The sequence below is a fragment of the Macrotis lagotis genome, chromosome 1 (assembly GCF_037893015.1).
Source record: "Macrotis lagotis isolate mMagLag1 chromosome 1, bilby.v1.9.chrom.fasta, whole genome shotgun sequence".
Taxonomy (NCBI): domain Eukaryota; kingdom Metazoa; phylum Chordata; class Mammalia; order Peramelemorphia; family Peramelidae; genus Macrotis; species Macrotis lagotis.
Window position 1 is genome coordinate 855,625,263 of NC_133658.1, and position 60,124 is coordinate 855,685,386.

Genomic DNA, 60,124 nt, shown 5'->3' on the forward strand with positions numbered 1-60,124 from the left:
GAGTGGTGGGTGGCATGGCTAAAGATATCAGGGAAATGCTGTGGTGTCTGATGAGCTAAACCTGGCCAATCAAAGCACAGGGTGTCTTTTGAGGAGAGTTTAGTTTGGAAATGGTGAGGAAGTGAAAGTGATAACTCTAGGGGAGGCAGTTTGACTAACAATATTTGAAAAGTGACAGATTTTTTCAATTTGTAGTTCAGAAGGTGAATGATAGAGTAAGGATTTAAAATACTCATGATAGGCTGAAATAAAGGGACACATTCAATGAGATGAAATTTCCTAATAATAAATGTTAAGTCTTATATTTAGGTTCAATAAATTAACTACAAATACCAGATGGGACTGCTAGGGTTAGGTTTTTAAAATTCTAGAAACATTAGTGGGGAAATAAGCTCAGAATGAGTCAATAGCATAACATAGTTGTCCTAAATCTAATCTGACATATAGCAGCATGAAGAAGAGTTTGATGTTCAGAATGAGAAATGTGATGGTTCTATTTGCCATTCTGTTTGGTCACAGCACATCTATGTCTGTTCTGAGATGTTTGATTTTAGGAAGATAGTGACAAACTGAAGAAAGTTCAAAAAAGTATCATTAGGAAAATAGAGGCCATTCCATAGAATGATTGGTTAAAGGAACTAGGAATGTTTTGGTCTGGAGAAGGGAAGATTTATCTTCAAGCATTGATTTTGTTCTTCTTGACCTCAGAAGGCAGAACCAGAAGCAAATGGTGAAATTTGTAGTGAGACTTCCTATAAAATAACTCCTTAACAATTCAAACTATCAGGGGTGGCTAGGTGGTGCAGTGGGTAGAGCACCGGCCCTGGAGTCAGGAATACCTGGGTTCAAAACTGGCCTCAGACACTTCAAATTACCTAGCTGTGTGGCCTTGGGCAAGCCACTTAACCCCATTTGCCTTGCAAAAACCTAAAAAAAAAAACAATTCAAACTATCCCAAAGTAGAATGGACCACCTCATGAGGAATGGCTCTATGTCAGGCATTACATATGGACAACTAATCCCAATAGAGATATGATGAGGGATGGACAGCAACAAAAATAGCTGGAGGACTTCTGATGTCATTGAGTCATCTCTACCATGCTGGGCTTGGTCGCCATAATGAGACAAAAACAAGGGTGGAGATCCTTTAGTTACTAGTTTATTATATTTATTATTATAGAAATTAAGCAAGTGAATTTAAAATCTGCAGTTCACAACTCTAGGGTCTAGTACACAGAAGAATTACTATGCCTATGGAATTATATTAAGCTTATCAATACCAATTGGTATAAATTAGAATGTATTGGAATTAATACCAATTGGAATAAAAAAAATCACAGATTCTATCACATTAGGTCAACCCAATGTCAATGTCAATACATGAGTAAGAGTTACATATGATAAACAGTCTTAGATGGTTTATAATTGGCATCATTGCTGGAAATTCTTGAATTGATGGCAGAGCCATTTGAGTATCTAATATTTGAATTAGCAATGGAAGTAAAAAAGGGAATGCTAGATGAAGGAGAATTCATGAAGATGGGGTCATTATATTAAGTAAATTTTTGAATGACAAGGTTTAGGGAGAGAGAAGTGTCAGAGATACTTCCAAAGTTTCGAGTCTAGGTAGTGCTACAGGTCCCCTTGACGGCAATAGTTGGGAAGTTGGGAGAAGAGACAGATTCTTTTTTAACATAGTGAGTTTGAGGTGTCAAGGGTATCTTGGGCAGGGAGGATCAACAGGAAGTTGAGCATGTTTGTGTGTGTGTGTGTGTGACTCAGGGAGAGGTTGAGATTGGACATGTAGATTAAAGAGTCATCGGCAGGAAGGAGATTCCTGAAACCTCTAAGTGGACAATATAATGCAATTGAAAGAATATTGTTCTTAAAGTGTTGAATTTAAGAGCTGTTGGACATGAGTCTCAGCAATGCCATTTAGGTCCTATACAGGAAATTCACAAACTACCGGCTCTATTCCTAGATTGTATTGAAGTAAGAATAGCTCCAAAATGGCCCAGGAAAGAGATCCAGACTGAATGTGCAATGCCCCATCTGGAGCCAACTCTTCTGAAGCTGTTACTTTTCTTTGTTACAAAGCAGAGATAAAATCTGGCCTTGGGGAATGGGATGATTCATTTTCTTCAGAAGAGGTTAAGTGGCTGGCCCAGGTCACATAGCAAGTCAGAAGGAGAGTCAAGAATAGAATTTAGGTGAGTTAACATACACACCAACCTAACTGTTAAGAAGGATTGGAGGATTTCTCTGATTGCATTAGAAATAATCATTTACATTCTTGTTATAATTGAAGAATTACATGGTACCTTCCTGATTTAAAAAAAAAACTCTGTGAGAGAGAGGAAATATGAATATTATTAAAAATTTCCATTTTTTGGATGAGGAAACAAGTTAATTATTTCATTATTCATGATTTCATGATTCATCATGAAATTCATCATGATTATTCATGATTTCAAGTCCAGGACTCTTTGTCCTACACTCTCCTTATTAAGATAAAGGGTTCCTGACTCTGTATGTTTACACACCCATGCCAGTATGCCCTGACCTGAAAGTCACATTCAGAGCAGATTGAACTGAGCATATTGAGCATAGGTGTACTGCATGAGTGAAGTAGCAGAACCTTCAACATGGTATTTCTTCTTCTCTATCCAATACACAGAGGGCAGTTAGTAGTTCAATGGAAAAAAGGCTGGGTCTTGAGTCTGGAAGATCCTTCTCCCTGTATTCAAATCCAGCCTCAGTCACTTAACTAGCTTTGAGCCACTAGTTTGCTCCAGTTTCCTCATCTGTAAAATGAAAAGGAAATGGCCAATCACTCCAGTATCTTTGTTGAGAAAACCCCAAATGAGGACAGAAAAGCTGAACCACATGATTGAACAGTAAAAGAAGTTTACTGATTTGCCCAAAGTCATAGTTAGCATCTGAGGTTGGATTTGAACTTAGGTCTTCCTGACTCCAAATCTCACATGATGCCACCTCTCTACTGGGAAGAGATGATGAGATCTGGAAGGAGGGATGTGGGATGGGGGAGGAAGTTCAAAAGGTTTAGATCTGGAAGAGACTTTAGAATATAGAAAGTAGAACAGTAAGTAAGAATTTTTATTCTAATTGGTATTTGATCTAAGGAGGAAAGCAGTGCGGAAAATCACCTAATCACAGGTGCGGTTGTATTATAAGAGGGGTTGATCTATGTCGGGGTTGCCTTCAACCCTCTTAAGCAGGGGGAAACACATATATCCAGGTGTCAGCATCCTCACCAAAACTCCATTCAGCCCAATGATTGGTATGACTGATAGAATTTTCGAAATAGAAGGGACTTCAGCTAGCACAGGATAATGGGAATATAAATTAAGAATTAGAAGAGATTTGGACATTATCTAATCACCACAGAAAACTGAGGTTTAACAAGGGATAAATGAACTAACCAAGATTGGAAAGGTAGTGGTAGGACTAGGATTTGAACCCAGGTCCTCTATCAATCACTAACTTCAGTTCTCTTTCCATCAAATCTGGATTGCTTCCATTAAACAATGGATGAGATGGTTCCAGAACAGTGAGGTCCTACAGCTAGAAAGACCTATTAGGAAGCTAATGAGATAGTATGGATTTGATATGATAAAAAGTAGAAGTAAAGAAGTATTTACTTTTTGGCCATGGTAGAAATGGGAAACTAAAATGTGCAGATTTTATCCTCAGAAAATGCATCCATCATAAGAAGTCCTAAAACAGATTTAAAGCAAAAACTATAACTAATGAACTTTGACTATAGAACTCCTCAGAGTTAATGCTCTGTGTCATAACATTAGGACGAATGCCTCATCAACAAAAGTTACCTTTGGGAAATTTTTCAGAGAATTTTAATGACCCTCATTTTCCTTATCTATAAAATTAGAGGGTTGGACCAGATAAGGTCTTTTCTTTTTCTAAGAGCTTATGAATTTCAAATTTCTCTCCCAAACAAAATCAATATTATTTATATGATACCATATGACTGTCATGAAATGCCATCTCCATAGAACTGAAGCTGAGGATGGCCCAAAAGGTAAGGGAGCTGCCCCTGGTGGATACACACAAAGGTTGTGACATGGTCTCAATAAAGAATTTTAGAGGAGATTCTCTAGGAAAAATATCAACTGCAAGCTATATGGCTAGAAGAAAAGAAGAGTCAGTCATAAGGTGAGAGAAACAGATCAAGAATGAATAACTCTGGAGCGGCTAGGTGGCGCAGTGGATAAAGCACCAGCCCTGGAGTCAGGAGTGCCTGGGTTCAAATCCAGCCTCAGACACTTAATAATTACCTAGTTGTGTGGCCTCAGGTAAGCCACTCAATCCCATTTGCCTTGCCAAAAACCTAAAACAAAACAAAAAGAATGAATAACTCATACTTCATTGGATTCCATGCATAGTGAGGTGGTAAAGAGTAAACTCCCAGCAATATTGTGAGGAACCTTTGTTGAGAATTATGGAAGGAAAGACACAGTAGTGAGAGGGCACTTAATGGATTAAAATCTTCTTCAATAAAAGGAATACCCCCTTTCATGAGATCATAGATCCATCAAATTGTTGAATTAACTATATATATATATATATATATATATTTATATATGTGTGTGTGTGTGTGTGTGTGTGTATAACTATACACATGACATGCGTAGACAAAATTCTATACAGAAGGAAGAAATGGTAACAAAAAGGTTTTTTAAAGTTATTTTTAACATTAAAGAATTTGAGTTTTAAGTTCTCTCCTTCCTTTCAGCCCTATCCCCACCCATTGAGAAACAAAACTATATAATATCAATTATTTGTGTGAAATCATGCTAAACATTTCCATATTAACCATGTTGCAAAAAAGCAAGAAAAATAAAGTGAAGAAAATTAGACTTCAATTTGCACTCAGAGCTCTTCAGTTTTTTTACTATAGGGTTTTAGATAAAATAGTGCAAAATACTAGTTCCACAGGGAAGGTTGTGATCGAAATGATAATCCTAATGCTGCTTTTATAATTGATTTGTAATTTTTTGCTCTATTCATATGTCACCCAAGACCTAGCAACCTAATATTTCTGTTTGCATGAACTAGGTTAAATATTAGGGGGATACCCCAAGTTGCCATCTCTGATTTATTCTTCATTCTTCCAGAAGGCTCCCTATTTCCTATGCAATTACTCAAGATGATAGTGCATATGAGATGTAGCACCACCTTTATTTTCCTCCACAGAAAATGGTGATATAAAAGACTCACTATACCATAAATAATTTGATATAATTTCCCTCTCTTTTTTGATATGCTCTATCTTCACTCAAGAAACCAATATACTACTGTAGTTTGGAGGATCACCTCAAAAGTATGGAGCCACCCTGGAAGGAAATAAACAAGGCTGCTAAATAGGCAACCCATTGACATGCTGGTGAGTCCCAGTTACACTCCAGAGATCTTTATAAGCCTCCTGCCTTTAGGGTGCTTATCCTAGGGTAGTGCACTCCTCTGGAAGGAAAAGATATGGGACTGCTAGAGTAAGCTCTCTTCCCATCAGAGCAGCACTACCTCAATAAATCACGAAGGTGGAAAAGTTCTTATATTTTTGACCATTGTTTAGTAACTTAATCCCTTGTAGCTCCCCCTGCTCTAGGATCTTTTGGCATACTACAGTTCAGAAATTTCCAACACTCATCCAGAATGCTATTGACTTTTTTCTACTGGGCCCAGGCCAGGTCACTGGGTGAAAATACATGCCTTTGCTCTAGGGCTACAATTATTGGCTATTGGGGAATGTGAGACTATGAAGCTTTATAGCCTGACCCATCCCCAGTGATTCTGTTGGGTCTCTGGTTGCTGGCTTGAGCTTTGCTTTATGGATATTTCTCTGTTAAGACCATCACAGTTATCAATTCTTTATTCATAAGAATGATCCAAAGGTCTTTACAAACCCACAACAGATAAACCCAACCAAATCATCTCTAATCTAGCCAAGAGTAAGTACATTGATAAATACCCAGACCTAGGAGATGTCCAAGAAGCATATCCCTGGCCTCCAATGGAAGATACAATCAGAGTCACAAGAAAAGACTTATCTCCCTGCAAACTCATCAAATGGCTTACATGCTCCTGATATAGCCTTTTTATATATTAATATAATGAGACAAATGCAACTAGAACAAGACATTGAGAAATAAGTATTCCTGTGAATGAAATCTTAAAATTGCCTGATTTCAAGTTCATAATTTCCCCTTGACCATGACATGGAAGGACTTAAACCTTTAAGGAAATACACAGAACTCACACCACAAACCAAGAGGGAGAAGAAAACTATTTTTAAAAAGCAAAATTTCCCTAAGGGTAGGGGCTGTTGGCTATTATGTTACCTGGCATGCCCAATGAGAGTAAATGTTTATTTAACACTTGAAAGTCTCCAAAGTTTAAATGTTTTCCAAGCATTTGAGTGAAAAAAACTGTAGTTCCTACATTGAGAAGGCTACTTGAAACACAGATAACTATTGAGAAATATACACATACACATTATCTCAGCCAATTCATCCAGCTCAAACTGGCACAAACTCTGCACCACCTTGCTAACATGCAAAAAAACACTCATTAGACTTACATTTCTTAGTGGTAACAATCAAATTTTATTAAATGTGTGCAGACATTCATATATTATCTATTGGACAATAGAAGCATTAACCCCAGTAAGATCAAACCACCAACATAATTTGCTAAGGTTACCCAATAAGTATCTCTCATACTGGTACTCTGTCTTCCTCTGATATGATTATTTGGCAAACCACAAATTTTCAGTCAATCAGCACTATGGGTTATCACAGAGGATGCTTGAGTTTTAAGTGTGGGCAGAATGCAAGAGCCAGACTCAGTCCCAGACATTGGTGTGCAAGTAAGACATATTTACAATGACAACTGGAGGTTCAAGATATATCTTTAAAAAAAAATAAACAGAAACACAAGTTTGGTAGATCTCTTTTTTTTAAGATCTCTTGATGTAAATTGTCCTAAAGCAACTTGGAATAATTGACTAGGTCCATCTATGACCTATACTGTATTCATACAAAGGCTAGTTAATGGACTGGAGGTATAATCTCCAACATTTTGTTACATTTAGTAGTATTTTATCCTTTATTATCTGAATCAATTGAGGGTGGTGCTGCAATTTTAAATTCAGCGGCAGGCACTAGGTAATTTCTTCTAGGTCTGTTATTTAATTGACTTAATAGTGTTCTAATGACAGTTTTCTAGTTGGTGGCTTTTGTTACCTCCATGATGTTTTTGTTTGAGTCTTAAATATTCCATAGAATCCTTCTCTCATCCCTGTGACCTGTAGATTGCAACTCCACATAATTGCCTGAGCCTCTGCCCACTCTTTCACCTTATGAAATGTGATTCTTGATTGCTCAATCATTACTGACTAGTCATAATAACCAAATAATGATGCTAGCTCTTCAATAGTAGAATCTGCATTTGTTCATGTACAGTGGTGAATGAAATCTAACCTTTCGTTTGTGCAGATTGCAATTAGACAATTTTTTGCTGAACTTACTACTAAGTAGACTTCATCTTCCTAGCTCTTCTCAGAGACCAATCTTTGGTGATGGTCTAGCCTATTGGCTAATGAAACAAAACAGTACTATGGATTGAATAATTGCTTCTTTTATTTTTAATCCTACATTATCATTGACTAAAGATTTGGTGGGTTGAAATATAGAATGGCTAGTTGTCTCACAAAAAAAAAATGACCAAAGAGGCAATCTTCTGTCAAATTCTTAGGGACAATTTGGATATAAGAAGGAATATCCATTTCTCAACCAGTAGTAATGATTTTAGCTTTAAAGTCTCCAAAGGACAAAAGGGAGGAACAGAAATTTCAGTCAGTTTTTGGATGAGTAATGGACCCCCCACCTTGTAGATCTCAGCTGGAATAGAATCAGCAACAGATTGTCTCACTATCTTCCTTTGCCTCAGCCTTTCTTAATTTGTTAATTTGATCTACCTTCTCTTTCCATTTTACCCCTTTTGATTTTACCCTAGTATGTACTAAGACATGCCCAAACTTAACCTTAATGTCTATATTAGCTGTGTCTCCCCACAGTTTCTTTCCCTAGACTTCATTGTTATTTGTTATCCAAATGTCATTTCTCTATTTAGCTGACTATATGTCTACTCTATCAGTTACTGCTCAAGAGTTGGTATATATCATTCTGTGATTAAGGTTTTTCCTAGTGACCTTGGTGACAACTAACCAGACTTCCCTTAATACAGCATATAGGGCTGACTTTCCATCTCCTCATTTGGTAACTGGTGGATGGGCTGCCACTTTGCATCCTGTGGGTGAGAGCAGTAGATTTGCCTACTTGGGTGATACCCTCTCTGGTATTAGATTAGATGTTATGTCAGTAATATAGATCCCTATCTCCTCATGGAGATGGCTTGTCCTTCTTTCTCTAACACTGGCTTTGTGTCATATAAGCCATTTCAACTTGAGCACCAACCAAGTGGTGGAAGTTCCAATATGTTTGACAGGGGTAATTTTGACCTCTGCTAATATAGCAACTGGTATTTGGAGTGTCAGTGGCACACTATAGGTCAAATTCTTGGTCTTCATGATGGCATAACATAATAACAGGACCATTTTTCCATAATGATATATCTAATCTGAGGACCAGTTATCTTTTTCATCCTCTTTCACAACCCTATGATGAAAACATGTCTTATCTCTTTTGCTTGCTTCACAATTCATAAAGTCTTTGACATCACTGACTTTTCATCTAAAAGAATAGTTGTACTCTTTGTAGTAATGTTTGAATGCTTGGCAGTTTAGTTCAAGAACGGACCCCAGTGTCTGGTATCTTCTCCTGCCAAGAGTTCTTCAGAATCTTCCTAAGACAATTTAAATGGAAGTGATTCAGTGTCCTGACATGGCATTAGTAGACTGTCTAGGTTTCACAGGCATATAGCAATGATATTTTTTTAGGCTGTTTTTTTTTTTTTTGCAAGGCAATGGGGTTAAGTGCTCAAGGTCACACAGCTAGGTAATTTTTAAGTGTCTGAGGTTGGATTTGAACTCAAGTCCTCCTGACTCCAAAGCTGGTACTCTATTCCCTGCACCACCAAGTTGCCCCTGTATTTTACTTCAGATGGAATTAAATGCTGCCTTCTTAGAAATGGATGAATTAAACTGCTTATAAACCTTCTTGTTTTTCATTCAGCAGCATCTGTATTTTTCCCTATCATTTTCATCAACCAGTCTTGATGTTAGTGAGTGTTCTGACCCAGATGAGCAAATGTAGTGCTGTACACCAAATCTCCAATAGCCGCCCACTCTTTTTTCTTCTCCAATCATTGTTAATTGTGTGTTGGCCCAGCTTTCCCTACAAGTTAACAAATTGTTCCCACTCAGAGAGGCACTCTAATTTCTAGACATTGATCCTTCTGGTAGTCATTTTGTATTGGGGCCACCACTTCTGTTTAATGTGAATACTTAGCTTGGAAAGGATGAGTCTATGATCAGTCCAGTCCTCTGTGTGATCAGTCCACACACATTGCCTTTGTCACTCTCACATTCTGTCTGTCTCTTCTCCTTACAATCATGTAGTTTATTAGATACTAATGTTTGTTGCAAGGGTGCATTTAGGAAGTTTTATTGCATTTAGGTAAATGGAAGACACCGTTTATGATGAGAAGGTCATGTAATGCACAGGTCTTTAGTTGTAGGTGATCACTGCTATGACTGTTTTCAACTATTCCATCAAGGACTACCTGTCATGTCTAGTTGTTTGAGCCTGCTCTAACATTAAAGCCACCCAGAATTAAAAACTTGTCCTCCTCTTCTGGTATTGATGATAAGGGTCTCTAGTTCTTCATAAAATTTTTCTTGACTTCATCAGGGTTTTTGTGGTGGAAGTATAGGCACTGATAATGGTGGTGTGGCATTTTCCTGCAAGTAGCAATCTCATTGATATGAACCTGTCCATTCCTTTTGGTAGGTATTCAAGCTTGTTGACTAGATTAGTTTTGATTGCAAAACCTATCAGCTTCACAGTGCTTCCCTTTACTGCAACTACTCCAGAAAAAACATAGATCCAGCTCTGATTTCAGTAAGCTAGCCTTCCTTTGCTAGTCTTGTTTCACTCACTATTTGGATATGATATCCGCTGAGTTCTTTTGCAACAAGAACTGTTCAAATTTCAGGTCTATTGGATCTTGTGTTGTCTATGAGTGTGCTCATGTTTCATACTTCAATGGTGAGTGGAATCTCCTTTGAAGAAGTTTTTGTAGATTTTTTTGTTTTGACCATAGGGTGGTATCCCCTCCTGCCACAATGATCAAGCCAAGGTTGAGTGAGTAGACAATTTTTAGGGCACCTTTTCTAGCCCCTTCCTTACCCCAGGAGGTGAGCAGTGTGATCCTTAAAACTTCTTCTCAGACTCCCAGAGGGTCTTCAAATTCCAATTCTACTTTCTCTAAATTTGAGACTCCCTCAGTTATCCTCAACCTGGTTTAGCCCACCTTCAAAACAGCTTAATGGGGTGTGGCCACTGTGCATACTACAGCTTCTTGGAGTGAGATTTAGGTGGCTCAGGTGGACATCAAAAGTAGAAAGCAGCCCTGAAAAGAGTTTGGCAACCCTCACACCAGAGGTACTAGTCTTCCTTGAACCCTACATCCCACCAACAAACCAGCAGCTGGGAGAGACTTGAATCACTGGCAACAGAGGCAGCTTCTGAAGTTCTCAACCCATAGATGGTAAGAAGGCTGGATAATTGGTCAGAAAAAAATACAAGAATCCCTTTGCTGGCACTGACACAGGACTCTTTTTCATTGTTCATATGTCACAGTCACAAGTTCCAGGGCAAGGAGGAGCACTAGTACACAACTGCTTATTGAACATAGGAGAACAGGGACCTTGGTTGCTCTTTCAGGGTAGAAAAGAGTGCTTGTGGTTGTTCACAGAACAGAGCACTGGCCGGGAGGGTAACAAACACAACTCTCTATGGAAGAACTGAAAACTTACAGATTCTCTCTTCCCCAGAGGTCACACAGAACAGCAGAAAGAAGGACCTGAAGATTAGGGCAGTGCCCTGTCCAACCCAGGAGCAGAACCCCACTTTAACAGAGAATTAAAAGTCAAATAATAGGCTGCAAAAATGAGTAACAACCAGAAAAGAACCTGACCATATAAAATTACTATGGTGACAGGGAAGAACACAAACACATCTTTTCACAAAATGCAAACTGAGAAGACAACAAGGTCAAAACTTCTATATCCAATGCCTCAAAGAAAAAATATGAATGAATCATAGATTCAAAAAATACTTCTTGGAAGAGCACAAAAAGGGTCTTCAAAATTAAATAAAAGATATAGTAAAAATTGGAAAAATAAGTGACAATGGTGAAAATAATCAAGGAAGAGTCAACATCTTAATAAAGGTGGTACAAAAAATACTGAAGAAAATAATACCTTAAAAAGCAGAATTGACCAATTAGAAAAAGAGGAAAAAGAATTCACTAAAAAAAAATAATTCCTTAAAAGCTAGAATTGGATAATTAGAAGTTAATGACTCTATTAAACAATATGAAACAATAAAACAAAATCAAAATAATGAAAAAATAGAAGAAAATGTGGAATTTCTCATTGGAAAAACTGCTAGTCTGGAAATAAATTGAAGTGAGACAATTTATTGAACTACCTGAAAACTGTGATTAAAAGGAAAAAGTTTAGACCTCTTTCAAGAAATTATCTAAGAAAACTGACATGATAGTCTAGACTCAGAGGGCAAAGTAAAAATGGAAAGAACTCACTGATCACCTGCTGAAAAAGAGCCCCAAATGAAAACTCCCAGGAATGTTATACCCTAATTACAGAGCTCCCAGGTCAAGAAGCAAATATTGCAAGCATACAGAAAGAAATAATTCAAAAATCATGTAGTCACAGTCAGGATAATGCAAGATTTAGCAGTTTTTACATTAAAGGATCAGAGGGCTTGGAATATGATTATTCTAGAGGGCAACAGAATTAGGATTACAAGCAACAATCATGCATCAGCAAAACTGATAATAATCTTTTTTGGGCAAAAATGGATGTTCACTGAAATAGAAGACTTTCAAGTATTCTTGAAGAAAAGACCAAAGCAAATTTTTGACTTTCAAATACAAAACTCAAGAGAAACATAAAAAGAGAAATAGAAAAAAGAAACCTTAATGGATTCAATAAAATTACACTGTTTACATTCCTAAATGGGAAGATGATACTTGTAACTCCTAAAATCTTTCTCATTATTAGGACAGTTAGAAAGAGTATACAGGGGTGGCTAGGTGGCGCAGTGGATAAAGCACCAGCCCTGGAATCAGGAGTGCCTGGGTTCAAATCTGGTCTCAGACACTTAATAATTGCCTAGCTGTGTGGCCTTGGGCAAGCCACTTAACCCCATTGCCTAGCAAAAACCTAAAAAAAAAGAGTATACATAAGAAGTGGGCATGGTGGTGTGTTTAATATGAGGGTATGATATCTAAAGAAATTAAATTTAAAAGTGAGAAAGAGGAATGTAGTGGAAGAAGGGAAAGAGAAAGAATGGATACATTATCACACATAAAGTATCACATGTAAAAAAAAGAAATTTTACAGTGGAGAGGAAGATGAAGAATGTTGTGGAGTGGGTTTGGGCAAGAGTACTTGAATTTTACTCTCATGAGAATTTGCTCAAAAAAATAATAATATACATACTCAGGAAAAATGTCCTATGAAAAAGTAGGAAGGAAAGATGACAAGTGAAAGAGGGTTAGGGAAGGTAGTAGTTAGAAACAAAACACTTTTGAGTATGGCTAGTGTGAAGGGAGAGAGACAGTAGGATATATGAGGGAGGGGTAAAAATAGGATGGAGGCATATGCCCAGTTATTAATCAAAATTGCAAAATCTTTCATAGCAAGTTTCCTCTGATAAAGACCTCATTTCTCAAATATATTTGAAAATTGTTTAAAACATATAAAAATAAGAGCCATTCTCCAAATGATAAGTGGCATAGGATATGAAGAATCATTAAAACTATGTCCCAAGGACTATAAAACCATGCATACCTTTGACCCAACAGTAGCCCTATGAGTTTTACATTCACTCTGAGCAATCAACACCCAAACAATGAACGGCTGGGTTGGGACTTATTGTTAGTCAATCAATGAGAGCCAGAGTGATTTGGGTTTAAGGCATGGTACTGAAGAAAGAAATCTAGTTCATAAACCCCAGGATATTTTAAGAAGTTTCAACAATCAAAATTTAAATTCATATTGGCAGAGCACCTACAGGTAAAGGTATGATACCTTATCTGGTTAGGAGAAGAGGAAGGAGGAAAGGGAAGGAAGAAGGAAGAAAAGATCTGTGTTGTCCAACTGGTCAGTTCCAGTTGGGTCCTCAGTGAGGCTGCTGGTACTACTACTACTCATAGGTTGTTATTTGTCCTTTGTGCCTTAAGCAGGAGCAAGAAATCAGGAAGCTGTGAATGGGATTTAAGTGAGGGAAGGATGTGCAAAGACACCAACCTTACTTTCTTCTTTAGAGTCATATGGGTCCAATGGCAAGCTATAAATCAGGATGACTGGAGATAGTCCCAATGTTGCTTGTGTCCTGATTGCTCAAAGTGAATATAAATAGCATTTTTTCTATTTTGGTTAGAAACTCTGAGGGTCTTCCTTCCAAGAAAGATTTTTGATTAACTATGTAAAATGTCATTTTTTTGCCTCACTTCTTACCTAATATTGCCTCAGTCATACTGAGACCCAGGAAAGACTTTAACTTAAAAAAGTTAAAGTCTCTCACCATTATCCCTCACTTAAATCCAGTTCTTTTGCAAGTCATGGTATCACCTTCCTAATGTTATGGTCCTCGTCAAGAATGAAAGACAAACAACAAGAACAGCCCTACTAAGTCTATATCCCAAAGAGATCTAAAAACAAAAAGAGAAAGGACTTATCTGTACAAATATATTTATAGCAGCTCTTTAAGAGCTGGTAACGAATTGAAAATCAAGGGGAATGTTCTTCAGTTGAGGAATGACTATACAAGTTGTAGTATATGTGATGGAATACTATTGTGCTATAAGAAATAATGAGCAGAATACTCTCAGGAAAATCTAGAAAGACTTACATGAACTGATTCAAAGTGAAATGAGCAGAACCAGGAGACTGTTATACAGAGTAACAGCAATATTGCATGGATAATTAACTATAAAAAACTTCACTATTTTCAGCAATACATTGATCCAACAAAACTAATAATGAAGAGTCCAGAATCTTGAGGCTAAAGATGGGAACCTTTGAATTCTCAAAGACTGCTTGTGGAGGACTCCATAAACAAAAAGCATAATGGAAGAATCATAGGGCTTCCAGGGATTGAGGAGAGGGCTCTAAAAATTGCTAAGGTGGGGTGGCTAGGTGGTGCAGTGGATAAAGCACCAGCCCTGGAGTCAGGAGTACTTGGGTTCAAATCTGGTCTCAGACACTTAATAATTACCTAGCTGTGTGGCCTTGGGCAAGCCACTTAATCCCATTGCCTAGCAAAAACCTTTAAAAATAAAAATAATAAAAATTGCTAAGGTAAGGAGGAAAATTCTAGAACTTCCATAGATTAAAGAGAACCACCCTCCACCCCCCACCCCCCAGAGTTCTTGAACATTAGGGGAAGGGACATTTTGACTTCCTGGGTTTGAAGGATGGACTTCAGCAGTGGACCTTCTTATATCTGTCTCTCTCACACATGCACACATGTAATATATATACACACACACACACATACTTTTGAAAATACAAATGATTATGCCATTATCAGTTGTTAAATCTAAGAGGAAGTCAGGACAGGAATTTTACTTGGGAAGAAAGTGGAAGAGGAGGTGGGAAGCTGAATGGGGTGGAATTTTGGAGTGGGGAAAAGAAAGAGTGAAGTTGGGATGAGTCAGGTGGCAAATCTTCAAAAACAGTTTTTTATAGTACTTGTCTTCAGGTCCCCTCTGGAAGACCAGGATCCTTTGCTACCACTGTTAGAGGTTTGGAGGACCCTGGGGCCCTAGGAGACCATGTAATCCTTCTAGAATCTGGGATGTCTGCTTGGCAGATCCTTCAAGCAAAGATCCAAGAACTTTCAGATTCAGTAAGATAGAAGCTACTTCACTAGTCCCTGGGATGGTGGGAAGCTAGGAAAGATGGGGTTCAGTTCTAGAACCTGTTTGACATTTGATATCAGAGACAGAATTAGAAATTAAATTATTTGGGAACTAGTCTTTGATCTCCCAATAGTTTCATGTTTCTGTTTCTCAATTTCCTCCAATATAAAATGAGGGGTGGCTAGGTGGTGCAGTGGATAGAGCACCAGCCCTGGAGTCAGGAGGACCTCAGACACTTAATAATGACCTAGCTGTGTGGCCTTGGGCAAGCCACTTAGCCCCATTGCCTTGCAAAAACCTAAAAAAACAAAAACAAAAACAAATATAAAATGAAAGAGTTGGTAAAACTCTAAGAAACAGCCTCTTTCAGTACTAATTTTAATGTGTTAAAATTCTTCCTTCTTCTTCTTCCAGATAGGACATCCTTTATTCTAGACTCTTCAAATTCTTCATATTCTGACATTTTTTGCTCTATGTTCCAGGAGATTCTTGACCTCTTACATTATTAAATTTTTTTTATTACTATATTCTATTTTTACATCATTTTTATTTCCCATTATTTTCCTCTTCTTTCCACATACAGAGAGCCATCACTTATGAAAAAAATAAGATTATCTTCAAAAAACCAGTACTTGAATTAAATTTTACAGCATATGCGGGGTTAAATATCTTTTATCTCAGTAAAGAACAAAGGCAGGTGCATTCTCATTCCTCTTTTGCAGGGTCAAGTTTGGTCATTATGATTATATACTGTTCAATTTTGATTTTGACTATTTTGCTATTTTTTCTTTACATTGCTGTAGTCCTTGAGTATATACTTCTCTCCTCTCTCTCCCTTCCCCACTTCTGCTTAGTTTACCATTACCTTGTGAATGTGAATAATCTTTCTCATGTACTTTCCAACTCATCCATGCCAATAGATATGGTCTACTACAGCATATCACTTGGGGAAACCTGCCCCTTCCCTCCTAGTTTCCTCATTGAAGATGTCCAGGATATATTCATAGATAAATATAAAAATCTCTTATAGATAAGAAAGTAAGCATATGAGCATTGCCTTTTACAAATAATAATGCCCAAGCTTTTCCCTCATGCTTTTGCTATCTTTCTCTTCTTCAGATATTTTGAGCATTTCTTTCAGTGCCCATATGGTGCCTTTGTCAAGAGCCTTCTCTGTGTGAACTTGGTCTGCTTTTGCTCTTCCTCTTGTCTTTATTCTTTTCTATACCATTTCTGCCACTGCTATAAGCACATTTAGGGTTCTCATAGCTCAGTAGAAAACAGTGACCTTTTTCAAGAAGAGAGAGCTTGTTATATAAAAATTTTTTCAGATTTCCCCTCATTTTAATCAATTTTTGCTCTTTCTAATTTCATCTTTAAATAAATAAGGGTGACTTTGCTTGGGTATATGTCTTGTCAAGATACCTTCAAATTTCTCCTCTCCCATTGGTTTGATTTATGAGATAATAATGATTACAGTATTTTTAACTAAATAAGATGTCTTAACTAGTTCACATTTACAGCTGAAGTTTCATTGCTTTAATAGACATAGCATTTCATACCTACTTTTCATCTGTATGTGATTTACTCACCATATTAATCAAATTCTTTCATATGAAAGTCATATTTCCTCTCTCAGTGGTGCATTTCCCACTTTAACAAATCCTTTCCCTGTGCTTTACTTCACAGTCTTCTCCCAGACCATGCAGTCAAACCATTTATCTGGAGGTAACATTCTAAGGATTTGTTACCATGGCATTCCTTTACAAAGTTCACTTCCCTCTTACCTACTGTGATAGACCCAAGCATGCTTTCTGAGAGAACAGTCCGTTCCCTGCTCTCAAACAACTGGACCTATGATCAGACTGTCTTTGTTGCTGTGTTTCATTTACTTCATTTCCTAGAATTGCAGGCAATTTTTATGGAACAAATTTTCACTATATTATGAAGGATACAGATATATTTAAGGCCACAGGTATATTTATGCATATTCACAAATAGATTTCCCAAATTCACACTTATATGTAAGTATACCCATTCTAAGCATACAAATAAAATCATATTTCACAGCAAAACCTAAAACTTTTATAACACTCATTTGTTAACTACTCTCTTTTTCATCTCTCTTTTTTTGATGTTCACCAGACTCTTTACTGAAGAATTATTGTCTCTTTTGCTCTTTTCCTATTCTCATAAATATTGTTTTCTTTGACTACTATACCTCTTCTGTACCTTGAACTACTTTAACTCCCTCACAATCAGATTAAAACTGTGTCAAGGGTTTATTGGGCCCTATTAAAAGCAATTAAAACAATTCATACTCTTTAAACTAAGGAAGTATAGGTAACATTGATACTTAATATAGGAACTCAGTGCATAATGGATATGATTCTGACCTGGGAGTCAGGAAAACCAGAGTTTGAATCCTACTGCAACCTCAGTTTTCCTTATCTGTAAAAGTAGGAATTAAAAATAACCCCAACCTGATTGTCCCAACCTAAAGCCTCCATTTTCTTATATCTATAATGGGGATGATAATAATAACAACTCTTACTTCTGGTGCTAAGATGGCAGAGTAGGGAAAGAACTCTCTAAAGTCTTCCCAAATGGCGGAGCCAAGGTGGTTTTGTGAAGGCAGCATTTCCTGGTAACTCCTTCCCCACAAACTCAAAAAAAACCCAAAAACAAATGATAGCTCTAGCCAAAATTTAGAGGGGCAGAACCCACAGAAAGACTGAGTGATACTTTTCCCCAGTCCAAGATAATTTAGAAGTTCCATGGGAAAGGTGTGTTTCACCAGGACCAGGGGTTGGAAAAAAAGCCACGGCTGCCATGCATCCCAGCCCAGCCCAGAGATCACCCGCAAAAGCTTGAAGGGGCAGGGAGAGAATTCTTCTACACCAGAATGAGTGTGGAGTGAGGGACACTGGCTGCAGAACATGCAGTGAGAATCGGGAGAAAGTAGCCTGCATCCCCAGAGATGGTAAGGGAAGTCTGCAGGGATTTCTCTTGGGTTTCCATACTAAGATAGCAGGATCCCTCCTTACAGCCCCAGGGCAGAGGGAAGTGGGGGGGCATCTACATATCAAAGCACAGGCAAGAGAGCATAAGACCTTGGAGGAATAAAGGTCCCAGTGGGGTGTCCACCTCCCCCAAAAAAACCCCAAAGCCTTGGAAGTGCTGTCTTGGGATGAGGAAATGAGTAAACAACAGAAAAAGAAGAATCTGACCATAGAGAATTACTTTAGTCCCATGGAAGATCAAAACACATACTCAGATGATGACAAAATTGAAGCTTCCCTATCCAAAACCTCCAAGAGAAATAGAAAATGGGCTCAGACTATGGATGAGCTCAAAAAAAAAACTTTGAAAAGTAATTAAGGGAGATGGAGGAAAAATTAGGAGGAGAAATGAGAGCAATGCTGAAAAATCATGAAAACCAAATCAAAAGCTTCATGACAGATATACAAAAAAATACTGAAGAAAAGAATATGTTAAAAACCAGTTTAGGCCTAATGGAAAAAGCAAAACAAAAGGCAAGCAAGGAGAAGAGTGATTTACAAAGCAGAATTGGCCAGCTGGAAAAGGAGATTAAAAAAAGCTCTCTGAAGAAAATAACTCCTTCAAATGCAGAATGGAACTAAAGGAAGTTGATGACTTTGCAAGAAATCAGGAAGAAATAAAACTGCCAAAAAAAGCCAAAAATTAGAAGAAAATGTGAAATATCTCATTGGAAAAACAATCAACCTCAAAAACAGATCCAGAAGAAATAATTTAAAAATTATTGAGTTATCTGAAAGGCATGACCAGGAGAAGAGCCTAGACTTCATTTTTCAAGAAATAATACAGCAAAATTACCCTGAGATCCTAGAAGCAGAGGGTAAATAGAAATTGAGAGAATTCACCAGTCACCTCCTGAAAGAGATCCGAAAAGAAAAACTTCCAAGAATATTATAGCCAAATTCCAAAACTCCCAAATCAAAGAGAAAATTCTAAAAGCTGCTAGAAACAAACAATTCAACTACTGAGGTTCCATAATCAGGATTACAAAGGATCTGGCAGTATCTACATTAAGGGCTCATAGGGATTGGAATATGATATTCCAGAAGGCAAAAGATCTTGGTTTACAACCAATAATCAACTACCCAGCAAAACTGAACCTCTGCTTTCAGGGGAAAATATGGACTTTTAATGAAACAGGGGACTTTCAAACTTTCCTATTGAAACAGAAAGTTTGATCTCCAAGTATAGGACTCTGGTGAACCATAGAGGGAGTGGAGGAGAAGGACTAACTATGAGGAACTTAATGATATTGAACTGTTTGTATTCCTGCATGAGAAGATGAACTTTCTCATTTATAAGAACTGTTAGGAGCATATATAGACAGGACATAGGAAGGAGTGGAATATAATGGTATAATATAGTAAAAAGATGGAGTCAATGGGTGATAAAGGAAAGTACTGGGGGGAATCAAAAAGAGAAGAAGCAGCTAAGAAATTTCACATGAGTCAAGAAAAAGCTTGGAGTGGAAAGGGGGAAGGCAAGGGGGAGTGAGTGAGTGAGTAAGCCTTCATTCTCATCAGAGATGGCTCAGAGAGGAAATGACATACACACTTAATAGGATGAGGAAATCTATCTTACCCTAGAGAAAAATAAAAAGAAAGGGACGGGATAAGGGGAAAGGGGGGGAGGGAAGGGGGAATAGATGATAGAAGAGAGGGAAGATCAAGGGAGAGGGTGCTCAGATTCAACATACTTTTGGACAGGGCCAGGATGAAAGGAGAGAGAGAGAGAAAATAGAATGAGTGGGGAGAAATAGAGTGGAGGTTTAGCTAGTAATAGCAACTGTGGGAAAAATATTGAAGCAGCTTCTCTGGTGGACTTATGCAGAGCCATTGGAATCTGAACACAGAATGAAGTACAATTTTTTTTCCTCTCTCTATTTTTGAGGTTTTTCATCTTCTTGGTGGGGGAGGGGGTTTATGTTTACTTTTATAACACATTCAATTTATATAAATGTATGGCATGGAAACAATGTAGAGACTATCAGACAGCCTTCTGTGGCGGTGGGGGAAGGGAGGATAGGGGAAAAAATTGTAGAATTCATAGCCTTGCAAAAAATGATGAGTACATATTACTATTACTATTGTATATAACTGGAAAACAAATAAAATGTTAAAATGTTAAAAAAAATAATAAAGTCTTCCCAAATTCCCTCCAAATAACTAGAAAACTATCTCAGAATTGATCTAAAAGCAGGGAAATGTTACCAACCTATCAGGAAAAGTCTATCTCACTGGAGTAGGAGGGGAGTGAGGTCCAAGAGCAGAAGCTTGTTTCTACCTCATAGATGATAAACTGAGGCTCTGAGAAATTCAATGACTTAGTTGTGGTCATATAGCTAGTAAATGAGGAAGTCTGAATTTGATCTTAAAACTCCTGATTCCAAGGCCAGATTTCAGTCAAGTACATCATATTTGGTCCCCTACTCTTAACCTCTTCCCTTTCCTTAGGGGAAGCTTCATTAAGTTGGGTTGGCAGGAGGAGGCAGAATGGATAATACCACAAGACAAACTGAGTTAGGAAAGTCATATCTTGGTTACCCAAGATGTTGCCTCCATCTTCCTTTTATCCATAGAATGAAAGAAATGCATTTACAGTGGTTGACCTGGGGACCCTGATTCAACAACACTGGATTTTCCTGAGGGCACTTCCCCTTGTGAAACACTTCTTTGCTATTAAAAAATAAAACAATAGTTCCAGTGTGTTGTAGGTATTGGCCAGTCTGAACACTGGTTTTGATTGTACCAGTCCAGTGTGTTCCAGGGAGAATCATGCCACATAGGCGATCCAGGGGGTGGGGCACTAGTATTCCTGCATGGGAAGAAGATATGTGGGAGATAGAGGACTCATTGGAAACAAAGGGAAAGGACTCCTTGAAAGATTTATTAGCTGTTGATTGAGCATAGCTACTAGTGAAAAAAGTGTGTGTGTGTGTGTGTGTGTGTGTGTGTGTGTGTGTGTGCATGCACACACGTGCCCATGTTTGAGTGTTAACTAATAAATAAGGCAGTGGGTAGACTTATGGAGTCTAAAATAAATCAAACTGTGGTTCTAATATTCAAGAGCCAAGCAGAACCACATCTGCTATTCCCCATTCCCATTGGTAAAGTTTCCATAGGATTTTATGAGAGGATTGGGGAGTGGGATTTAAGGCCATGAACAGAAAGCTTCCAGAGTGAAGAGGAGTCTTGTGGGTATAGATGATTTGTGGGTGGGTGGGGATGGCAAGGCTTGAGCTGCAAACATTTCAGCCAACCTCCCTTTTAGCTCAGATCCTGAGGAACTCTTGGCCAGGCAGCATGAAATTTCTCATTGCATGAAATCTACCTGTCCTCACGAGCCCAAGTTTCTAGATTTCTTCTTTTAAGGGATTATTGTTTCTGCCTGGGAGTGAAGCAAGATACTAAAAAAGTGTAGAAGTTATATAAAAGTATAGACACTGGTGGTGATATTTAGTTGAAGAACCTGGTCTGGGGGTTGGGTGGTTTACTGGGCTCTAATAATCTCCAATATTTGGGCACAAAATAAAAAAAAAGTGTGTGGTGCCCAGAGGAGTGACTTCTGCTTTGCTGACAATAGGAGAAGTTGAAACAGGTTCTGAGTCTAGGAGTGGCCTCAACATGTATAATCTATGCCAACCCATGCAAGCAGATTTCCCATATCCAATATGCAGCTAGTCATGGAGTCCAGCTGATGATCTTTGACTGTGAGGAGGAGCTCACCAAAGTTGCCCAGTTCTACCCCACTTCCGGGTGAGTATGGCAGAAGGAAACTGAAGGACACTGTTTTTAGAATCATGTCTCTATGTTAAATGTTATTGTACATGTACAGTTTATACCAGATTGTTTGCTGCTATGGGAAAGGGAGAGGGAAGGGAGAGTAGTAGAAAAATGTGAAACTCATAAACTTGCAAATGGATGAATGTTGAAAGCTACTTTTGCATGTAAATGGAAAAAAAAATAATAGAATCAAGGTCCATTCAATAGTAGCAAGAGCCAGACAGGGGATGACCTGGATCAAGAATACAGATAGAACTTAGAAACAAGGTTCACATCTCATACCTCTCAGATTGACCAACATGACCAAAAAGGACAATGATCAATGTTGGAAGGGATGTGGGGAATCTGGCTCACTAAAATACATTGTTGGTAGAACTATGAACTGATCTAACTTTTCAGGAGAGCAATTTTGAATTATGCCCAAAGGACAATTAAAATATGCATACCTTTGACCCAGCAATACCACTACTAGGTCTATACCCTGAAGAGATCATGAAAAAGGGTAAAAACATCACTTTACAAAAATATTCATAGCAGTCCTGCTTGTGGTAGCAAAGAATTAGAAATGGAGTGAATGCCCATCAATCGGGCAATGGCTGAACAAATTGTGGTATATGTACATTATGGAACACTATCGTTCTATTAGAAACAAGAGAGATGGGACACTATTACATTGTTGGTGGAGCTGTGAACTCATCCAACCTTTCTGGAGAGCAATTTGGAATAATGTCCAAAGGGCAACAAAAGTGTGCATATCCTTTGATCCAGCAATAACAATTACATTCAGGGTCTATACACTGAAGAGACTATGAAAAAAGGGGAAAAAACAGCACTTGTACAAAAATATTCATAGCAGCCTTGTTTGTGATGGCAAAGAATTTGAAATTAAGTGAATGTCCTTCAGCTGGGGAACGGCTTAACAAACTGTGGTATATATATATATATATGTATGTCATGGAACACTATTGTTCTATTAGAAACCAAGAAAGATGGGATTTCAGAGAAGCCTGGAAGGATTTGCATGAACTGATGCTGAGCCAGATGAGCAGAACCAGAAAAGCATTGTACATCCTAACAGCAACATGGGGGTGATGATCAAACCTTATAGTCTTGCTTGTTCCATCAGTGAAATAATCAGGGACAATTTTAGGATATCTGTGATGGAAAATACCATCTATATCCAGAGAAAGAACTGTGGAGTTTAAACAAAGACCAAAGACTATTACCTTCAGTTAAAAAAAAAGTTGTCTTATGTACTACATAATTTTGCTATCTCTTAATATTTCATTTTTCTTCAAATATATGATTTTTATCTGAACACATCCAATTTTGATCAATGCATAGCATGGAAACAATGTAAAGATTATCAGACTGCCTTCTGTGGGGACTGGGGGAAAATTGTAAAATTCAAAACCTTACAAAAAATGATAAGTAGAAACTACTATTTATATAATTGAAAAACAAATAAAATATTTATATAAAAAAGAAACAAGGTACACATAATAGAGAAGGAAGCAGAAATATGTCTAGGTTGTTAATTGCAAATCTGGGAGAACCAATGATTGGTTGGTTCTTTATTATTTTTCATTCTTGAAGAGACAAAAATGATACCATTATATTAGAGTCAAATTTCAGTGTGTGTTTGCCTGTGGCTGATAAGACCAATATGAGTTCAGAATGTCCATGGTTTGGGCACAAGTAGTCCAGGTGAACATTTAAGGTGAATTTTCTAAATTTGTGTATATTTAACTTCTTTTGAAATTTGGGAGAACCAATGGCAATGGCAGTCAAAAAGCAAAATATAGCATCATGGAAATCTAGTCATAGATAACTGATGCAAGTTCCAATTCATGGCTAGACCAGAGTAATCTTTGGGCAGTAATGGTGCCAGGTCCCAATCGCATCAAAATAATGTGTCAGAGAATTCTATTGGTAAGTGACAGGGAAAGGTCTTATAAAAATGAAGCTGTGAAGAAAGTCCAGGCCATTGAGATGAATCAAATGATATGTAATTACACTTGGATGCAACATTACTAGTACTAGATGGGAGAAAGAATCATTAAATATGTTTGTTTAAAAGCATTTCATGGTTTTACTGAGCTACAGGCTCAGTGTGATATGGAAACTAAAAAATAAAGGGTAATGCCATCTTGAACTGTATTAAAAGAAGCATAGCTTCTAGGAATGAGTGTCACTAAACTCTGCCCCCTTTAGAGCTCATTTGGAGTACTGTGTTCATTTTTGGGTGCAACAGTTTAAAAAGGGCATGGATAAGCTGGACAATGTCCCTTAGGATGGTAATCAAGGTAGTGAAAGCCATGTTACAAGAGAATTGAGTTATTAATTTAAGTTAATATATAATTCAATTAATAATTCAATGAATATTTGGTAATAAAATGTATTGATTTATGATATATAATTAATAGTTTAAGTTAATAATTATTAATTAAGTTATAATGAAAATTGGTTAAAGGAAGAGAGAAGAAATTAAGAAATTGAGAAGAAAAGACTCAGGGGGATCGTTATAGATGTCCTCAGGTATCTGAAGATCTATCATTTGAGGGATTAATGAGACTTACTTTATAATAATAAAGTAAGATGCCCTGGCTTCCTTCAAGGCCCAGCTAAAATCCCACTGTCCATTAGAAACCTTTTCTAATTCCCCTTAATTGTAGTGTCTTCCCTTTATCAATTTTCAATTTCTTTTATATAATTTGTTTATACATATTTATTTGGAAATCATTCTTCCCTTTTCTCCCCCGCACCCCTCAAACCTAATAGACTGTGAATTCCTTGAGGACAGGGAATTTTCTTCTGCCTCTCATTGTATCACCAGAACTAAGCACAGTTTATTGACTGACTGATTTATTCCATTTGCTCCCAGAGGGCAGAAGCAGGAGTAGTGGGTGAAAATGGCAAAGAGGCAAATTTAGGCTTGAAGTCAGGTAAAACTTTCTAACAATTAAAGTCATCTAAAAGTGTAATGAATGGTCAATAATTCAAGGGAGCTGAACTTCCCTCTTCCCAGGTATTTAACCAGAGGTTGAATGACCATATCAGATAAATGATCATTTTGGGAGATGGGAGAAATTGTCAGCTAAGGGGCCCCAAAGTGGATAGAGTGCTGGATCTGGAATCAGGAAGACTCATCTTCCTGAGTTCAAATCTGATCTCAGTACCTACTGTCCTGGCCAAGTTCCCATAACCCTCCTTGTCTCAGTTTTCTCCTCTGTAAAATGAACTGGAAAAGGAAATGGTAAACCATTCCAGTATCTTTGCCAAGAAAACCTGAATGTGGTGACAAAGAACTGGACACGATTGAAAATGATTAAACAGACCCCTCGGCCTCTCTCCTCTGAACCCCACGGAGCCAGCCCTGACCAGAAATTCAGCATGTTGATTTTGAAGATCATTGCAAGAGAGATCTTTGACTCTCGTGGAAACCTCATTGTTGAAGTTGATCTCTACACTTCAAAAGGTCTCTTCAGAGCTGCTGTGCCCAGTGGGGCTTCTACTGGCATCCATGAAGCCCTGGAGCTCTGAGACAATGATAAGACCCGATATATGGGGAAAGGTGTCTCAAAAGCGGTTGAGCACATCAATAAAACTATTGCCCCGACCCTGATTAGCAAGGAACTGTGGAGCAGGAGAAGATTGACAAATTGATGATAGAGATGGATGGTTCTGAGAATAAATCTAAATTTAGAGCAAATGCTATATTAGGAGTGTCTCTGGCTGTTTGTAAGGCTGAAGCTGCAGAGAAAGGTGTCCCCTTGTTCCGCCATATTGCTGATCTTGCAGGCAATGAAGAAATCATTCTGCCAATTCCAGCCTTCGGTGTGATCAGTGGTGGCTCCCATGCTGGCAACAAGCTAGCAATGCAAGAGTTCATGATCCTCCCTGTTGGAGCATCAAACTTCAAGGAGGCCATGCACATTGGAGCTGAGGTCTACCACAACCTGAAGAATGTGATTAAGAAGAAATATGGACAGGATGCCACCAATGTAGGAGATGAAGGTGACTTTGCTCCTAACATCCTGGAAAATAAAGAAGCTCTCGAGCTGCTGAAGGAAGCGATTGGCAAGGCTGGCTATACTGACAAGGTTGTAATTGGCATGGATGTTGCTGCCTCTGAATTCTTCCAGTCTGGGAAATATGACTTGGACCTCAAGTCTCCTGATCATCCCAGCAGATACATCTCACTTGCTGAGTTTGGGGACCTTTACAAGAGCTTCATCCAGGACTATCCAGTGGTGTCTATTGAAGATCCCTTTGACCAGGATGATTGGGAAGCTTGGAAGAATTTTACTGAAACTGCAGGCATCCAGGTTGTAGGGGATGATCTCACAGTGACCAATCCCAAGAGCATTGAAAAGGCTGTGAATGAGAAAGCTTGCAATTGCCTCCTGCTCAAAGTGAACCAGATTGGCTCCGTGACCGAATCTCTCCAGGCGTGCAAGCTGGCCCAGTCCAATGGGTGGGGAGTAATGGTTTCCCATTGTTCTGGAGAGACTGAAGATACTTTCATTGCAGACCTGGTGGTGGGTCTTTGCACTGGGCAGATCAAGACTGGGGCCCCCTGCCTATCTGAGTGTTTGGCCAAGTATAACCAAATTCTCAGAATTGAGGAAGAACTGAGCAACAAGGCTAAATTTGCTGGAAGGAACTTCAGAAACCCTCTGGCCAAGTAAGCTCCATGACCATGAAGCCTCAGAGCTAGTAGGCTACAGTCACCTCAGTAGAAGTCCTCCAAAGAATGGGCAGCACCAAGTAGTAGACCAGTTTTGTTTTGGGGATGGGGGCTCTGCTACTTAACTCCACCCCTCTCTCTTCCACCTTTCTGTGTTCTCACTGCTTCTTCTGGTACCTGATCATTTGGTCCTTTTTTGGAAGACCTCATCTTGTGACTGGGTAGAATGATCTGTTCTCACCCCCACCCCCAGTGTTGATGTGCAGAGTCATATACTTGTGATGCAGCCCCCCAACAAGCCCATGGGCCAGATCCTTTAGTGGCTTCTATGTGCAGAATAAAAGTATTCAGTAATCCACTGGAAAAAAAAGAAAATGATTAAACAACAACAAAGAACCTTTTCTAATCTCTAATTCTATAATTTTGTGACTCTGCTCAAGAAGGTGAGACAATGACTCAGTCCCAAAATACAAAATGGAAGCCTAGTTCTGGGAAAGAAACCAGAGTGCTTTTTTTTTCTTTCTGGAAGCTGAGCATAAGACAGGTTGTAATCTAATCTGGGTTCCAGTTTTGTCTCTGACATTTGCTAGTGTCAAGATAGTTTATAGATGCTCCCTTTCCCAGAGCTAAGGCCCAGCAAGCAGACTGTGTCCTGAGCTTGGCATAACAATAATCCTTTGCCATCTGAATGATCTCACTCCCTGGCAAAGTGGAAAGCTTTGACCAGCACTGAGTGCTCCCTAAGGGATTTAAGTCCCCTATTTTTCAGGGACCTGAGAACTAATATGCTGCAGCTTTAAGCCATCTATCACCTCTTTTGACATGCTCATAATCATTATTCCTTGTAAATGCAAAGGAAAGTGAACCAATTACTTCACTCCTTTTCCCATTGGTTCTATACCTTGCTATGAGACAATCAACTTGGAGATTGTTCCCACAGGACTCAGAAATGCCTGCATTATCTACACAAGAACCTGCCATGGGAAATGCTACTCAGGGTCCAAGACTGATTATAGCATGATCCAGTCCACTTGTGGTTTTTAGGTACATAAAGCGCTACCTTGCCCCAGCATATTAATCCTTTCTCCTTGGGAGGACTTCCGCTTGCAGGCTTCCATTTTCCTCACTCTGAAATCATTAAAAACCTCTATTTAATCTCTGCCTCTCTGTTCGGCTCCTGTCATTCGCAGATTAAAGGTTGGCTGCAGTCCAGCTGACACTACGTATATTGCCTTGGATATATCATTTTGCCACTATGGTTCTGAGTTTTACCATCTGTTCTTCCTCCCAAAGATTGGTTCTTATTCTCCAGAGTCAAGATAGTAAGAGCCTGTGTCCCTTGAGTGCCAAGTTTGGGGCACCCCTAGATCAGTGTGGTCATCTGCTGACTGTTGCCAAGGACTTGGGAGTGACTGTCTTTGGAATCTGGTGAGCTCCCCTTTAGTGATTCCTACTTTTCCCTGGGTTCCCCAAAAGAAATGTCTGAGCTGGGAGCTAGGAGGCCTGTGTTTAAGTCTTGTTTCTGCCCTTAACTTACTGGTGACTGTGGGTAAGTGACTTCTCTGGACCTCAAGTTCCTATTCTATTGCCTGAAAATAGCCATCTCTGCCTTCTTGCTTTCTTAAATCTATTATGAAAATTAGATGAGGGAATGCACAGTGTATTGATAAACTTAAAAGTGCTTTGGAATTTGTTTAAGTTCTTTGGAAAGCCCAGTGAAGTGGGTGGCATGGTTATTATTCTGCTCCTATTTTGGGTACCTTCAGAATATGTACTGGAGAGAACTAACCCTTCTTCCTGACTTGACTGGGCAAATGAAACTCCTTTTTATTGGCTATAAAGGGCTCGAATTTCACAAGATAGTTTGGCCCTGGCTAGGGGAGAGTACAGATTATACAAGGAGGGAGGCATAGGAAAAGTCAGGGCTTCAGTCAGCACAGGAATAAGGTTGCTTGAGGTTGTAGGGCAAGTCTTAGAGGCTAGTATGGGAGTGGAGGTAGGAATAGAATGAGGAGGCAGGGATTTTATCACTTGCCTTAGGGAACTCAGAGTCTGAGGGAGACATAATAGGAGCACACCCTGTATCTACTACTCTCTACTGGGGAAATATAGAATTAATAAGATCATACCTTTTCTTCAAAGAAGAACAGCCCTAGGCCCTACCTCTGAGAAGCTCATATCTTATTGAGGAGGCCAGTCTTCCATCCATAAAATGGTGAAAGAACAGGAAGGATGGAAAGGTTGTATTGTGTTGCCCTGAATTGGGGAAGGTTTTCTGAAGGAGCTAGCACTTTAGCTGGGTCTTGAAAAATGTTGGCAGAAAGGATTAAGAAGGACCTTTTGGGTTTTTGGGATGGAGGGGGGGGTGGAAGAAATAGTATTATTTAAGAGAAAAAACCATCGTATTTATGAAGTACTATGTAGTAGACAACAAGGGGAAGGGATGCCTAGGACGGATCCACATGGAGCAGTTCTCCCATCTGTAAAGATAGATGCTAAGTTCTGACATATTTGAGACAATTGAGTACACAGAGCTCAGACTCCAAGCTATAAAAACATAAACAGGTATAAGATATGGGTGTGTCCATAAGTATGCCTCTGATAAATACTTTGACTGGAAGGGAATGTGGACTTGGGGACAGGGAGGTCTGTACTATTTGAGATCATCCTTTTCCCTACAGATAGCAGCTGTCATCAACTCAGCCTTGGACCAATATTTCCCAGATGGCAGTGGGGTGGAGATTATTGCAGAATCTGGCTGCTCCTATTCAATCAAGACGTGTACTGTTGCCCTCAATATCATCTCCAAGAAGGATGTGGTAGAACAAAATAGAACAAGGTAGAACAGACTATTGGGCAGGTCACATTGGGTTGGAATAACTCTTTCTTCAAAGTTATGATCCTTGGACTCAGCCTGTTGTATGGTCAAAAGCCAAGTGGACACCTAGGTCTCAAAATTATACAATCCGAATCTGAGAGCTAAAAAATGACCTCAAATGCATCAAGTCCAACTCCTAACTCAACAAGACATTTACTTTTCCTTCTGACTTTTCCTAATTCTATCTGGCACCATTATTGCCTTGAGTTTACATTTGATTCTTAATTTCCCATCAAGCCTACCTCAGAAGTATCTCATCCTTCTATTCCCTCCCCTCTTTTCCAGGAACCATCACCCCTGTGTAGTTTCTCATTACCATCTGACTAGAATACTGAAATGATATTCAAGCAAGTCTATCCTAGCCTTTGCCTCCATTCTTCCATTCTTTAATTTCTTTTTCTCATAATGCCAGAATAATTTTTGTTATAATTCAAATCTGTTCATATCACTTCTCTGCTCAAAAAATATCCAGTGTGGGGCACCTAGGTGGCTTAGTTGATAGAGCACCAGTCCTGGAGTCGGGAGGACCTGAGTTCAAATCCAGCCTCAGACACTTAATAATTACCTAGCTATGTGACCCTGGGCAAGTTACTTAACCCCATGCTTTGCAAAAAAAAAAACAAAACCCCAAAACAAACAAAAATATCCATGGCTCCCTTGCATCTTCCAAGTAAAATTCAAGCTCATCTTCTTGGTTTTCAAAGCCCTACACAATGACCTTTGTCTTGCCACTGAACATCAGTGATTCTGGGGGATAAAGTAAAGGTAATGATTTTGCAGCTCTATCTCACTCAAATCCAAGTATTGAACAACTCAAAGTATTATTCTTGTGATGTCATTGGTTCTCTTCAAGAATGAAGGGTGGGAGGGGCAGCTAGGTGACAGTGGATAGAGTACCAGCCCTGGAGTCAGGAGTACTTGAGTTCAAATCCAGCCTCAGGCACTTAATAATAACCTAGCTGTGTGGCCTTGGGCAACTCACTTAACCCCATTTGCCTTGCAAAAAAAAAAAAGAATGAAAGGTGGGGCAGCTAGATGGTGCAGTGTATAGAGCACTGACCCTGAAATCAGGAGGACCTGAGTTCAAATTCGACCTCAGACACTTAATAATCACCTAGCTGTGAGACTGTGGGCAAGTCACTTAACCCCATGGCCTTGCAAAAAAAAACTAAAAAAAAATGAAGGGTGAACAACAAAAAGAATAAGAAGTGCTAAATGACCTTTCTAGCTTTGTCTCATATTACTTCCTATAATGGAATTCATCCAGAGTCTAATTTAATCATAATCATAATCAATTCAATTAGACAAATATTCATTAAGTGTCTGACATTTGCAAGGAAGCAGTGCTGAGTAGTGTGGAGTAACTGGTCTCAGAGTCAAGTAAACCTGGGTTCAAGTCTGACCTCTGACATCTACTGTCCATATAATTCTGACTTAGCCACTTAAACTGTCAGTGATTTCTTTAACTTTCTATACTAAACTTGCTGATCTGTATTGGTAGAGATTATCCCTGCCATCACTTAAATCCTAGGTCTGGACGCACACCAAAACTACCTGGTACTGGGTATATAAAGACACAAAGAATAATCCCTGCTTCAATGGGCATCAATCAACTGAGGGGATAAGTAACTTCAGAAAATAAATAAAAAATATAAATAGTTCTGTGAGGTAAATGAAAAAGAAGAGAACAGTGGCAATTGGGAGGTTCAGCAAAGACCTCATGCACAAGGAGGCTTATGAGCTGGGTTTTGAAAGAAGCTAAGGATTCTGGGAGGTAGAGAGTGTAAAATCCAGATAAGGGAGATCATCTATGAGAAAGCATATTTGGAGATAGAAATTGTATTGTGTTAAGGCAGCAAATAGATCACTGGAAAACCTAAGTTGAAATTCAGCCTCAGAAACTTATTAGCTGTGTGACCTTGGGCAAGTTCCTTAACCCTGATTGCCCCACATCCAGGACCATCTCCAGTCATCCTGATTCATATCTGGCCACTGGACCCAGATGGCTTTGAAGGAGAAAGTGAGGCTGATGACTTAGCACAGCCCCCCCACCTCATTCAAATCCAATTCACATACTTGTTATGGCATCACCTCTCTGGTGTCATGGTCTTCTTTAACAATGAAGGACAAACATTTATTTCTCAACTATAAAATCAAAAATAAAAGCTTCCTTTTAGTGTTGTTGTGAAGATCAAATGAGATGATTGGAAAAATATATGTGCCTAGCACATAATAGACTCTATTTAAATGTTTATTATAATTGTTGCTATTATTATTATTATCATTATTATTTTCCTTCTCCTTCTTCCTTCCCCTGATTTTGTCACCATTATCTTCAGGAAGCTTCAATGGCTCCAATCTATCTTTTTGGAAGAAGTATGTCTTATTCCTTCTGGAACATTTTTTGTTTCCGTCAAACTGACCTCCTTACCATCCTTATACATGCCATTGCATTTCCCACCTCTTGACCTTTGCACAAGTTGTTCCTCATGCCTATACTTTACCTGTCCTACCTCATCTTTATCACTGCAACTTTTTGTTCAGGGCTCTGCTTAAGTACCACCAATTTCAAGAGGGCTTTTCTGATTTTCCTCTCTTCCTCTGCCATTCAAATTACATTGATATTTATCATCATCATCATCATCATCATCATAGTAGTGGTAATAACGGAGAACATTTAAATAGTACTTTAAGGTTTGGAAAACATTGTATTATATAACTACATTATATTATATCATCATATCATACCATATCATATCATATCACACCATGCCATACAATAACATGCCATATCATAATATCACATAATATAATATTAATTATATTGTATTATGTTGTATTATCATGTCATGTTATATAATACATTACATTATATTATATCTGTTCTATCCTATTATGCTATAATATATTATCTTATATTGCTTTACATTACACTATATTATATTACATTATTTTGTATTATATTGTATTACTTTACATTGTACTTCACCACATTATATTATCTTGTATTGTATTACATTATATTATATTGTTTAATACCATATTATTAATTATATCATATCATAGTGTATTGTATTATACCTCACTTTAGCCTCACAACAACTGAGGGCATTTATTATTCCCCATCATATAGATAAGGAAACTGAGTTAGATAGAGGTTAGGTGATTTGCCTCAGGTTATGTAGCAAATCTCAGATGCCAGATCTCCCCAGATCTCCCCACCATTTAGGTGGGGTCTCACATATTGGTATTAGATTTAATGAGGACACTCGATCCATTTTTACCATACTGTAGCTCAGAACTCCTGAGTCTGAGTCATTTACAGACTGGACTTCCCAGCAGCAGGGATGACAGGCAGGTGCTGCCACACCTAGTCTACTTGAATTTTGAATTTCTTTCTTCAATTTATAATATAGTTCATGACATCTAAATTCTTACTGACTGAGTGATTGGAGTTTGGAGAGAAGTAACATAAAAATGACTGGAAAGGTAGAATTTCAAGTTCTTTAATATAAGACTGAGAATTATGAGTATTATTCTAGAATCCATTAAGAACCACTGAGGTCAAAGATGTTTTCATCCATGTACCATTTACCCTGTTGATCGCTTTTCCTTTTGATAACATTTGATCTCTAAGTGAGGAATATCTCTCCTTCCCTTTCACCTGATGAATTTCTGAACTCATCCTTTAAAGCGCTTAACTCAAATATTTCCCTCTCTCTGTTAAGCCATTCCTGATCCCCTCTATCAATCCTGATTAAGAGACCAACTCCCTTAGGTTTCACGTGGAAAAATATTTCATAACTTTCTAATAAATTGGTCATGTATTCCTATAGCTGTGTTTTACCTACTAGACTGAGTTTCGTGGGGTCAAGGATTCTTCTGTCTAAGCTTTGCACATCCTCTGTCTTTTGTACAGAACTCTGCAAAGAGTAGGTACTCAGTATTTGGCTTTAGTATCTAAAGATCTAGGGTCATCTCAGAGGCACAGTGGCTAGAGTACCAGGCCTGGAATTCATCTTTATGAATTCAAACCCAGTCTCAGACACTTACTAACTGTGTATTCTTGGGCATAATTAGCCTTAGTTTTCTCATCTGTAAAGTGAGCTTCAGAAGGAAATGGTCAACAGTTTCAGTATCTTTGCCAAGAAAATCCCGAAAGGGATCATATAGAAACAAACATGACTGAAAAACGACCAAGCAACAACAACTCTGAAGAACTCTAGATATGAAAATTCATTACCTCCCCAAAAGGAAAGTCATGAACAATTTATAGCCACAGGAAAGCACAAGATGAAGTCTGACCCTATCCTTAGGCAGAGTATACAACAGGGCCACCTAGGTACTATGATGTGGGATTTCCTCGCAAGCTTCAAATGCCCCCATTAACCTCTAACTGACCTGTTTTCTTTCCTTAAAGGAGTATGGAGGCTGATGAACTATCTCAATGATGGCTTCTATGGCTCCTTTAGAAATATCCAGACAAAAAAAGAATCCAGAATCACCTCATATGGTGAAGGCAAGAAGGATCTGATTGGTTCATGTTCCTGCCAGTTTGGGGGCAGATCAAGGGAAGACTGGGTAGAATTTCCAGAATTAGAACATATATAACTGTAAGGAGTAAATTTCATAGATTGTTCAGTTACTATAGAGCAAGTTCCCCAAGATTTCCAGGTCAACTTGGCATTTCTGACATCTTCTAGACTATCTTTCTTCCCCTGTCCTCCTTTATTTTTATTCTCTGAATTTTCTTACTCAGAACTTGGAGTCTGAGGAAAATCCAGGATTCACTGCCTTTTTGGCCTTATATCTGGATGTAACTTGAACAACCGGGCTGTGGATTAACTAAAGGCATTAGTATAATTTGAGGCTCTTTAATTGAAAAAAAAATGAATTTATCAATTTTTTTCAATATTTAGTAGTAATTGCTCTCAAAATCAGTGACTTTGTGATAAAGTAGCTGACACATCAAAGAAATGAAGAAGACCCTTTATACAGATTTTTTTCAGACTGTAGTGATTTCAGATAGGCTGAAGATGGAATTATTGTGGTTTGTCTTGTCATTATCTTGAGTTGAAAATTTTACCAATTATGTGGACAGCTCCTGTGGGTAGTAACTACTCAGTTGTCAATGAGAATGGCAATACCACCAAGATGGTTTATAGAGCTGACTACTTTAGATGATGTGGTAATATGAAACCAATCAGATAACATATTTATTAAGTAGTTACCATGTATCAGATTCTGTCCTGGAAATTTGGGAAACAAAGACTCTGCCCTCAAAGACATCGCATTCTATTGGAAGAGATAAAATGTGCAGATAGAAGTATAGATAAAATGAATATACTGTAGTCCAGGGAATACACTAGGAATTGCAAGAGAGAATAAGTATTGCTTTAGCTAGAAGGTGCTACTTGAGTTGCATCTTGAAGAAAGGGATTTGATGAGGTGAGGAGGATCCTCCATTCCAGGCATGGAGACAGCCACAGCAAATGCTCAGAGAATGGCAGAAGATGAGTCTGGTGTATGAATAACAGCAAAAATTCCAACTTGACAAGACCATTGAGTATGGAATAAAAAGTCATGCATAAGGAAAAGTGAGTTAAACCAGGGATGAAGGTCTTTAAAGGTCAAACAAGAGTTTGAAATTGAGTGTAGAAGAAAAAGAGGGTCACTAGAATTCACTGAACAAGTAACTAAAATGGTCAGAGCTTCACAAAAGAAAATCACTTTGGCAACTCTATGGAGTATGGGCTAGAGACTGGAGATAAGGAGAGTAATTATGAGACCATTACAATAGTCCATGAACAAGGGATGAAGACCAGGCAGAATCTGTATTAAATAATGAGAAGACAGACAAATGCAAGGTATGATGAGGAAGTAGAAATGGCAAAAAAATATCCAGGAGGAAAGAATGTTAATACTGAATACTGCAGAGAAGGTGAGAAGGATGACTGAGAAAAACCCCCTATCAAATCTTTGCAGTGAGAAGTTCATTAGTAACTTTGGAGGTAAAATTTCCATTTGAATGATGAGATTGGAAGGTGATTAAAAATGAGTGGGGGGAGAAGTGGAAACAGCAAATATGGATTTTTTTTCCATTTTAGGAGTTTGATTAAGAGAATATAGATATAGTATGTTAACTAGAGAGAATGGTTGAATCTAGTGAAGAGTTGTTTTTTTTATTTAGGTTTTTGCAAGGCAAATGGGGTTAAGTGGCTTGCCCAAGGCCATACAGCTAGGTAATTATTAAGTGTCTGAGACTGGATTTGAACCCAGGTACTCCTGACTCCAAGGCTGGTGCTTTATCCACTATGCCACCTAGCCACCCCCAAAGAGTTTTATAAAGATGGGAAGAGTTGAATATTTTTGTAGACAGTAAAACAGGAAACAATAGAAATTTAAGACTGAAGAGAAAGGAGAGGGGCTGATAGGGAAAATTCTAGAAAAAATGGAATCACAAGTTGGTCATCAAAAAGAATCTATCATTTTTTCCTTTTTTATACAAAAAATGTCCTATCTCTGAGGTATGTCAAAGTTAATTCAATTTTCAATTTCTGAGGAATTTGAGTAGTGATTGGCCAAATGGGATGACAGGAGTAGTGTCATTTATGAAACTGAAATTTTTGGAAACAGGTAAATTTCTTAACACTTTAGGACTATAAAGCACAAGAATTAAAAATAATAAACTTCATAGTTAAGCAGGAAAATAAAACATCAACATGTATTCTAGAACCCTAGCAGAGGTTTCTTTATCTCTAAATAAACTGAACATACCAAGAATAGGCACCTTAAAATATACAATGTTTTTGCTTAAGGAACTTCTAGCTTCTCCTTGTTTTATTTTCTACCAAGCTTGTGAATTCACAAAAGAAGAATATTATTTGTTTTAATGAACACTCAAGACAATACGCAAGTCATCATGTAAGTTATGAAAAGAATATCACAGGGGCGGCTAGGTAGTGCAGTGGATAGAGCACCAGCCCTGGAGTTAGTAGTACCTGAGTTCGAGTCCGGCCTCAGACAATAATTACCTAGCTGTGTGGCCTTGGGCAAGCCACTTAACCCCATTTGCCTTGACAAAAAAAAAACCTGAAAAAAAAAAGAATATCACAACTACAAGGTAGACAATATGGAATGCACTGAGAAAACAGCAATTTTGCTGGACAAATGCAGCTATGGTCCCCTTTACCTGGCAGACATTCCTTCAAGAAATATTAATTAAACATGCACTGTGTATAGAGTACTGTTCATTGGGTACTGGGGAAGTTGAAATGTGTATAAGACATAGACACTACTGTAACTATGAATGGGGAGAACGACTAGTATAAAGCCAGAAAATTTGTAATGTTAAATACACGTATTATTGACAGGAATGTACAGGTGAGAATCAGAGAAGATATTCTGAAGGTGACAGTTGGCCTTTAAAGAATGGAGAGAAAGTTATCAGGGAAAGAGGGAGAAAGAAGACATTCTGGGAACAGAGATCAACATGAGCCAAGATACAAAAGCAGGAAGGCAGAAACTTAGGGGTGCTAGTAGAGAAGATGTGAAGGGAGTAAAAAGTATAGGGAATGAATCAGTTTGTCTGAATCCAGACCTTCCCCCCCATTGCAAGCCACCTCTCTATACCTGCATTCTTATGGGGTCCTACCTGTGGTGCCTTAGATCTCCTGAGCTCCAAAGACGTCCTGCTGCCTGAACTGCGTATCAGTGACTGGCTGATCTTTGAGGATCTGGGGGTCTACACCTATACCATGACCTCCAGCTTCAATGCTTTCTCTGCATCAGCCCTGTATTTCATCATTCCTGTGGAGCTTTGGTGAGCAAGGGTGTGGGGACCTCCAGATAATTCCCACTTCCAACCCCATCCCCATGTCTAGTCCCTGAATGGGGATGAAGATGATCAAGTCTGTCCATGTCCCTAGGCTGTATTGTGGATAGGCAGAGATGGATGAATACATGACTCAGATGAATACATGGACCACGAGCACAATGATTGGGACCCATTTTCTTATTAGAAATCATGCTTCAAGTTCAAAACATTTGTATAATCCCCGAGCTAAAAAAAAAAATGAAAGGACAGAGGCTGGAAGAATCTGTCATAACAGGTGACAGATTTTATTCAATCACCAGTTCATATATTTTATGTTAGTTTACTTTTTGATACTGTGTTGCATGAAATGTTTGTGGGTTTTTTCCTTTTGAATTGGTTTTATATTATGGAACTCTTAGAAAGAGTCAAGCCAACAGGACAGGATCTTTGACTCTGTACTCTGAACCTCCCCCGATATGAACATCCAAATATATTCATTGACTTCTGACTGACCTCAACCCTATATCTTTAAGGTAGTGAGGTGGTTTAGAGGAAGTTTCTATAAAACTATATAAAAAATAAATTGCCTCAATTATCTCCCTCCCAATAGTGCCTTCAAGTCCTTCTCTCCCCAGTATCTCTCCATGTTTGGAAGTTGGCTCCTCCCCCAATTGCCTCTCCCCCCCCCCCATTCTTCTACTCCTTGGAGCTATGTGCTAACCTGAGTGACAGCAAATTAATCAAAAATAATCCAAATCTTGCATAAACATGCTTGGGTGAAAGGTACAGCTCAGTAACAATATCTTTACTCCCAGGTATTACACATTTATTTTCACAGAGATCTTCAGAACCCAGCAGCTTAATCACCAGGAAGGCATGTTCACCCTGGGGATTTCAGACAGCATGACAACCCAGCAAGGGGATTATTGAAGAGGACGAATGAGGAAGAGGCATGGGGCATGTCTTTGTGGTATATTCTAAGTCATTCTAAGATGAAGCTCTAAGTATATATATTGGCACCCTTAAAAAAGATTTTGATATTTAAAAACCCCAATTTTCTCTAAAATTGTCTTTGAGACCTGAAACAGGAAGAAAAGGGGACCAAGAAGAATGCAGCTCAGAAGCAAAGCAGCATCCAGGACAGACTGGAAAGACCAGTAGATTAGTAATTATCAGAATATCAAATGAGAGCTGTTACTTAGCTACTTTGTGTGACCTTAAACAAATCTCTTTCTCTTTGTGAAATTTAGCTTCCTTATCTATAAAACGAAGAGGTTAGATAAAATAATTTCTATGTACCCCTTCAGCACTGATGTGATTTATGCTTTGGGCACCAAAAGAAATAAATGTTGCCTCTGTTTTTAATCCCTCCTCCTCCTCAAAAAAAAAGAACCCTAAATATTCAGTGTTTTGCTGTGATGACAGAAGTGTCTGACACATACTTAGTGCTGAATAAATAATTATTGAATGATGACATTCTTGTCTTTTGACCTGGCTCATCCTTCCTCCTTTAAATACACAAAGGAATACTTGTTACATTGATTAAAAGATAACCAGAGGGTTTGGAGCTCTTTATAATTCAGTTAGTCACCAGGAAGTGATCTGTTTGAGTTGTTCCCCTCTTGCTTGAACTGGGCTGAATTCTTAACCTTTCAGCAGCCTACAATATTCCCTTTGGCCACTAGGGAGTGCTCAAAATACAAGTTCATTCCAACAATGGTGGCAAGGTGCTTTTTGACCTTTGGTTTTTCCATATGAAATGTACTTTCTCCCTTTGAACATACAGGTTTCAGTAAGTCATCCAGTCAGCTAGTATTTGTAAATACATACAAACTCCAAGTTCAAGGTGGATTGCAGGGGATACAAAGAAAAGCAAACCACAGCCTACAGTTTCAAGGAGCTCACAGTCTAATGAGGGAGAGACAACATACAAACAACTGTGTATAACCAAGAGCCACAAAAGGGAGGAGAGAAAGAGGATGATAGCCGGCTGGAATTGATAGATGAAGCAAGCATTTTCTTCAATTACTACCCCTGTTCTCTAGGAATAATTAAATTCTTTGCTTTCTTTCTACTTACTACTCAAAGATTTGAATATGAGTCATATCATCCATTGCCATTTTGATATGCCTTACTTTAAATGAAAATGGAAGCAATCTCCTCCACCCACATTGCTAGTGACATTCTAGCTGAATTAGACATTAAAGGAAGTTAGAGAGGGAGGAGTTTCCAGAGAAGGCAGCCATGAAAAGGAAAGATCTTGAATTCCTGCTACCTGAAGAGCAGCTAAAGGAATTGGAGATGTTTAGCCCAGAGAAAAGAGATAGGTATGAAATCAAAACTGTTAGTACACATTAGAAGGGTTGTCCTAAGAAATGGACTTAGATTTGTCTTGTTTGGCCTCAAAGAGCAGAACTAGGAGTAAAGGAGAGATGCTATGATTTGGGTAAATTAACATTAGATATAGGAGAAGCCTCCTAATGATTTGAATGGAATGTCCAAATGGGTAAACAGAAAATGGTAGGATTTGAGGCATTATGAATTCCCTTTACCTGAAACAGAGGCTCCCTAATCAGTATGGTGATATATTGTTTGGTGAGGTAGGATGAGGAGGATTCATATTCAGTTATGAGTTGGCCTTCTAATGAGATGCCTTCTAATTTTTATATTTTTTAGAACCATAAATCATTTTCAGGCTTCCCCCACCTATAGCAGTTCCTTCAGCTGTTCTTCATGTAGCAGAAATTCAGCATCTTTCCTTCTCATGATTTCCTTTTTTTGGGAAACTCCTCCCTCTCTAATCTCCTTGTATGTCTGTCTCAACTAGAATGCCAGTAGAAATATGGATGCAGGAGACTGTTTCTGCTTTAATGTCACTTTAGAGTTATTTATATTAAAACTACAATGGCATATATGTCTCTCTTCCTTGCATCTTTGGTTGTTAAGAAGGGAGAAATCAAAAGATTTAATTATTTCTAGGGAATACAAATAGTCATTGAAGAAGAGAGGTAAAATTCCCCACCTACAACCGGCACACTCTTCACTGACATTGATATCATGATGTCATTTTGGTTCTCTTGGATCTGGAAGGACAAAACTGCAGCAATTTATAGCCTATAAATGAGGCAGACTTCTGCCCTCTCCTGGCGGTATGTGGCATCACCGTCATTTAAGAACTGAGGCACTTCAGAGTCCTAAAAAGTGGAGATCTTAAGAGTTAAATGACAGGTATTTGATATGAATTTTGACACATCAATAGCTGTGTGACCTTAGGAAGCCCGTTTCTCCAACAGGGGCTCATGTGTTCTATCTGTGAATTTTTCCCCTCTTTTTTCTTTTGGGGGAAGAGAGGTAGGAGTGATAATGACAATAACCTTAATAATAAATAGCTAATTTTTATGTAGTGCTTAGTAGGTGCCTGACACATAACAAAATTTCTCATTTGAAAAGAATGCAACAAAAACACTGTGAGGTAGGTGCTGTTATTCCATCCACTATATAGATGAGGACACTGAAGCAAATAATGGTGAAGTGACTTACCTAGGGCCACACAACAGGTAAGTGTCTGGGGTTAGATTTGAACTCCAGTCTTCCTGACTCCAGATCTAACACTCTACCTACTGTGCTACCCACCTGCCTCTGATATCCAGATCTATGATTTCATTGATGTGAGGAATCCTTAGTAATAAAATTCCACTTGAGTACATATGCATTTTGAACAAATCATTTGGAACTTAAGAGTCTTAGAGATTTTCCTGGTATATTCATGTCGCTCAGTCAGAGGCAAAATTTGAATGCAGGTTTACAGAACCTATACCACTCTGTATTTCTTTTATATAACATAGGAAATTTTATTAATGCTATTAATACTTCTTTCCCTTTTTCCTAAGGCTGATAATTCTCAACAATTCTTAGCCTGCTTCAGTCCATCTGTTGACTTCCAAACTCATATCTCTAATTTCTTTTAGATATCTTGAAGTGAATGTCTTCAGTTCAAATAGATGTCTTCAGTTCAAAATAGAACTCACGGTCTTTCCCCCTAAACCCTCCTCTGGTCCTATCAGGGCAACAACATCCTCCTTTTCCTTCAGGCTCACAACCTAGGAGTTATTCTGGATTCTACACTATTTCCCACTCCCATTTTCAAGTTGTTGCCAAGATCTTTCCATTTTACCTTTGCAACATTTCTCAAATATGGCTCCTCCTCTTCTCCTCTGATACTGCCACCACTCTAGTTCAAGTCCTTACTATCTCATATATTGAATATTACAATAGCTTGCTAGTGGTTCTGAATGCTTCAAGCCTCTCCCCCCTCCAGCTCTTCCTTCATTCAACTACTAAATTTATTTTTCTAAAATGCAAAATTGATCATATCACCCCCCCAATCAATGAACCCAGTGATTTCTTACTACCTTCAGAAGCAAATGCAAAATCTGTTTGGTATTAAAGACACTTCACAACATACTCCCCCCCCATCCCTTTCCAGTCTTTTTTATATCTTACTCCCAGACATAAACTCTCTGATATAGTGACATTGGTTTCCTGGTTGGTCCATGAATAGTTTGTTCTATCCTTTGTCTCTGAATATTCTCTTTAGCTCTCTTCTATGCTTATAATGCTCTTCTCCCTCTATCAAGTTCCTGATCAGAACATATCTGCAGTGTTGTGTGTCATTGTGGGTGCCACTCACTCAAGACAATGATGGTGCTTGGGGCCATGCCTTCACATGAGGATCAATTTAAGGAATTAAGAATCTTTAAGGAAATTAAGCCTGGAGAAAGAAGACAGGGTAGAAGAGGGAACGAAAGCAGCTTTTTGTGCTAGAAAGACTACTATGAGGAAAAGGAATTGTTTTGCTCATCTCCAAAGGGCATAATTAAGAAAAAGAGGAAAAGTTGATACAGATTTTATATTGATGTAAGAGAGGTCTTCCAAATATAGATTGCCCATAGAGTAGTAAGGGACATGTTGTTCAAGTTCTTCAAGTAAAGTGATGGATGATTACTTGTTATGGTTGTGAGGAAGGGAATTGATATTCATATATACCCTCTGAACTCCCTCATAGTTCCAAGATTCTGTTATTCAACAAGCAATGAGCTTTGTGCATATGCTCCTATTTGATCCTCACAATAACCCTGTGAGATAGAGTAATTATTGTTACTGTTTTACAAATAAAGAAATTGAAGCTCACAGATGTAAGGTGGTTTGGCATTGGTCACACAACTAGTAACAAGTGTAGACATAGATATCCTTCCTATTCCTATGATTCTTCTATTCTATTTCTTTCTCTTTCCATTATGTTTGATTACATTCTGTTCCATTCTGTTCTATTCTGTTCCATTTTATAGATCTGAAAAGAATTAAATTCAACTCAAATGGCAAGAGTCATAGGTCAAGAGAATCCTGGATAGAAATTGATCCTTTCATTACCTATGAATTATTAAACCTTGAGTATACAGGGCACCTTATTTAAGCAGTTGAATAAACATCTTGATGAGTCAAGGTAGTTAACTCAAGCTTTTAACTTGGAGTGACAATAATCAAGAAGAGAATGTGCAACATCAAATAGCCTTCATCTCCTGAGAGAATCCTAAAAATAAGAAGGGAGAGATGGAAAAACTGATGTAGTCATTAGAATAAACCAGTTCTTCAAGAGAAGATCTGAAAGCAATAGAAAGGGAGGGATGGAATCTGGGTCCTGGATCTATATTCCACCAAGTCATATAGAACAACCCACATTAGAGAAGAAGTTTGACCAACAATAAGAGCATCATACTGCTTGTCAAGAAACAGGACACTTGCATGCTTGCTGGGGTGAACTAAAATCATATAAAGAAGCAAAATCACAATTCCATTACCAAGGAAAGGGGGGGGGAAGCAAAGAAAGTGGTTAGAAGATGGTATTCTGGGAGCCTTAGACACAATTACAGGCCATTACGGTGCAGTTAACTGCCTCAGTGCACTGGGACTGGAGTCAAGCAAACTTTTCTGAATTCATTTTTGACCTAAGACACTAGCTGTGTGACCCTGAGCAAGTCACTTAACCCTGTTTGCCTCAGGTTCCTCATATTTAAAATGGAATGGAGAAGGAATGGTAAACCACTCCAGTACCTTTGTCAAAACAAAACAAACAAAAAGCACCCCAAAGGAGTATATGAAAATAAGCAATCAGCACCATGGCTAGCAACAGATAATCAAAGATGGGTGACATCAGCTAATTCAGCACTGTATCTATGGACAGCAGCAGAACCTTTTGGTTAATTTTTGCTATCATTTCTGGGTAGCAAAATGTCAGTGTTCTGGTAATGACTGTGATAAGAGATCTTTCAGAGACTATTTAGGCTAAAATGTCTAGCATGATTTTGTCACTAAACCTCATTATTCTTGCTGAGTTTGAGAATCAATAGAATGCAATAGGTAAATTTAATTGGTGAGGAGGGTTCGAGATCACAGAAACTGGAAATAGATGGGAACCTGCATGTTAGAGAGAGAACAAGTTGGATTAGATTAGAATAGATTTTGTACACTGGAGAGAGTGCTAGATAAATAGATCACATCTAGAAAAACTTTAGAGTTGAGTTAATCCAGTCCTCTCATTTTGCAGATGAGTAAATGGAATGGAAAAATGGAGATATTTGGCAGTGTCCTTTCCGGGCAGGGAAACATTGAGGTTGACACATACATTGCCAGAGCTAGCTCAGTATTTGGGAGTCTCTGGAAGAAAATGTGGGAAAGAAAAGGTATTAAACTAACTACCAAGCTGAAGGTCTACAGAGCCATCATGCTGCCCTCATTGCTGTATACTGTGAAATCTGGACAGTCTACCAGTGCCATGTCAGGAAACTGAATCACTTCCTTTTATATTGTCTTAGGAAGATTCTGAAGATCACCAGGCAGGAGAATATACCAAGCAGTGAGCTCCTTTCTTGAGCTAAACTGCCAAATATTTAAATATTTCTACTGAGAGCACAACTACAATGAACTGGCCATGTTATTTAGAATGCCAGAAGTATCCTTGTCATAAAGACAACTTTATGTAAAACTCACACAGGGCAAGGAAGTCAGAAGAAATAATACTGGAACACCCTGAAGGTCTCTCTTAATAACTAGAATGGATTGTACAGCATGGGAGACACTGGCACAGGACTGCCCAGCCTGAAGTACCCTCATTAGTGAAGGTGCTGCACTATATGAAAAGGGCAGAAATGAAGCAATTCAAAGGAAACATGACATATGTAAGTTTAGAGTAAGCACCCCAGGTGTTCACATGGACTATTTGTGACTGACCTGTGGCAGAGCATTCTGAGTTTACATTGCCCTGATCAGTCACAGTTGGATACACTGTTGTTTATCTCAAGCATACTGTCTTTTTGGTCTTCTTTATTAGTGATGGACAATAACCAACCAACTAGAGCCAGAAAATTGAAGGAATTTGATCAAGATCATATAGTTAGTGTCAGATCTTGAATCTGAACCTTTGTCTTCTGAACAATTGCTTTACATGTAAGTTCATCACACTTCACTGAATAATCCCTAGCTTATTCACCTTTAAATACCCACTCAGAACTGAAGAAAATACTCTAATTGTAGTCTGACTAAGGAGGTGATGACCTTTGTACATAGTCTGGGATATCATGTCTCTCTCAATACAGCCTGAAAATGTATTTGTTTGGTTGCAAGTGCTACACCATTGATTCATAACAATAATAAAATAGCATTTATACAGCTTTTTAAAGTTTGCAATATATGTAACATCTTATTTTATCCTGACAATATTGTGTGTGTGTGTGTATGTGTGTGTGTGTGTGTGTGTGTGTGTGTGTGTGTGTGGTGGCGCAAGGGTGGTAGTTGCTGCTACCATCCCTACTTTACAGCTGAGAGAACTGGAGCTGAGGTTCATTTACTAGTCCAAGGTCATACAATCCTGCTGAATCCTTGAGGCTGGATCTGAACTCGGGTCATTTTGACTCCAGGTCCTGTGCTCTATTCACTGTACAACCTAGCTATCACTTAAAACCTTTGAATTTTTTTCAAGTGAACTTCTGTCTAACCTTGCATTCTCTATCCCATCTTACTTTTGTGAGATTGATGTTTTGAACTTGTATAAGACTTAATACTTATTAGTGTGGATGCATTTTAATTCCATCAAATGTGATCTATTTAGATGATAGCAATATTATTGATAATATAGTAAAAAGTGGTCTCAAGAGCATACCACTTGAGATTCAGGTAAAGGAGGTAGAGATATTTAACTTAGAAAAGTCACCTGTGTGAATGAAGGTCATATGGAAGGTAATTAGATTTGTTCTGTTTGATTCAAAAAGACAGTTTGCTAGATGGTCTCTAAGGTAATTTTCAACTCTAAAATTCTGTGTTTCATAGGTTTAAGAAGGATGCTGGGAAAACTACAAAATTTAGATAAGCTAGTCTCTCATACAACATAGAAGAAATTTCTGAACAAACTTGCAGGTACATCTTCCCTTCTCCAGCATCTCTTTTATTCTCATTTATGTGCTCCTTTTTAAAGGATGAAATTCATATATCAAAACTTGACATACATACCTGGGCATATTTGAGACAAATTTCTCAAATCATTCATTCATGTTTCCCACCCAGAAACAATTTGGAACATCATAGCATGGCATCACCAAGTGTGTTTGTTGATCTATAACAAATACACAAAAGTGCAAGGAGTAAAAGGTTTGTACAGAGTTCATGGATAATGCTAGCATCAACCAACAAGCAGTCTTACTTTCTCAGAAGATCTTAATAGCCTCAATCACTTACAACCATGCACAGGTTAGTAGGTGCTGCCTTTCTTAATTCTTTGTGTATGTAACGCTTTGTAACTTTTCAAAGAAACCATCTAAAGGCATCATTCCTTCTGCAGTTCTCTACAGCAACTTGTAGGCAGTATCCTTACTCTTTTTCAAAGCTCTTCAATAAAGTGATCAGGTCTCCTATGCACTCTTCTACCCTGACCCTCACCAAATCCCAAAGAGTAGCATCCAATACTTCTGTAGACAACTGTTCAGTGGACAGACATTTACAATGATATTCAGAAGTTCCCCACTATTTATTTTTGTCTGCAGTTCTCTGCAGCACCTCCCCCCTCTCCTCTGCTGACAGTAGTTCTTTCCACAGAACAAGATGCAATGCGGACCTTAAGAATACAAATGACAATATTACTAAAATTAATGTACATTTTAATACTATACCAATAATCTTATTGCAGGAATACTTTGAAGAACTTGATTAAATAATAACAAAATTAATTTGTAAAAGTAAAAGTTTTGGAATACCAAGGGAAATAATGAAAAGAGATATGGATAAAGGAGGATTAGACCTAGAATTATAATGCAGTAGTTAATGAAGCCTTCTGGCTTTGACTATGAAATAGAGACATAGATCAATGGAATACACAATGGAACAGAATAAGAAATAATCAAACTCAATAATCCAGAATTTGAAAAAAAAAGGACGCTGCACTTGATAAAAACCTCTGGAGAAATTGGAAAACTATCTGGCAGAAATTAGCTGTTTCTAATATCCCATTCCAGTGGTGTGAAACTCAACTCAACTACGAATGGATCCATACAGGCCACATATTAAATTAGAAATCCACAAATGAAAATTTTCTATCTTGTTATTGTATTTTTGTTTTTTCAAGTACTTCCCAATTACAGGTTTTTTTGGCAAGGCAATGGGGTTAAGTGATTTGTCCAAGGTCACACAGCTAGGTAATTATTAAGTGCTCTATGCACTGTGCCACCTAACTTCCCCCCAATTACATTTTTATCTGCTTCAAGCCCACTATAATGGCAGCTATCAGATTTAGTGAAAATTCTGCCCTATACCATATGCCAAAGAACATTCTAAATCCCTATTTAACCTCAATGTTAAATATCAGAAAATAAAATAAATTAGAAAAGAAGCAAATCATATAACTCTTGTACCTATGGTTGGAGATGCATTCTTAAACAAGCAAGAGATAGAAGCAAATAGGTAACTTCAATTATACAAATCTGAAAAACTTTTGCACAAATCATTGCACTTAGAATAAGAAGAGAAAGTTGTTTAATGGGAAAAAATCTTTGTAGCAAATTTCTCTGATGATAAATATATATATATATGTATAAATATAAATGTATCTATGAATGTATGTATTTACAATACATGTATAAAAGTCATTTCCTAATAGACAAGTAACCAAAGAACATAGCAAACAATTCTCAAAATAATTGCAAAATATTAACAACTATATATGAGTGCTCCAAATCCTTAATAATAATAATGATTGGAGAATCTAGGTGATGTAGTACATAGAGCATTGATCTTGGAGTCAGGAGGACAGGAGTTTAATTCCAGCCTCAGACATTTGATACTTACTAGCTGTGTGAGCTTGGGCAAGACACTTAGCCCTAATTGCTAGGTGTCCTGATTCATATCTGGTCATTGGATCCCAGATGGCTCCAGAGAAGAAAGTGAAGTTGGTGACTTAGTACAGCATCCCTTTACTCAAAATCCAATTCATGTGCTTTTCATGGCATCACCTCCTTGATGTCATAGTCTTCTTCAAGAAGAAAGGAAAATCATCATCATCATCATCATCATCATCATCATCAATCATGATAATAATAAAAATCCAGATGTTTCACCTCATATAATGAAAATTGGAAAAGATGAATAATGGAGGGACTGTTGAAAGATAAGTACTCTAGTGCATTGTTAATGGAGCTGTGAATCAGTATAATCATTTTGGAAAGTAATTTGAAATTCTGAAATAAAATGACAAAAATATCTGTGTCCTAGAGATTCCCCTACTAGACTTACACCTCAAGGACACCATTAATGGGAATAAAGCTCCTTTATATATAAACCCCAAAATATTTTAGCAGCATTGTTGGTGACAACAAAAAATTAGAAACAACTAGATACCCATCAACTGGGGAAATGGTTAATTTAATTATCCATGATCATAATGTGCCATTAAAAAAAGATGACAAAATTAATGAATACAAAGAAGCTTGGATAGAGCAGCATGAACTGATTAATAGAATGATGTAAGCAAAATCAAAAAAACACAATGACTACAAAAATTTTAACAGAAAAAAAACATTAAAAATTAGAAAGTGAATGTTACAAAATTAGGAGAAAGGAAACAAGTATTTTAAATCATCTATTATGTGCTAAGTACTATGCTAAGCTTTTACAAAAATTATGTCAATTGATCCTCACAACAACCCTAAGAAGTGGGTGCTATTATGATCCTCATTTTACAGATGAGAAAATTGATATAAACAGAGGTTAGGTGATTTGCCAAGGGTCACACAGCTAATGAGTATCTAAGTCAGATTATAATGCAAATCTTTTTGACTCCAGACCCAAACACTTTCCACTGGTCACTGACTGCCTCTAAATTACAAAAATCAAGCATATTGTTTCAAAGAAGAGTTATGAGAAAATATCACAGCCCTTTGCAGATCTGGGGGGTCTATGATTATGGTACATTTCACATATTTTCAGTTTGTTTTTTGGTGTATTGATCTGTTTTGCTGATTTTTTTCCTTTACTTCTTTTTGGATAGATTTTAAATGTTATTTATTACATGTATGACTACCTAAGAGGGAAAGATAAAGGGATAATAGGGCAAATTTTGATGAAAAAGAATACCAATGATTTTTTTAAAAGAATGAACATTGACCCCATTCTTAGAGGAATTGTATTTAAAGCCTTCCTCTTAGGATTGTCCTACATAACTTGGGACAACTTAGTGATCCTCCTTGGCCTCAATTTCCTGATATGTAAAATAGGCTGCTGTATTCTTGTTAAGAAATATTTCCTCAGAGATGACTTCTGAGGAGCCTTCTTGTTCTGAGATTCAGTGACATAAATGTCATATTTCCATAGGATCATTAGCCTATATAGGTAGTTTCACCTAACACTGTATGACTTAACTTGACTAAGTTAACCATACCTCAGCCCAATCCATCCCAGTACTTTTGGCTCCAACCAGCCCAAACAAGTTCAGGGCAAGATACTTCCCCAAAATTTCTATTAAAATCTCATGTTTATTTTTTTTTGAAGATAATAAGTTTTGGCCTGCCTTTATTTATTTGTTTATTTGTTTGTTTATTTTGAAAGTGAACTTTAATTTATTATTACAATAATTTTGTTATAAAAGTAAACATAACCCCCCTCCCAAAGAAGATGAGAAACCTCAATAATAGTGAAGGAAAAAATGTACTTCAGTCTGTGTTCAGATTTCAGTGGCTCTGTCTCTGGGGTGAGTTGCTTTCTTTATCATAAGTCCACCAGAGAAGTTGCTTCAATATTTTTCCCACAGTTGCTATTACTAGCTGTACCTCCACTTTATTCTTCTCCAATCTCTTTTATTCAATTCTATTTTCTCTCTCCTTTCATCCTGGCCCTGTCCAGAAGTGTGTTGTATCTGAGTATCCTCTCCCTCATCTTCCCTCTCTTCTATCACCTATTCCCCTGTTCCCTCCCCCATTCCCCCTTATCCCATTCCTTTCTTCTCATTTTTCTCTGGGGTAAGATAGATTTCCTCACCCTATTAAGTGTGTATGTTATTTCCTCTCTGAGCCATTTCTGATGAGAATGAAGGCTCACTAATTACCCTTTACCTTCCTCCTTTCCACTCCATTGAAAAAGCTTTTCCTTGACTCTTATGTGAAATTTCTAGGGGTGGCTAGGTGGAGCAGTGGATAGAGTGCTGGCTCTGGAGTCAGGAGTACTTGAGTTCAAATCCAGTCTCAGACACTTAATAATTATCTATCTGTGTGGCCTTGGGCAAGCCACTTAACCCCACTTGCCTTGAAGAAAAAAAAAGAAAAGAAAAGAAATTTCTTAGCTTCTTCTTCATCTCCTTTCCCTTCCTGCCAGTACTTCCCTTTATCACCCATTGAATCCATCTTTTTTACTATATTATACCATTATATTCCACTCCTTCCTGTGTCCTATCTATATATGCTCCTTCTAACAGCTCTTATAAAGGAGAAAGTTGTATTGTGATGTTAATGAGGTTCAGATTCATTCCTGTAAATGATGCTCTCTCGCAGTTGAAAATGAAAGTATTTTAATAATGCAAGGAATAGATTGCTTACAATAATATTCTATACAACAAATAATATATATATATATATATGAGAAAGGATTATTAATACTATAACAAAAGTAGAAGAGAAAGATAAAGAAAACATCACCAATTCGGGGGAGCACCTACTCTTAATCACCTTGGCTGGAAAATTCCGGTTCAACAACCATGAGTCCCAAATGGGAGAGCCATAGGCAGAACGTCTTCTCCATGGGTAGGATTCCCTTTTTTCTTCTCCTTCTTCTTCTTCACCTCCTTCTTCTGCTTCTTCATAATGAATGATTGGAGTCTCAGGATATTAAGGGGAGAACAAAGGTTTGTTGCCAAATTCAATTGGAAAGGATCCCAGAGTTCTTATCACGAACGTAGGAAGTCAGTAAGTGTTATGATGTTAGGAAGACACAACATAATTAAGGTCAGTACTGTGAGAATAGCCAGTTCTTTTCAGTACTGTTTATGTTCCTAAGGAATGGCTAGTTCCTGGGACTCTAAGAACGTGGTCAAATCACATAGGACATGTTCCAGGGGGAAGGACATGTTCTCATACAGGCTTGAGTGAACTTACTCATATAAGAATCTTAATTTCTTATACATTTGGCCTTAAGGTCATGAGAAATGTATGAGGACGAGACTATGGGGGTAAACTGATTATAAATTTGTTTCATTTTAGTATACATATAACAATTACAAATGCATAATAATAGGAAGAAAGTCATTAACAACAATATAGGAATAGCTAAACTGCAAAAATATTTAGTATAAAGAAATATAGGGAAAAGGTAACAATTTGGGTACCCAAGTCAAATTCTTAACAACATCTGTATCAGGGGAAAAGTAAAAATCATCAACCTGCCAGTGCAAATTCTTAACAACATCTGTATCAGGGCAAAAGCAAAGACAAATCATCACCCCAACAGTGAAGATATGTACTTCATCCACTTGGTCAGGGGAAAAGTAAAAATCATCACCCTGGCAGTGTAGGAAAGAGATGTTATCAAGACATCCAGAAAAAGGGGGTTTCTGTGAGAAGAGGCTAAATCAGTACTATTATCAGAGGTTAAACAAATGTATTGGGAAGATACTTCATATAACATTGAAAAAGTTAGAAAGAGGATATACAGTTAAGTCACATAGGTTAGAGGAGTGTGAGAGAAGGCAGGGCTCCATCTGCCAGGTCATCACCCCACACACAATACCTCGGTTAGTGAAAGTACAGTCCTGTAAAGTATGAGTTACATTGTCTTGATCTACATAGTTGCTATATACATGTGGCAAAGCAAAATAATCATGTAACACAAAAGGAATCACATGATTATTTTGCTTTGCCACATGTATATAGCAACTTTTGTTATAGTATTAATAATCCTTTCTCTTATATAGCAATATATAGCAACATAATTTTCCACATATGAACTTGATAATATACTACAGTCCCACTACATCAAAGGGGAGTACATCAAGCTCGTTCAGGTTTGTTTTGCTTCCGATATTTCATAATATTTGGGAACAGCACATCCCAAATATCAGTGTCTTCTTGTAACAACCTTTGAGCATTCTCTTTTTGTATTAAAGTGTACATGTTTTGTAAAGAACATTTGGTCCATTTAAACAGGGCACTTATCTGGGTATTCATCTGTATATTAGCTAGAATGCTATCATTAAAAACTCATAAGAATTGGCCTTGGTATTTTAGAGTACGTTGGTGTGGCAGGATCATTGTGGGCAACCAATTAGCATTAACTGTTAAAGCTTGAGATACATACTGCCCAGCACTGCACAGTCTGCTGGCCAAGGTCTCAAGATCTATAGAATTTACTATACCCAAACCTGTTCCAGCTCCACCGAGTAGGGTATCATACCAAGCTCTTTTAAATCTAGTACAGGGCAATAAAGGTGGGAAAGACACATTATAATGAAATACAACTTTATGTTGAGCAATAGATACATTTACACAAGATTTAGGAACTGGTACTACTGAAGGAGGATGCTGATTAAGTGGAGTCTCTAGTAACAATGATATATAGTGTATCCATGTAGTTTGGTTAACTATAGTGGAAGCATTAGAGCAGACTAAATACTGGTATCTATTTTCAGTAGTAACATTTATATTATAAGTAGAGTTATCTATATTCCACTGTGTAAAATTCTTAATTAGTTCTTATTCCATTGTTGATGGACAACTCTCAATTAATCTGTTACACCTTGAGGCCGGGGATGCAAAGGGAAGAGGAGTAATACAACATGAAATGTCAACTAATGAAGAGATAGTAAAACTTAAATTCACAGAAGAAGGCCCTTTCAGGATATAGGATGAAGGAGTCTGATAAAATGTAGCATTAGTGATAGTCCAATTAGCAAGATTACAAAAGTTGAATGCAGGGCAGGTGTAATTTCCCTGTTGTGAAGGAACAGTAGACAACCACCACTTCAATTGGATCTTGTTCTCAGAGAATCTCAACTGGGCTCCCGGAGTCCAAGTCTGTACTGAAGCATAAAACCAGAAGCCTATAAAACACTTAATTGTGAATAAACGTTTGGGTTAGTGGAACATGATGCCAAGTGTCATCTCCTGAATAACAAATAATAGCTGTCTTATTATCCCCTTGGGCTATTAATTCAACTGGCTTAGAAGCGTCTGTAGGGTGTCCTTTTATCCATACTTTGGTTCCTGGGATTATCTTCTCAGGTACCCATTGCATGTCATCTGAGCTACCAAATCTTTGATCCCCTCTAGTAGTCTTATCAGGGGATTGGGTTTTTTTATGTCCATTGTCCAATGAGGTATGGTAATATAACCATCTGACATATCCTCTCCCCAGTCTTACAGGAGTAGGTTTCAGACACATGGGAATTATGCAAACAAATTTTAATTTCTCCTCTATAATCATTATCTATTACTCCTCCCAGTACATGTACCTGTGTCTTATTGGCCAAGCTGGATCTAGAGAACAGCTGACCATAATCTCCAGTAGGTAGTTTGACCCCAATATCGGTATTACATGATAATTAGCCTTGAGGTTTTATTTCCAAATCATGTACTACATATAAATCATAGCCTGCGGACCCAAGTGAGGCCCTCCAAGGCTCCCTGGCATTATCATGAAATTTCCACTATTGTATGGTAGGAGTGTTAGATGCTGTTAGATCATTCTGGACAATGGAGTACCTTCTCCATCAGCCAATGGTCTATTATTCAATTGCTTCAAAGCTTCAAATAGATTTTCCTTCCATTTGTTTAGGTTATTGTCTCCTAATTTCCTCAGCTTTTCTTTCAATAAGTCATTCATCCTTTCAATAAGTCCTGCCATTTATGGATAGTAAGGGATATAATATATCCATTAAATATTATTATATTCACAATAAGCATCAATTTCCTTTCCCTTGAAATGAGTCCCGTTGTCACTCTGGATTTGTATAGGGGTACCATAATATAAGGAAATGATATCTAAAGTCCTAAAGTATTCTTTTGAGTTGCCCGTCTATATGGGCAAGCAACTAGTACTCCTGAATAAGTGTCTACACAAGTACAAGCATATTGGCACCCTTGATTTAGAGGTAATGGGCCTATATAATCAATCTGCCAAATTTGGGCAGGCAAAGTGCCTCTAGCCAATTCTCCAGTTACAGTTCAAGGTATGGAGCGCTGACTGAAGAGCTGGCATTGGGGGCACTCCTGAGTTATCTGTTTAAAAATATCTAAGGGAATATTAATTCCTCTAGCCAATGCCCACCTGTAAGATGCAAAAGCGCCAAGATGGCCTGCAGTGATGTGAATCCATTTTCCTAGCATTAAATCATCCCTATTCTCCAGGGGCATCATTTGCAGGGATTTTCCTTCTACTTTTGAAAGTTCATCAGCTCGAGTATTGTACTCACATTCCACTGAATTAGCTTTCACATGGGCATCTACATGAAACACAGACACATTAGTATACTGGACCTACATACATTTATCTTTCCACATTTCATAAGCCCAAACTTGTTTCCCATAAAAATCCCAATTTTTTGCATGTCACATGGTCATCTAAGTGGTTAGGCCATTTGCCACTACCCAGGTGTCTGTAAAAAAATAAATATGACATTGTCTCCCCTCCTCCTGTTTCAATACTTGACATACAGCCATCAGTTTTGTCCACTGACTGCTTTCCTGTTCTTTCTAAAATATTATTTGTTACAGCCCTCCAATACCTAATTGTCCTAAATATTTAGCAGAGCCATCCGTTAACCAAGTGTGTTTCTTTTGTTCAGGACTCAAGGCATCATATCCTTGAATCCATTGGACTGGTGAAACTGCCTTCTGAGGGGGAGTGGTCAGTGGAGACTGCACTGAGGTTAATTCAGATACTTTCTCAGGCAAGGGAGAGACACCAGATTCTCCTGGTTTAGTTCTGTTCCGTATGTACCATTTCCATTTAATTATACTGGACTTCTGTGCATGTCCTATCTTATGAGAGATCAGAGTCTCCATTTATCCAGCTCATAATAGTTATTTGGGGCCTTAACAGAACTTCATGATTTAAAGGGAACTGTTCAGTTTCTACTAATACCCAATATGCAGCTAGCAATTGTTCAAAAGGAATATAGTTCTCTCCCACAGGTAGCAGTCTAATATTAAATTTTTTTAATTGCTCCAATCACTTTTAAAAACATATCTCAATTTAGTACAAATCTGGGTTGCCCAATCCCAGAAGAAATTCCATAACTTATTAGTTAATTCATAGCTCTCTATGTTCTTTCCTACTTTAATTGATTTAAAATCAATTCTCAAAACTTCCAAAACCAATATCTTATTTATACAAAATCAAACTTGCTCATGCCTTCATTCTACATGCTTTAGCTTCCATAAATTAAAAAGAACCTAACCTTCTCTACGCCTCTTCATTTTCTTTGTACCCCCTTTCATTATTCTGTTCACAAGTCCTTAAAATCCAGTATTCAGACCGCACAACTTTCATTTTCTCTCAACATAACTATTTAAGCTTATTTCAGACTTTATTCACCCCTGTAGGTCAATCAATTCTTTTTCCATTTGAACTTTCTCTTCCTCTTTCTTATCCAAAGCTTGACATACCTTCCAATACATGGTTAAAAGAGCCCATCCCCTTCTGCAAATACCATTCATCTCCTTTCCCTTTTCTATGGTAATTTTACTTAAGCACTCAGGAAGTTGGGGAGGCTTTCCAACCCTAACGGGGCTTCTGCAATCTTCATACCAGCCTGTATTTTGAGCCCAGACCTTTGCTAAAGTAGAAAAGGGAGGGATCTCTGCTATTTTCTTAAATACAGGCATTTACACAACAAATCTTGTTCTTGATGCCAATTAATGTATTGTTATTTTAATGAAGTTTGGATTCATTCCTGTAAATGACGCTCTCACGCAGTTGAAAATGGCAGTATTTTAATAATGCAAGGATATATATATATATATATATAAGAAAGGATAATTAATATTATAACAAAAGTAGAAGAGACAGATAAAGAAAACATCATCAACTCGGGGGAACACCCACTCTTAATCGCCTTGGCTGGAAAATTCCGGTTCAACAGCCATGAGTCCCAAATGGGAGAGCCACAGGCAGAATGTCTTCTCCATGGGTAGGATTCCCCTTTTTTCTTCTCCTTCTTCTTCTTCACCTCCTTCTTCTGCTTCTTCTTCTTCATAATGAATGATTGGAGTCTCAGGATATTTATTAGGGGAGAACAAAAGTTTGTTGCCAAATTCAATTAGAAAAGATCCCAGAGTTCTTAACATGAATGTAGGAAGTCAGTAAGTGTTATGATGTTAGGAAGAGGTCATATGGGGCCTCAAGACACAACATAATTAAGGTCAGTACTGTGAGAATAGCCAGTTCTTTTCAGTACTGTTTATGTTCCTAAGGAATGGCTAGTTCCTGGGACCCTAAGAACGTGGTCAAATCACATAGGTCATGTTGGGGGAGGGGGACACAATCTCATACAGGCTCAAGTGAACTTACTTATATAAGAATCTTAATTTCTTATACAAAAGTTCATATGAGTTATCAATATCTTCTTCCCATGCAGGAATACAAATAGTCCAATATCATTAAGTTCCTCTTAGTAGTCCTTCTCATCCACCTCCTCTATGGTTCACCAGAGTCCTGAACTTGGAGATCAAACTTTCTGTTCAGCTCTGGTTGTTTAAATAGGAAAGTTTGAAAGTCCCCTGTTTCATTGAAAGTCCATCTTTTCCCCTGAAAAAGGATATTCAGTTTCGCTGGGTAGTTGATTCTTGGTTATAAACCAAGATGTTTCGCCTTCTGGTATATCATATTCCAATTCCTATGAGCCCTTAATATAGATGCTGCCAGATCCTGTATAATCCTGACTATGGAGCCTTGGTAGTTGAATTGTTTGTTTCTGGAACCGTCTAGAATTTTCTCTTTGATTTGGGAGTTTGGGAATTTGGTTATAATATTCCTGGAAGTTTTTCTTTTGGGATTTCTTTCAGGGGGTGACCAGTGAATTCCCTTGATTTCTATTTTACACTCTGCTTCTAGGATCTCAGGGCAATTTTGCTGTATTATTTCTTGAAAAATGAAGTCTAGGCTCTTCCCCTGGTCATGGCTTTCAGATAGCCCAATAGTTTTTAAATTATTTCTTCTAGATCTGTTTTCAAGGTCGGTTGTTTTTCCAATGAGATAGTTCACATTTTCTTCTAATTTTTGGCTTTTTTGGCAGAATTTCATTTCTTCCTGATTTCTTACAAAGTCATCAGCTTCCTTTAGTTACATTTTGCCTTTGAAGGAGTTATTTTCTTCAAAGATCTTTTTTTTAATCTCCTTTTCCAGTTGACCAATTCTGCTTTTTAAGGCATTCTTCTCCTCATTTGCCTTTTGTTTTGCTTTTTCCATTAGGCCTAAACTGGTTTTTACCTAAACTGGTTTTTTAACATATTCTTTTCTTCAGTATTTTTTTGTATATCTGTCAAGAAGCTTTTGATTTGGTTTTCATGATTTTTCTACGTTGCTTTCATTTCTCCTCCCAATTTTTCCTCCACCTCTCTTAATTGCTTTTTTTTTTTAGGTTTTTGCAAGGCAAATGGGGTTAAGTGGCTTGCCCAAGGCTACACAGCTAGGTAATTATTAATTGTCTGAGAGCGGATTTGAACCCAGGTACTCCTGATTCCAAGGCCAGTGCTTTATCCACTATGCCACCTAGCCACTCCTCTTAATTGCTTTTCAAAGTCTTTTTTGAGCTCATCCATAGTCTGAGCCCATTTTCTATTTCTCTTGGAGGTTTTGGATACAGAAGCTTCAATTTTTGTAATCATCTGAGTATGTTTTGATCTTCCATGGGACTAGAATAATTCTCTATGGTCAGATTCTTCATTTTCTGTTTTTTACTCATTTCCTCAGCCCAAGACTAATTTATAGCTCTTTCAAGGTTTGGGGATTTTTTGGGGGGGAGGGACACCCCACTGGGACCCTTATTCCTCTAAGGTCTTATGCTCTCTTGCCTGTTCTTTGATATATAGATGACCACCACACTTCCCTCTGCCCTGGAGCTGCAAGGAGGAGTCTTACTTGACTACCTAGCATGGAAGCCCAAACTGCAACTTGGATCCGAGTGTGGGCAAACAGCAGAGTCCCATCCTGAGGGAGAGCAGAGAAACCTCTGCAGTCTTCCTCAACCCCCCTACCACCTGTGGGCTGTGCTCTGGGGGTGCAGACTGCCCTCTACAGATTCTTGCTGCAGGTTCTGTGGCCAGTGCTCCCTCACTCCACGCTCCTTCTGGTGTAGCAGAATTCTCTCCCTGCCCCTTCAAGCTGTTCCAAGGCTGTGCTGCAACCATGGCTTTTTCCAACTCCCAGTCTTGGTGAAACATAACTTTCCCATGGAACTTCTAAGTTATCTTGGACTGGGAAAATATATCACACAGTCTTTCTGTGGGTTCTGCCCCTCTAAATTTTTGTTAGAGTCATAATTTGTTGACTTTTGGAGTTTTGGGGGGAAGAAGTTCCTGGGAAATGCTGGCTTCACATTGTCATCTTGGCTCCGACCCCCTCATGTTTCTTTAAAGTTCAATATTAAGCTTTTATAGTCACTACTTTGCTCATAAATATAATTCCTTTCTGTGTATTAATTTGTTGCTAAGATACTGTGTCCCATACTACTTTCCTGAATTTTGGTCATTAAGATAAATGGATTTCAATTGATTAGTAAGCATTTTTAAGTATTTCAAATGAGCAAGGCTCTGTTTAAGCAGAAGATAAAAGCAAAAAACAAAAGCAGTGCCAGGTCTCAAGGGTTTACATTATAATGAAAACATTGATATTCTTATGGACTAGGCCAATTTTAGAGTTGTGCATGTAAATATCATATGTCCCTCCTAGAGTGTAAGCTTCCTGAGGTCAGGATCTGAGTCTTATTCATCTTGGTTTCTTCTGAATCTTTGGGTAGCACTGAGTCCTGTACTCAAGAGGATGTCAATAAACACCAGTTTCCATTTTTATAGACTTTTCATTTACAGAAACTATCAGGATGAGGATTGCTATCTACATTAAATCAATATAGATGAGAAGTTGAGTTTCAGTGGGATTATGATGCCTAGTCCAAGATCATAACAAGTGCAGGGCTCTAACATTTTACAATTTAAAATTATTAAAAACCTTTTGGGAGCAGCTAGTGAATAAAGCATCAAACCTAGAGTCAGGAGTACCTGAGTTCAAATCCGGTCTCAGACACTTAATAATTACCTAGCTGTGTGACCTTGGGCAAGTCACTCAATCCCATTGCCTTGCAAAAAACTAAAACAGCAATAACCAAAAAAAAACTTTTTATATGTAAAATATTGTGTTTATGCTGGAGATATTACCTCTACTCTGAGGGAACTTGCAATCAAATGGAACAGTTAGTGAAAGGTTGAAAGGCAAAGAGAAAACTAAAAATAACTTTAATAAAAAAGAGAATAAAATATATAGAATAAAGAGGATCAAAAAAGGTGTGAATATATATGTGTGTATGCATGATATCACAGTACTTTCCTTCATAAATTTTATATAACAACCAGACTGATCTATGCTCTACCTCCCAGTCCATCTTACTTCTCATTCTACCCTCCTTTTCTATACTTTTACTCCTCCTCCTAAAAAGTATTTGAGGGGGCAGTTAGGTGGCGCAGTGGATAGAGCACTGGCCTTGGAGTCAGGAGTAACTGAGTTCAAATCCAGCCTCAGACACTTAATAATTACCTAGCCGTGTTGGCCTTGGGCAAGCCACTTAACCCCATTGCCTTGCAAAAACTAAAATATATATATATATATATATATATATATATATATATATATATATATATATACATATATATGTGTATATATATATGTATATTTGAGTAGTTCAAATACAGACATCATTTCCCTACAACCCCTCCAACATTTGTCATATTTATTTTTTCATCATCATCAATATAATGGATGCAAGGTGATACCTCAGAGTAATTTTAATTTATAATTTTATAATAACTTATAATTTTAATGTTTAATTATAAATGATTTAGAGTCCTTTTCAATAGAGATATTTATAGCTTGCATTTTTTTTCCTTCTGAAAACTACCTGCTCGTATCCTTTGATTGTTTATCAGTTGGAG

General features: G+C 37.9%; 2 pseudogenes; both read left to right on the forward strand.

Moving 5' to 3' along the window:
• The first annotated feature begins 6,868 nt into the window (after positions 1–6,868).
• LOC141508156 (antizyme inhibitor 2-like) lies at positions 6,869–28,138 on the forward strand (annotated as a pseudogene).
• On the forward strand, positions 25,410–26,815 carry LOC141490880 (alpha-enolase pseudogene; annotated as a pseudogene).
• Positions 28,139–60,124: the final 31,986 nt, after the last annotated feature.